The sequence below is a fragment of the Bombus bifarius genome, unplaced genomic scaffold (genome assembly GCF_011952205.1).
Source record: "Bombus bifarius isolate JDL3187 unplaced genomic scaffold, Bbif_JDL3187 scf7180000008162, whole genome shotgun sequence".
NCBI lineage: Eukaryota > Metazoa > Arthropoda > Insecta > Hymenoptera > Apidae > Bombus > Bombus bifarius.
Genome location: NW_022884484.1, coordinates 1 through 71,005, shown reverse-complemented (window position 1 = coordinate 71,005; position 71,005 = coordinate 1). Strand labels below are relative to the sequence as shown.

The window sequence follows — 71,005 nt, the reverse complement described above, 5'->3', positions numbered from 1 at the left end:
AACGATTAAGACTTTCTGCTGCATCTGTAACACAGATTCCTGATCGAAATTCTTAAGTGAAATTAGTACAGCGGTAGTATTAGTTTAAGCAGCATGGTGCGATGACATGTCGTACGAGAGGGAAATTTCTAATTAACGCCACGATCGATGCTGACGGCACTTTACTGCAAATAATATTATCGACGTGTAATATACGTAAGTGGAGAAATTTTCTCACCAACGATTAAGACTTCTCGCTACTACGAGTAAATGGTACTACTCCGTGATATATGCGACATACGCGAACAATTATTACGACCCAAATTTCCAATCGTAGTGGAAATTTGCCGAAAGAAAATTCTATAATTAAAAGTTAAAGCCACCACTATTCGAACGTCGAACCCAATTTTTCCCTATCGAATCTCTGTTCCTGCTTTAAAAATCCCCCTAGTTGGAATTCCTCTGCTCGGCATATCGACCGGCAATTAATTGAATACGTTGGCGGTTGATTAATCTCAACTCGATCGATAGTCTCGATCGACTAATAAATGAAATTCGAACGCAGAGCGGCCGGTCCGACTGACCTAATTTATACTCGTCGCTTCGATGGATTCGTCGTGCGAAACAACTGTCGGTTAAGTGGCCCGTGAACCGAGCGCCTTTGTCTTCTCTCCACGACTTCTCTCTTTAATTTCGACGTGGTCCTCATTGTATCGGAATATTCACACGGAAGGTGTCGTTTCGCGTGTGTCTTTGTTTTCTTAAATAATCAAGAGACAAGTACGAGAAAATTAACGCATAGCTTGCCTCTTCTTCTAACAGTCACTTTGGATTCTTTCTCTCAGTAAGAAATACACGAATATACGTTGTTGCGTGATGCTGTACCCGTTTCCTTTATACCACTAACGCTTCGTCTTCATTTATTCCCCCGTCGACGTAAAATTCCACGCATCTACGCATACGCATACGCACCGCGTTTATCCTTGGTGAAGTGGCCACCACTTCTAAGAAAAGTCTACATCTGGTCTTTTTAGTTTTCTCAAGCACTGAAACCATCGACAGCGTATAGACGATAGACTTTTCTTTTTTTTTTTTTTTTTTGTACGTGGAGAAATCCTCATGGACACTTCACTGTTCTAATAATCGCGTAACAGCAGAGTAGCGTCAGACTCCTACCGACTAAAACTCCACGATGACGATGCTCTTGTTCGAGCAAGTCCTAATGATTCCTTACATATTGACGATAGACTGGGACGAAGGTAGACCATAGACAGTTGACAGGCGACGATGGCTCCGGGGCTTTCAGTTATAGGATAACACTACTAGCGTGCGGATCTGGACCAACTCAAATTATATTCCTACTTGTACTTACACTTCTGTGTTAAAATATATTTTCTGCCTTACAATTTATCCGCGCGTTCCTCTGTTCGTGCATCTAATAACCTCAACAATCCTCATACGGAGAATAAAAGCGATACTTGTCTCTTAGTGTCCCTCTGGCAAAGACGAAGATACACGTGTACGTTATTTCGATAAATAGTTAAAGCTACGAGAAGGAGATAAGCTGGTAATTGGGAAAAAATGAAAACGAAAGGAAAATCGAGCAACGAAAGAATGTGGAGTGAGCGAAATGGTTGACGATGCGGAATACGATCAAAGCAAGTATCCGCTCGTTGAATAATACTCCATAAACAAACTCTAAAGCTGCGATAAAGTCGGAAAACAGTCATAATCCAAATACGAATGGAGCGCGCGAACGATCCCATTCGGCCAAGAAAACGACCGAAATCACACGTTTCCGACACCCGCGTGCCAACCATTCGCACATATCAAGAGCGGCAATACCTCTACCCGAACAACACCACTAAAGCCACCGAGTTTGATTGGCCAGTTTGGCCGAACGCTGGTGGAATATTCAAGAGAAAAGAAGAGCACGGCGTTGGTTTAAGCTCACCGGCGGTCGTAACAGTGGCGTTTCGGGGATTGGAAACGAGCTTGTTTGCAAGGTAAAAGAGGAAGAACCATCCTCGTTTCATCCCGCCTCCCCTCTCCTCCTTAGAACCGTGGCTCGTTTACGTCTGTGGCCCTTTATTGCGACAACGTTTCGCATTTTCTCTGTGGGATTATTCCGCGGGCCGAATCGCAAAACTCGTTGACGCTAGCGCACGAAGACACGCCGGAAAATAGAATAACACCCTGGCCCCCGGAAATGAGATTTCTTGGCCCCCGCAGAACGTAATTTCGCCGTGAAGAAACCTGCCGGAACGGCAGGCAGTGGAGGAGACGGAAGAAGCATGGAAAAAATGGCGAGGAGAACCGACATAGTGGAAGGTGTAATTCTCCGGGAGGCAGAATCGGCTGGGTCTGTAGTCGCGTTAATAGAATACCGGAAACCGACGCTGTTACGCTGGAATTCTTTTCTTACGAGACAGACAGAAAGAATATACTGTAGGAATATAGCGGACAGGAATTCCGAGAGTAATATAATCGAACGGGCATTTATTTTGATCATTTATTCGTTTATCTCATACGCGCGAGAGAAATTCCCGTTAGAACACAAGTAATCGCTTGTTATAATATTTGTCGTATAATCATCTGCGACGTTCTCTGCGATTATGCGCAGCGACGATAAAGATACAAAGAAGGGAAGAAGTAGTAGGAGCGTAGAAGTGAGTGAAACGCGAGAGACGATAGGAGAAATGCGAAACGAAAGAGAAGTGGAAAACGTGTTCTGCAAGCGCGCACAAGATTTTGTAAATTTCCGATTTCAATGCATCGACTCGCGTATCGATACCAGCGATTTTTAACGATATTCTTCTCCGGTATTCTTCGTGAAGATACCAGACGAATGGAAAACGAACGATCGTCGAGATACGACGAGATCCTACTAATAAAACCCCGAACATGCGGAGTAATTTTTCACGCGAAGAATAAGAAGGCAGCGAGGACGATGGAAAACGAATCGACTGTCCAAAACCGGCAACAGTTTCCTCGCGGAAGGAGCCCGAGCGTATTACGAAGAAGATATGAAAGTGATAAAAGCGGAAATGGAGGAACGCGGTCTACGGTTCCGGGGAAATTATTCCGAGCTTAAACGGAAATGGTTCCCAGAAGATGAGGCGCGAACATCGATGTAATGTCCGCTAGGATATCTATAATGAACGTCGAGTCGAATCAACGGGACATCGTCTGGCCGCGATAAATTAATTAAACCAGCAGAGGCAGCAGGTCGGCTCGGATTTCCCAACGGCTGCGCATCCCTGCGCGCGTGGCCCGCGTTCTGATCAATTTCTGATAGGCCCGACGACACGCGATATCGACGCGAACAACCACCGGAAACCATCAGCGACGACGCATTCTTTAATTGCCTCGCGTCTCCGTAGATTCATCCGATCCTACGCCGACAGCTACGGCAACGAGCAAAACTGAACGCGCATCGTTTAAAGAGTTCGTAACGCGACAATATCCCTCAAGACTGAAACATCCGGAGACTCGATTCACGTACGTTCTTTCTCTGGGAAGAAATTTTTTTATTGTATTTTCTGCACGCGCACACCAACGAACAATTCGCAAATCTACAGAACGGAGACTTGACGTTGTGACGCGTTCGAGACCGATGGCGTAGCGCATATACCGCGTAGAATCTCGCCGCAATGATCGACGACGACACGCGTGTGTTATCGATATTTTTAATGAGAAAGGAAAGGTGTAGGTGATGGTTTTGCGAAAGAAATACGAAAGAATATTAGTTACTTTTACAGTGGCTGTAGAGATAGTAGAAGCTGATTTTCGGAGGAGTGTTGCAAGAATTATCATAGGGCTTATTAGCGATTTATATTTCTTGAAAAAATATTTTTCGTTTAACTGTATGTCTAAATATATCTTGATATTTTAGGGAAATTTTTATATTGTGCGTCTATGTTTGTTCTGGCTTATAAGTACAAATAATGTTTATATCTACGATACACAAGGTGGTTGGTAACTGGTGGTACAAGCGGAAAGGGGGTGATTCTACGCGAAAAAAGAAGTCGAAAATATAGAATAACAATTTTTCGTTCGAGGCTTTGTTTTCGAGAAAATCGACTTTGAATTTTGGCTCGGTACGCGTGCACTTTATCGCGTCTCGTTATAACGGATCTCACTGTAGATCGTTGTCTCCATGGAAAAATTAAAAAACAAAATGTTTATTCTATATTTTCGACTTCTTTTTTCGCGTAGAATCAGCCCTCTTTCCGCTTGTACCACCAATTACCAACCACCCTGTATATGTCGCATAATTTTCTCATTCTTCAAATGAATAACATTATCTTTCGCGTGCTAATCTTTTTGAAATTCGAACTATAACGGTATTTTACTCAAATGGTCGTCCAACATCAAAATTGTTACGAATGTCCGACGACATATCGTGTATGTCATGAGGAATTTTTACATGCAAATTTTCTACAACGTGTTTTTCTTTTTGTTATACGTTTTATTCTTATTTTTTTTATAAATGCGAAAGAGTTTACGGCCATTCGGGCGAGTATTGCTCAAAGTCGCCGGTAAATAACCGATATGACGGATTTTACATTACTTCTATTCGAAAACGATGAGGTCGGAGCAGAGTTTTTCTTTAGAAAAAAATCTTCTAGCCATTTTACGCGACGTAGTTTCCTTAACAACTTTTTTAAGAAGGGCTTTTCCATAATTAATCAAAAACCAGTTTTTGCAGCGGCTTTCTACGAAGATTACATGCTAAAACTTTCAACTCCGAAGATGAATATGTCCATTTAGATAGAGCTTTCCATTTAAGCTCTGTAAAGATTAAATTACGTATAGATAGTATACTAAACAGCGTATCGACGAAGTTTCAAAGGAATTTTAGGAAACACAATCTACGCGACGAATACCTTAAGACGGGAATATTGTTTGTTTGTTTAAATTAAACCAAACAATTTCGCTGTTTTCTTTTTTTTTTTTTCTTTTTCTTTGAGAAGTTGGAAGATCAGTGTCGTACATGACGTGTAAAAAATTGTTGAATAAAGCGCAATTAGTCGGGATCATGAAGAAAAAAGCAGAGGTCATTTTCTACAAATTTACTATGCGAGCCTGTAAAAAAAATAAACTGAATCTCTTAATTTAAAAAAAAAAGGATCAAGTCATCTGGTCGAATCTTAAAAGAGTTAGTCTGTTGCAGACAGTGTGCGTCCACTTTTGCTCATTACAGTAATTTCCCAGGCACTCGCCAATCTATTTCTCTTTGCGCCATTTTTAAGATCCCTTCAACTTGTCGGGAAGTCGCTGCATTTTATTCGAAAGTTTCACAAGACGCGAACAAAAAACGGATTTTCTCGAAGATGAACTTAAACTGTCGAGGGTCGGTTCGTTATTTCACTTGCAATTTTTCCCAATCGATTCGTCGCTCTAGTTCTTCGCTGTTCTATGTATCATTAGTTCGTAAATTGAGGAAACTGAATTTCAAGTTTACGAAGTTTAATACTATTGTGCGGAGTTTGGACTTACCAGAGCTTTATCGCTAATTTCCATTCTTTACGCCAATCACCCATTTACACACGTGGATTGCTCAATTATATTTCTCTTTTAAACGAATTTAGGTATCGAAGCAACGTATTGATAACATATCATGAAATTCTGGTTTTTAATATTGTACGTATAAAGAGGAATTCCAGAAATTCGTTTGATATTTTTTCGCCACAACTTCGTCCACGTAAGATTCTACGATCTTATGAAATTTCAAAGAACAGCGATACGTAGAATCTCGATAAATTTAATCGGAAGACGAACAGTCCGAATTGTAGAAAATTTGTTAGTCCATGAAACTTATCTTGCTTCGTACAAACTTATCGTTCTAAAAGAGCTAATAGAACGTGGGTCGCCGGATGATGATCACTGTCATCGGTCAACGCGTTGAAGCAAAGATCAAAACGCTTGAAAGAAGCCGCAGAGCGAGAACTATTGTACGATAATTTTATTCGTTCTCTTTCCTTTCTTTTCTCCCTCTTTTTTTAGGTTTCGAAGTAACTTTGGCAGGGTAGGTTAACACATTGAATGAAAAAAGGGAAATACCTCTGACGATGAAAGGAAAGTCCAAACGCGCGTGTGCATTCGCATACACGCGCGAAATCTTCCGATTACCACGGGTCTGTGAACGACCTGCCAGCTATTCAAATTCGGGCAAACGCTCGCTAGGATCTTGAATATTCAGCGCGTCGCGTCTCTCACGCGGACATCCTGCGACAGGATAACACCGGCTACGGGATCCCAGACCGGCTTACCAGACATGGAACACCGTCCTCGTCGCAGTTTCCCAAGGATCAAAAAATAATCTCAAGCTTGCGTCGTTGCGGAATGAATTTTTTCGATTATTATACGCGAAAGCGCCATCGGATTGTCTGATTTTCATTCATTTTTTTTTGAGAATTGTGCATCTTAATTGCCGAAATAAAAGTAAAGCAACACTAAGGTTACACTTAGAATTCATATTAAAATAGTTTTAGATTTATTTAATGAACGATTTCCAGGATCTTCGTCCAGGATCACCATCTTCTATACCACACTACCAATGGAACAGTTACATTCGTCTGTTTTTCCAGACGCTGTGCACACACATACTTCCATACACTCATATTCACATACGCGTGTCACTACTACGCTGCTAATCTCTAGTTTAGCACACAAAATTATACATATCTCAATAACTTTTTATAACGTTCGTGATATTTGATAGAAAGGACGATTGAGACTTTTAATCCTTTCAACGTGCACATTTATATGGTTAAGATTTGTAATTGTTAGTCGTTGATATACGCGGATCATTAGGTAATTTCGTATTGTAATATCTATCGTATCAGGAGTGCATATTGAGCAATAAATAAAAATACATAATATAATGCAGTAATACCGGGTGTATGAGAGGACCAGGACGAAACATAGAGTACGTGTTGATAAGATCAAGTAGGTGAAAAATGTTACGTAAGTAAAGATGTTATGTCCGAAAAAATGCTTTATTAAAGAGTTTATTAAAGATAAGATGTATATAAGATAAATTTATTAAAGACTGAAGAGTCCAAGGATTTCCAGGAAAGTTGTTCTTGGTTTATGAAAATGCGATGGAAAAGGAAAACCAGCTTCGGGACTGTATCCAAGATGCATTTACTACCACAAATGTCTACGACAGCAGGAATATTCGATAGATTTCGAAGCTGCATTCTTGCAGAAGGGAGAAATTTCCAACATTTATTAAAAATACCAAACAAACAATTAAGACAAATTTTCGAACGCTTACAACTCTTCGATAAAGCATCTTCGGATATAAATTTTCGCGAACTTTCTTTATCCACCTAACCTCATTAACAATTAGCGTAAGTTTTGTCCCGAGTTTCTCCGACACTCTGTATATCTAAAATTCACAGCAAACAACTTTTTCTTTAATTATGCGTAGCATCTGCTTATTGTTAATGTAACTGGCACAGTTATCGTAGCACGCCGTCATTTTAATCCACAGCGATAGATTTAACGCGAGGAAACGTTTCTCAGTAGAATTGGTCGCTGCTATCTCAGACCGCGCGCTTCCTCCGCGACGCGATTGAAATTATCACAGTCTAATCTGAATTTATACTACGTTGGACTATCAGGGTATTAAATGAACCTCGTTTCATCGAACTTTCAACTTCTCTACGGTTTATTTATCGATGCTGCTGTTGCTCCGTCTTTTGCAAATTTCTATCCCTTTAAATATATCTTCTTTCGCAATGTCAAAATATCTTATTCGCGAAAAACGTGAAATACCCAAAAATCGTAGGATTTAAATACGTTATAAATTATATTAGAATATTTAAAATATTTCAAAACTATCTGTGTTAGTAATAATAATATCTATCGAAATGTAGCATCCGTTTCAAGCGAGAGTTTCAGGTCGTGAGAGAAGGACAGCGTGGCTAAAAAATATTATTTCGTAATTTTAATATCGCGTTTTCACATTTTATTGCCTTGCTACTAATTATGGGATGAAAAAGAATGTTCGGAACGACGTTCCTTTCGATCCACGAGAGGCTGTTTGACGCGTGTTTGTTATTGGATTCTTTTCGGCGAGGGTGACGAGTGGCCGGGTTCGCGTTGGACGGATTGAATGGTTGTTTGGAGTGATTCTGCGCGAAACACGCGTCTGAGTGGATTCTACAAATGCAAATGCGGAGCGCCGGCTGCGACGAGTTGCTGATACCAACTCGTGATACGCGTGTGCTTCCAGGGTAATGAGTTTAGTGTCTGAGAATCGAACCGAGAATATACGGCGATAAATTACTTTTCCCTTTGCTCCGCTTCGTCATTCGCACCCCGTGCCTCGACCGAAGCTTTTCAAAATAATTTCCCAACTACATCGATCGTTTTAACGTTATAGGAACTCGTCGAATCTCTTCGCACTGCATTTGGAAAGTGGAAGCTTCCGTAGCTAGTGTTTGCACGATTAGAAAAAGAGCTAAGTATATGGAAGGAAACTGTGGACGAGATTATTCGACAAACTGTTTTAACCCGTCAACTGTGGAATTCAGTTTCAAAAATCCCTTACGGAGTGCGCAGTTAAAATCAAGCAATGACGAGTATACACGTCGAACGCAGTTAACAGGGTTAAACACGATTTTTCAATTGACGCGGTTTCTACATTTTTCCAGGGCAAGCGAGTAAAGCGATAAAAGTGCAGACTCGCTCCGAGAGAAGCTTCTGTAGCTAACGCGGCAAAGATATCGTGCGCGCTAATTATCGGCGAAATACCAACGATAGTCGTTCGCAAAATATTTATCAAATATGCTGAAAGGATCGCGAAAGAAGAGAAAATGTCTGAAAGAGGCGAGAATGGCATATTGCAGGATTTTAAAAAATCCAGAGTGAACGAAGGATGATTAAACGTGCTGGAATTATATGTCGACGACTGTTTCGAGTAATTAGTCCGCGATATACGATTCGAGTAATTATTTCGGATAATTGCCGGCGACAGATGCGCGGCCGCGTTCTAAGGGACGAAACACTCGGGTTTCGGTTGGTTTCGAGTGTCCCGCCGAGTAATATTCAGAGGAAGGAGAAACGAAGAGGACGCGGGGAGGAAAAGAAATTCAGCTGGGTGCTCGAATTAGCTCGCGACAACGAGCGCGAATAGGCGTCGTGCTCCAACCGTGTCGGCCAATCGTTTCGCGATATCCAATTTGAATAATTACTGGGGATAATTACTCCGCTGTGAAGAGCCGAGGGATATGCCGCGAGAATTCTTCGATGATTATTTCATGAACCGGGAGGATCACGCGATCGCGCCGAGTCCTCCAGCCGATGTGGGTCGCTGATTTTCAACGAACAATTTTGTGGGGGAAAAATTTGCCGAGGAACGGCAAGTTTTAGGGCGACTTAACTCTCAGCGTTCTATTTCCCATTCCTCGTACAGTGAAATTCGGTTCGAGTGTACGTGGACTTCTCTTAATCACTACTTTGTCGGATTTCATTCGATCGTGTGCGCTTTTCTATTCGCCAACTTTTTTCTCTCCTTGTTAATAAGGAAATCTGGTGTAGGCGCTTCGACCGTCTTCCTTCGATTTTCGAAGTTGGAAAAATTATCGAACTGCGGATTACAGGCCAGACGATCTTAACGACGGTCGAACAGACTGCCGCGGCAAAGATTCTCCGGTAATTCGAGCAAGTCGGTTCAAAATTAATCAAAATCGAATTTCCCAAAAAGAAACGAGAAATATCTGTTATAAATTATCACATTTTGGAACCTACATCTTTCTTGCTCTTCCGATAAATACAATTTAAACATTGGAACTCCCTATCACCGCAGAGCCTATAATTCTAATTAAACGACGCCCTGAAGACGATAGTTAAAATATCCATACCATTGTTTAGGAATATCGAGGGAAATGTTATTAGGAAAATCACTACCTGTCAGGAATACTAAACACGTATCATTTTCTATCTGGTCTGTAACGCGCATTACAACTGCAGCACTGCCTACGTGCATTAAATATAACCAATTAACCAACCACAATACAGTATTAATCCAACCTGTGACACATCGCAGCAACGTTTCCCTATTATCTAGAGCTACAATTACCCACTTCCACCGCTATTCGAGCAAAAACCCAAAAAAGAAACCACGGAATCGTTGAAACCAACAAACTGACAAACCGTATCTTCCATACCACCTACAATGGGCCCTTAAAAACCGAATCTCCGCCGTTTATCCGCCCTTTGCGTCGTTACGGTTCCGCTCCTCCCAAAACGCGATTTCCACCCTCGGTAATAATTCGCTGGATGAAGGAAAAAAGGCTCGGCGAGAACTCATCAGTGAAAGGGGGTGTGTCGCGAGAATAATACGGCGTTATAACATGGTCGTGAGAACGAAGGGAAGAGAAACAGAGAGAGAGAGAGAGAGAGAGGGTTGGAGAGGGTGGAAATGTATTTAGGGATTTGCAGACCGGCCGAGGTGACGCAGGACGTTGGTTTCGGGGATGGATTCTGGGTCTGCGGGGGTGGGACGTAGCAGGAATGCGACGAAACCGGGTCGTGGCACTGACAGTACGACCTACATACGATTCCACCACCCCGCACACCCTCTTCTTATCTGTGCTTCTCAGTTTGTCAGTGACGGAGCCGCGATCGAGCTCCGCCTCGCCCAGTCATGTCGGTTCGGGACAGTTTCGAGAGGAACTTTCGAATTGGCCGAAGATTGCCGGCGAGAACAATGAACGTCACAAAGGGAGAAGTTGGAGGGGGAACGATGCGTGTTCGATCGAAGTTGAATTTCGGACTTTGGAGGTTGCAGCGGTAAGATTAGAGGAAGCGTAAAGGAAGCGTTTAAGATTTAGACGAATCGAACGAGTATCGTTGCTCTTTCTGCCATTTCAATGAAATTCGATAAACCGAAAATACGAACGAACGCTCGTCCCCTGCTCGGCTGTGTCTTCGCGATAAACGTAAAGCAGCGTTCACGACGACCGACGTTATATCGTCGATGTTGTTGTCGGTATTTAAGACTCTCGATATTGTACTATCAATATATACAGGGTAGTTGGTAACTGATGGTACAAGCGGAAAGGGCGTGATTCTACGCGAAAAAGGAAGTCGAAAATATAGAATAAAAATTTAAAAATGTAAAACTTTTAAAAATTAAAAAAATAACGTCAATCGAGACAACGATCTACAGTGAGATCCGTTATAACGAGACGCGATAAAGTGCACGCGTACCGAGCCAAAATTCAAAGTCGATTTTCTCGAAAACAAAGCCTGGAACGAAAAATTTTTATTCTATATTTTCGACTTCTTTTTACGCGTAGAATCGCCCCCTTTCCGCTTGTACCACCAGTTACCAACCACCCTGTATATATATCCATCGTCTAGTATGGACAGTTTCCTACGTACGATAATGTTGAGTAGCTTAAATATTGACAGTAATATTGACGATAATCTTGATCGTCTGAGCACACTCCATAAAAGCTATAGACGGCGGATACATTGTTGCGAAAATGTGTTTCGTTGGAAAACAGATAGAAATAAATAGCGAAGCTCTGTTTCCTTTTTCATGGGCGAAGCAAATGTCCGTTAGAAGGAGAAAGTGATATCGCGTTTTCATCTCCTTTTCGACAAGCGATCTACATTTCTACCCTCTTCACGACGAACGAAACTGTCGTTCGAACCTAACCAAATATTTACGAGAATGCGCCGTGAAATCATTTGCTCGTTCATTCACCGAACGAATGCAAACATTCGCAATTTTATCTTTTATTTTCAGTAGAGAGCGGCAAGAGAGCGATCGTTCGCTCGATTGGTCTAGACGCGTCGCAAACGACACGGAACACTTTTGCTTAAAAGACGACACACTGTAGCCAGCGATAATTAAGTTCGTAAAAGAAACGGCACGCAGGGGCCGCAGGGGAAGACACTCGCACTATCGTTGCTAAGTATGCAAACACTTCGTTCCACTGAAAAACGCGTACAGATTGGCCATTGGCCTGCGAATGATTACGTCGTTAATCATCGACATGGGAAAATCAGAAAAATACAGTGATCGCGTTTTCCTCTTGTGATCTTCGATTGCGAAATGAAAGGAAGCAGAGACAAGAACCTGCTAATAATAAAGTTGTTCAGATCGATGTCTGACGGTTACGAACGCCAGTTTTATCGACTGCGTGTTGACTTTTCCTAATCGATAGGATCGCGTGAAATTCGGTTACAAGTAGTTAGGACGATTAGACAGAATTAAGTCGAGACGTAATTTGTGGTTGAGACACGTGTCGTTAAAGATCAGCCAAGTATCCGGATACTTTTAAACACGGTCATTTACCGATACTTTGACGTGGTTTAACATGGATATCCCGAAAATTACGCGGATGTGATCGAGAGCGTGTGTCAAACGCGTATACATAGCGAGTGACGCGAGTGAATTTGCAGAAGAGAGGTCGTTCGATGAGAAAATACGTGCGCGAGTCGATGGATATTAATTTTTCATTCTTCGTGTAATTTACCTCCGTTTGCTCTGGAAATAATTGCGATACGTAACACGAAAACGTTACTCGATGTATAGTACATATTAATTGTACGACGTATCGCGAATAATTATAAAGGAAATAATTATGGAACGTAGATAATGATGCATCAAGCTCGCTTTATGATCGTCATATTAATTTTCTTGTACGGCGACTGGCGAGCGGAGGCGAGAACCGCATGTAGCATTTTACTTACGGTGTTACGTAAATATTATCGGTTTTCTGCTGGAACATAAAGGGAAGGCAAGTAGACTTTTCCCCCATAATTTCGAACCAAATACAACGAGATAATAAGTTGGAGAAATTTTTAATCGGGTGTTGCGTTCAAGTTCGAACATAATTTCTTCTTTCTTCGCGTAGGATTCTAATGGAATTAATTGATATACTTGCAATGGTTTCTCGACGAGAAAAACGAATGGAAAGGTACACCATCTTCGTCGAATTTGACTCGCTTACTCGTTGAAGAAAATGTAAATGTGATATAACGCGTATCGAACACGAACGTAACACGATATTTCGAAGAACAAAGAATTCCTGAAAAAGGGGAATCGTCTAAAATATCTAGAACAGACGAGTGAACGTCCAGTCCAGATAACGAATTGATAACGAACAAAGAAGGATCGTTAGAGGGGTGCGCGAATGTCTTATTCCAGCCCTGTTCTTACATCATCCCCTTTATCTGCCGGTCGCTGGCTGCAGCCTCTTACGTCACTGGCTGCCACCGAGGGTGCACTTTTTTCTACCCTTCCACCCTCCAGCAGATACCCAGTCCAAGCCTATAGTGCAACCTACATATTAAATATAATATACTGGATATTGTATCATGGTAAACGCGATGCGATACGCTACGTATATTGTTTATATGTTATTATTTATCCATGTCGATCGATGTAATAACGAAACGTAACTTTAATAACGCAATATCGTTATAGGTAAACGAAGAATTCTCTCGACAAAAATGTACGAAATTAAAGATAATTTCTGCGTGGAAAAAGAACGCAAAGAGAAGGATGTAAAGTTTAATCAGACAACTGCGTTCGACGCGTATACTCGTCGTGTGAAATAGAAAGATTACCATTTACTATAGAAATTCAGACTTTTAGCAAATCGTGATATAAATAACATTTAGTGGTACGTTTCCTTTGTACTTTCAGTAAAACTGTTGTGTATTTTATAAAAAAAAAATTTGATTATTTGATTATTTTCTTTGGTTGATTATTTTCCTCGATGCATCTCATTTGTGTATTTCGTTGCGTACATCGGCTATTCCTCGAATTCTTTCCTCTACTTTCCTTTATTGTTTCGTGGTAATTTTTAAGTTTTTAATAACAATACCTGTGGCAGCACTCGACAGCAAATACCACCGGATAACACCAACGATGATTGGAATATAGTCATTGCTCGTTTCGCTTTACTTCTTTCGTAAAATGTGTAACATTTGGCCCGCGTTCGACGTGTATACTCGTCGTTGCTCGATTTTATTCGCGCAACCCGTAAAGGATTTTTGAAACTAAATTCCGCAGTTAACGGGTTAAGGAGAGAAAAGTAGATGGAGTCCCATGGCGATCCCATCGAAACCACGGCGATTTCGCGTGAGAAGGAAAGTTATCCGATATTACGTGACATTTATAGGATGCTACTCTAACAAAATTCTCCAAACTGAGAATAATTCCCTCGTGTAAAGAGGAACGTACGGACTTTGGAAAGAGAATACAAAGACAGTGGAAGAATCCTGGAAATATTCGAAATAAAAGGGAAACTTGGCCGATACTACGTGACGTTTATGGAACAACAGGCGAACAAAATTCCCAAAACTGAGAATAATTCTCTCGCGCAAGCTGCACAGACTTCTGAACAGGACTACGTAGAACACGGACGATCGAAGAAACCAATGGCAATTCTTCTATATCAAACAGGAAACTTAGAATCCGATACCACGTGGTATTCATAGAATAATGGTCCAAGAAAATTCCCAAAACTACGGACTGCAAAACAGGAAAACGTAGAATACAAAGACGCTGATAAGGACATCGACAAAGATACAGAAGAGCCGTATCCTGAAAACTATGACTATGTCAACATCAAAAGGTAACGTTCCCGATACTACGCGATATTTATAAAATAACACGCTAACGAAATTCCCAAAACTGAGAATAATTTCTCCGTACCAAAAAAAAAAAAGAAAAAAGAAAAAGAAAGAGTCCTTTATAGACAGAGAAGAATAAAACGCAAAGACGATGCGAGAGAAATTTAATAAAAAACTAGTAACTGTTCTCCTACACGATACTCGCACGATAATTTTATTATAACAGCTCTACGATAAACAAAAAGAATTACATAAATAACCTTCGATAGCCTAAGTGGAAGGCAACTTACAAACTTTGACCCTCGCAAGGCGGTAAAACGTGGACGGATATGTTTGCGGCGCAGAATTTCCGATACGGCGAAATGTTGTCGATTTTAAAGTATGCACGACGACAGGAAGTGGAGTCACCTGACAACATGAAACATCCGTGCGGTTGGCGCGGAAGAAACGCTTTGGGAAATGGAGAGTAATAACCGAGCCGGAGCGTTTCCTCTTCCGGCGGTCTCGTTTTTCCAAACTTTAACGGCCCTGCGCTTTGCCTCGCGTCCTATGCAGCGGTTTCAGAAAGAAAAGGATAGATAGAGCGTGCCGGGCTATATAGGCTGTTTCAGACCAGGCTCTTTGTCATGTAAGAGGATCATCGCGAGCAGAGTTCCCTTTTTGCTTGCAGATTATTAGGTTGCTCGAATAGACCGTTTTGTCAGATAAAATTCTTAACGCGTTCACTGTTCCGTGAATTCTGTACTGTGGTTACGAAACGTATCTGCTCGCTGATTGTATTTATCGTAGCATTTGCATATTTACGTGAACGCGTGGAAACTGATAAAAAAAACGCTTCATTGAGAAATAAAAATACGTAGAAATATAGCGTCTAATTTTTCTAATCACTGTACATTTTCTCCTGGAAACGATAGATTCAGATATATATATTAGGTTGTCCGAAAAGTGTCTTTCTCTTACAGACACGTCTTTTACAACGACGCATCTTTATACAAACACGGAACCTAATCTGTCGAACGTTGTGATCTTTATCTTGATACAACAAAATGGATCATACGTAATTCGATAAAATATTGCGCATCCGTTATTTCCTTATAAAACGAAAGAAACTGTTTGGACGACTTAATATACAGGGTGATTGGTAACTGGTGGTACAAGCGGAAAGGGGGTGATTCTACGCGAAAGTATAGAATAAAAATTAAAAAATTTTTAAATTTTAAAAATGTAAAAAATAACGTCAATCGAGACAACGATCTACAGTGAGATCCGTTATAACGAGACGCGATAAAGTGCACGCGTACCGAGCCAAAATTCAAAGTCGATTTTCTCGAAAACAAAGCCTCGAACGAAAAATTTTTATTCTATATTTTCGACTTCTTTTTATGCGTAGAACCACCCCCTTTCCGCTTGTACCACCAGTTACCAACCATCTTGTATAATATATTATGCCACAACATTTAATTCTTACTAAATATTACATCGTCTTTGCCAGTGAATTACGAGGTCATACTTCGTAACGAGCGTTTCTTGTCCAACAGTGTAATCTGAATGGTTCGTGTTGTTGGACGAAGATGGTATCCCGCTGGGGGTAGCCATCCACATGTTATTTAGCAATTAGGCTAGACAAATTTACCGAACGTCCAGCTGGACGAGTTGTAAAGTACAAATTAAATAATAATAATAAAAAAATGTTGGAAATTTGTTAGTCCATAAAATTTATTTGATTTTAATCGTTCGAAGATATTTACTATTGGGGGTTATAGACTACGCGTTAACCACGGTGGTTCCTTGTTTCGTGAATTAGGCGAATCGATTCTCGTCGTTTTCTTATTTTTTTTAGCGTTGTATCGTCGAGTCTGATACCTCGAGAACCGGCGATATATTCTTCGACTGTATCCCATGATTTTCTATGCATATCGATCTTCGTAGCCAACGAACACTAACTCAATGGCTACAAAGAGTATTCGCATTTGCACACTAATTAATTAGAATCACGTAGATGCATTAAATTTTTCGTGCGAGTACAAAAATTTCATACTACGAAAATGAAACGTATGGAAGCTGATGAAAAGACGTTTCGTTGGAAAATAAGGATACGCGCAAACGCTTTTTCCACCGCTGTACGTCGGATTTCTCGAAGTCATCGAACTTGTAATTGAGAAACTCTTCGAACGTGGTTCTCGCTGAAGTTTCCTTCCTTCGAAACGTGAAAATTCACTCGTGGCGATAAATTGGAACGTTGGCGACCAGGCTAAGTTGACCATAAATTGGCACAAAAAGCACAGTGTACCCCGGGATCGTTAGAAATTGAGCTCGTGGTCGGCAAGCGAGCAAAAGCGACGAAGAAGAGCGAAAAGGGAAGGAAATAGACGCGTTCCTTCGTATCCACGTGGCGCAGCGTTCGCCTTTTGAAAATTCATAAATATTCGAGAGGAAAGAGGGACGCGTATCGGTGTCTCGCGGACGTCACGCAATTTCTTTACAATATTTCGACGCGCAACGCGAGAAGGAGACAACCGTTCGACGCAAACGTTATTTATTGGAAAACTTTCGTTCGCATCCGACCTCTATCCGGTTGCAATTTCGACGTCGTCTCCTTGCGGGCCAATCGACGGAGTGTCCAACTAAATTTCCATCATCCAAATATCTGCATTATTTATCGTTGTATGTTAGAAAGCTTGTGGGAGCAAGGTTACGCTAATTGGAACATTTTCAGACGCAACTATCTTAACACTGCAACTACCACATCAGTCGAATTGACTGGTTTTACAATTTTATTTTAAAATTCCTACTTTATGTTATATTTTTTTCCACAATGATGTAACGACTTTCACAACGATAACTAAAAGAATAATATAACGAATTTTATTTTGTTTTTATGTATTGAAACTGAAAATAATTTTGTATCAAGGCTACTTATACCAATACCAGTGAAAATGACTGGTATTTGTCAAAGTGTAAAAGGGTCCTGCAATCTGTTTATCGAACCCGATTAACCAGTGTCCTCGTTTTGTACAACTTGCCACACGTTTTTAAAAATTTTACCGCGTATCATTCGATATGACGATATCAGTTATCAGGAAAATTGCGGATCGATCGCTAGATGCTAACACTAGAAATACCACACCAATGAAAATGACTGGTTCTACAATTTTATAAATGTGTCGACCCTCGTTTAGGGATCATTTTAGGGATCATCGTTAATAAAAATGTACTACATAACGTGGAATTGTTTCCGTAAGAAAGTAATAAATCAATAAATATACAAATATTCTACTATCGCGTATTTTTCAAAAACCAGTCATTTTTACTAGTTTTGGTAGAAATAGTTAACTGTCGGTAGTTCCAATGCTAATACTTTTGTACAGAGAATAATATTAATACTTCTATGCAAAGAATAAAATCGGTTAACATTATTGATATTTTAACGATAATATTAACGGTAAAATTATTATTTACTAATATTATCAATTAATATGTTTCCGATATGAGAATAAAGAAGACAAATACGTCGATTGGCGAGCAGAGAAATACGCGGTTCCGTTTAAAAATATTCCGTTTAAAAATAAAATTGAGGAAAGATCCTCCCCACCGTCACGCGTATCCTTTCCTTTTATTTTATTTTTATAAATTTCCTCGTATAACGATAAATAACGCGGATATTCGGACGATATTCGCATTTAGCTGGGCCACCGTGCACATCGGGTGTCTCGAAAAACAAGCGTCGACCCTTTATTCGCTCGTCTTTCGTTTTTACCTCCCTCGAAACTTACATCCTTCGTACAGCACGGTTTCGCTGACGAAGAAGATGGAAACTGCAGGTTCGACGTAAGGATTTTTGCGCTCAACGTATGAATCGTTAACTCGCGTCGCGTAACTGTTACTCGCGCGAACTTCACGTTCTACGTCCACGTAAATACAGAAGACATCAGGAATATCTAAGCGAACACGCTTCGCAAACAAATTACTTAACGCCAGCGTACTAAAGCGTTGAAGCCTAGTTCTGTAAGATGTTCCGTTTTAATCTATTAACGAGAATAGTTGGAGAAGTACGCTGGGTAGAGGGAAATGCTTTCAGGGGATTATAGGGGACAACTTAGACATATTTAGGAGATTAGAGGACCACGTAGGAGGAATTGTCAAGGGTCAGACAAAGATCGCTTTCTTTTTTCTCCTGCGTATTTTTCGACTAAACGCTACAATATATCGAGAAATGTAGGAAACTGAACAGCAAAGCCGGCGACAAATACCCTACGCGGCGAACAGAGAAATTCTCAAATATCGGCTTGTGCGAAAAGTTTCCTTCGTTTCATAAGCTGACAATAGATGAACGACAATTTCTGTTTTATATTATTTTATTGAATTATGTACCAAGCATACCTAATTCAATAAAATAATTCCAAAAACAAAAAACATGTGTGCGTCCATTATTTCCTTATAAAACGAAAGAAAGAAAGTTTCCGGACAACCTAATACTTTGCCTTCGTCCTCTGCACCTCCTTACATTCTCTCGCAGCTATTCTAAACAGCCAGAGTTCTCTCTCGACACTTTACCGACCGATGACCTATTAATCGGTTTTTTGTCGCCGACACTTGCCGATCGATAGCCTATTAATCGGCCTTTTGTCGCCAACGCTTGCCGACCGATAGCCTATTAATCGGCTTTTTGTCGCCGACAATCTTTCTCATTATTCGAGCAGTAATTTGTTATTTAGTACTAAGGTGCCTTGCTCAGTTGCGTCAGCTGCGTTGCTCTGTAAGCTCCCACGGTTTTATAACAATTTGAAAAACGTGTCGTTCGCGATAAACGAAAAGAATCGAAAGATTGGAGAGTCTAAACGGAAACAGAGCCGGCGCCAGGGAGAATCTGCGCCTGAGATGCCGGTCGGACGTGCGTATGCCGTTGAATCGCTAGCGGTCGGTAAAGTGTTAACACTTTGTGCTAAATTAAAAAATATTTGCTTCGACACGTATGTATATGGGGATTTTCACCAAAAGCTAGAACCTAGTACAGTGTAATTTAACTGAGCTTAGCTTCGTGACCGATGATCGTTTTACGAGTCGCAGTGGATGCTCGCTTTCGTCAGTTTTTCTTTCTTAGCGTTAGATCAGGAACGAAGTGTTATATCGCGATCGAGTTATTACAACGTACGGAATTCTATGTTCGTATTATCGTAAATTTGTTATCAGAAACACGGACATTCGTAGGACTTAGGATACAGAACGAAGGAAACTGTAACTTGCTGCAGCTTAGCCTTTCCATGTACGCGTTAGCACCAGCTGGCTGCTGAAGCGAGCAAAACTTTCATAGAGAGAAAACTAAAAAGAAAACACTGCACAGACCTCACTAAAGAAATAAAATAGTCAAACTCGAAGATGATATCCCGCTGGGGATAGCCATCCACGTGTTATTTAGCAATTAAGTTAGAAAAATTTACCAAACGTCCAGTTGGACGAATTGTAAAATACAAATTAAATAATAATAATAAAAAGAAAATATACGCGTTAGCGATCGTACGGACGCGGCCACCTTTGCGCGATTTGTGGAACGAAAGTACGACGAGTTGGCAATTCGAACGTTTACTACCTTTTCATGGAATCATCGGACCACGAACGTCAAAGAAATATTTAGAAACATAGCTATAATATATTTTACCGTTTATACCGTATACAGAGAATGCAGTTTGCGCAAATTTCATATTTCCGCAAATCGTGGAACATCCAGAAAGAATGAAATTTCTCGTGCGAAAGTAAGTCGATACTATAGCGATTTGACTTATCCATAATCGTGTAATTATGAAATCATCTTTAAAAAAAAAAAAAAAAAAAAAAAAATAAGTAAATGTTGGGAGATTTTCGAGTGGCGGTGTATATATCGAAGGAAATATTTTGAAACTTAGCTCGGAGCAGCGTAGCTTAGTTTTACAGCGGGCCCGTAACTTTATGCTACCGGGTGCTCGCGTGGTGGAAATTCGGAAGAAGGGAGAAGCACGCGAATAAACGCGCTAGCGATCCTCTCCGCAGGGAGTAGCTCGCATCCCCGCGAGACGGCCGAATAAATTTTTGTGAAAGAGCCTCCGAGTAAATATGTGGCCGGGCCATGTAGCTCGTAAATATACCTCCATCGCATTCGCGGGAACCACCACCACCGTCAGCCGTGTCTTTTTCCCAGCGCACGGCCGAGTCATGAAAAAGCAATCGCGAGAAGCGGCTCGTGTGCCGCGATACGTAACGGGACCATCGTGGAACGATAACTTTCTTCTTTGATGTAGAAACCAACTTGCCTCCGAGGAGGCAACACGCGTGTCAAGGATATACATTTGCAGAGAACGGAGGTAAATTGCGAATCGCGAGTTTGCCGGAGATAGGGAACAGGAATTGAAAGTAGGAAGCTGGCTCTTCTTAATTGCAAAGCGAAGAAGGGAAGTAATTGGAGAGGATTATTCGAGTCGAGAGACGTGGCATCGTGTTCCTTCTTTGAATGTAACGGTACTTTATTTGGAATTCTGGAAAGAGTTTTTGGATCTAACGAATAATTATTGGCACTTCGGATGTAATTTACGCGATGGTTTTTTCGATGGGATATGAAATAACTAGGAAACGCGTGGAGAGAATATCTATCGATAAGTGATTTTACAGCTTTATCGACTACGGACTTACCTTGAATTCCCTTCGTGATCGACGATCGTTTACGGAGTCACGACGTCTCGCTGGATATGTACATACTTACTTTCGTCGATCTTTGTTATTAGTTTGAAACTACAGACGATATACGCAGTTTCGACGAAGTTTCCTCGCAATTGTATCTTTGTTTTATCGTGAATTCATTGCAGAGAACGTGTCTGTAGGATTTACGATACAGCATCGTCCGAAACGATCCCATAAGCGCAGAGAATCGAAAACAAAGAACGAAGGAAGCAACTTTACCGACTTGGTCGTCGGTCTCTTCCAAATCGGAACAGATGGAGATACTTGGACAAGAAGTCGCTTACATCCCTCGATCCCTCGATCTCTTCGAACGAATAATCCCCCTTGGTGTTTTTCTTTACTTTTTATTTTATTTTTTACTGACGCGTCTTTAAACTGGAATCTAGAGGACTTGCCGTTTCTGAAAACTAGCTGAAATTACAAAATCGATCGAATCACGGCCGAATAACTTCTAAAACGAAACATTCCGCTAATTAAAAGTTTACGAAGCGAAATAATATTCACCCGAGGGGAAACGATGGCGAAATCAAATTATTCTCAGCGAGAAGGAAGCCGGAAGAGGAATCGTAATGAGAACTGGCTAAAATCGGATCTACCGTATAATAGATACAGTGTATTATATAAAACTTCATTGTTACAACGTACGTAATCGTACATCCGTCATGTTTTCCAATTCCATTCCTCAAATAGCCCAATTTTTTTTTTCCCAATGCTCGAATGCAACAGGTGCACTACGTAATACAACGCCGGAAAGGACAATTAATCCGACTGTTGCTCATTGGTTCGCGAATACTATTTTCTTCCTCTCTCTCTTTCTCTCTCTCTCTCTGTCTCTCACTCTCTCTCTCTCTCTTTCTCTCTCTCTCTTTCTCTCTATATACCTCGCGATATTGCACACTGATTGGATCAATATCACGCAAAACAAGAACGAGAAAATCGAGGACAATGAAATTGTTGTTTTTTACCACTTGTATTTAAACGATCTATCTTTGGATCATATTTTTTGCTATCATTGTTATTTTTGTAGCCGACAAACAATTGATCGAACGAATGATTATTTTATCGATAATTTCAAACTCTTGCCTCATGATTCTCTTAATACTTATCTATGTGAATTTGCTCTTCGTTGCTCTGACATCGCGCGTATTACATTCAATAATTGTGCGATATCGTATGAAAATGTTACAAATGATTTATATTGCGACGAATCATAGAACGAAAGTTGGCGTTAAAGTCGAAACGTAATTTCCTCGCGATAGAAACTGTAATGTCTGCTACGAAGTTTGAGAAATTCGAATGTGCAGAACTACTCGTAAAATAGGTAGAAATATGCCTGTAAAATATTCAATGAAAACTCGCTATAATATTTAACACTTTACCGACCGATAACCGATTAATCAGTTGTTTGTCACCGACCGATAACCGATTAATCGGCCTTTTGTCGCCAACACTTGCCGACCGATATTCTATTAATCGGCTTTTTGTCGCCGACAATCTTTCTCATTATTCGAGCAGTAATTTGTTATTTAGTACTAAGGTGCCTTGCTCAGTTGCGTCAGTTACGTTGCTCTGTAAGCTCCCACGGTTTTATACCAATTTGAAAAACGCGTCGTTCGCGATAAACGAAAAGAATCGAAAGATTGGAGAGTCTAAACGAAAACAGAGCCGGCGCCAGGGAGAATCTGCGCCTGAGATGCCGGTCGGACGTGCGTATGCCGTTGAATTGCTAGCGGTCGGTAAAGTATTAACAGACGAAACAAATTTTCGTTCGTAAAAATAGGAATCGGCGTAAATAATCGTAGTCACGAGGCAAGCGGTTCAATGGATAAAAATTGAAACTGAATTCTACTCGTTGTCCACGTTTCTTTGTCTCCTCGTCTTTCGAACAAAGAAGGAGCGCTGGCTATTCGAAACAACGAAGATCGCATCCGATTTTTCCCGAACTTATATAACGCACAACCCGGCACAGAAACACGAATCCACTCACACCCATTAAATATCACATGGTACGACCATCTGCTTCTTTACACGGGAGACTAGCTTAAGGTAATTCCGTCACGCGACGACGAGAATGTCGCCAAATACTCTCTTATCATATGGTACAACCAATTCACCCAGCGTTATCGATCGAATGGATCTTCCGCGATGGAAGTTTCGCCGCTTTCGACGACGCGGATCCCAAACACGAGGAATTCCTCGTTGCTCCAGCCGCGTCGTCGAAAACGTTCCAACTTGCAACGATAACTCCGGGTGTTCCATTTTATAATTTCCATATATACAAACGTCAAATATAATATACTCCTTATGTACAGTAGTGGCAATACAATAAACTCCACGAACGATAAGAGAAATGTTTCCCGCGAAATATCTAAATATTAAAACCAACTTCTTTTTTTCTCTCTCTTGATATTCGTTGGTAGAACATGCGAAAGCATACGCAAGTACGAGACTACAGGAACGAGACTCGCGCGACAGACTGTTAAATTAAAGAAAAGATATTCTTTCGAGAAATTGCGCCGTTGTTACTGGAACGAGCAACAAAATAAAAAAGAGCAATAAAATATCGTTACTCTTGCTAATTGTAAGAAGCGCGATAACGCGTAGACTGCGGATGTTCATGCGTTTCGTAGGAAATTACATAGGTGAAAAAATGCGTGGAATACGTATCGTGCAAAGACGTGTGAAACGTGGAAAATAGCGTTCTTCGCAACGTTTAATATGTTCGCTTAGAAGCTACTCTTGCAAATATTTTCACGGAAATGTGAATTCGCATAAGTATCCGCGATCTAGTGATTATTCGCGCGTATTTTGACTTTCGAGGGAAGCTCAGCGTTCTTTTATCATCCTTCGTCGTTTCTAAAGCATAACAACCGTATACCTAACCATGCTGCGTTATTTCGTTAATCGTCGATGCCTGATGACACTCGTCCAACAATAGAAATTTTATATTTCGGCAAAGTACGAGAGTACACTTATTAAGTATTAGGTTGTCCGAAAAGTGTCTTTATTTTATTTGCAACAACGTATCTTCAAGTTCTGTCGAACGTTGTAATCCTTAGTTTGACAGAACGGAATGAATCATACGTAATTCGATAAAATAATATAAAACGAAAAATGTGTCCATTATTTCCTTATAATGGCGAAAGAAACTTTTCGGACGACCTAACAGCACGCGCGATTTCTCGTCTCGAAGGTACACGATGGCGAACAAAAGAAAATCTAAAATTGATATTCTTCGAGTACTGGCAACTTTCATACCGCCTACTTTTCACCGCGTTACCGATAATTACTTACCTGTATTATACTATAATGTTCGTTCAATGGTCCAGTGAACCTTATTTCACAAAATTATCGTATTTTTTCTGTCCTATCATTTACCTTTCAAATTTTCATTTGCCCGTCCCGCCCTGTGCTCAACGCTTTGTCGAAACGTCGAAAGTCCCTCGATGGATAACAACAACTGCAGATTGAAATGTACAAATCACAGCACGGTCAAAAAAAAAAAAAAAAAGAAAAGGAAGCTCTCTGGTATTCCCATCTGCGAAGGAAATACATCTTCTAAAATATGAAAAGTTGTCGATAAAACGTTCCTGCCTGACTCATAAACGTCGATGGAGCCACGTAGACGCGTATCTACACTTATGTACAAGACACCGCAACAAAAGGAAATACTACGAGATAACAAATTACGACGATATTAGGTCGAGACGAGGGCCGATCTCAATGGTCAACCGACAACCGACCGTTGATGCAACGGCCGATCGAGCGCATCTCTCTTCTTGTTACGATTTGGATTGTCCGGCTGGTCATCATCTGTGCGGACAATTGGGTACGTGTGGGAACAGATGGCAGTGGATCGACCTGAATCTGTAATTAGAACATATCGACACGTGGACCAGCGTATCTTCATAACGATCACGACGTTTGGTAACGTTGACACGGCTATGGGCGTGGAACGGTGGAAGTTTGAGTGGAACAGCGGCAGATTGGAACGTTGCTGATTTAAGGCTGGAAACTATTGAGATTAGGAAATTGCAAGATCGATCGGTTAGATCTCTCAAGCGTAGGAATATTAATCGTTGTAATCTGCAATATTACGATCGAGATTCGGAGAATTGGTATTACAGAGAATCGGAGATTTAGTCAGATTTAGCGACTGTAGGGATTTGCTGTAGTGAAGAGACAGCTACGTTGAAATTATATTTACCGTGGGATTGTATCGTAATTATATCTGTTAAGGGATTAACGAGAAGTTAAAGAGGAAGAAAGGCGTATAGGTTTCGTATGAAAAGATACGAACGTTCGTTTTCAGATACGAATGTTAGTTTTGGCTATAGGTTTATAGTACTAATTTCATTGGAATTAATTTCAAGTTAGTTTTCGTCGGTTTAACCGTGGCAATCTGGAGTATTATTATATCCTGTGAGTTTCGGAGAACTGGGATTTCAGACAATCGGAGATTTGGCCGGATTTAACGATCGAGGGATTTGCTGCAATCGGTAACAGGCAGATAGAGCTACTTAAATTATATCGAGGAATTGCATCATAATTATATTCGTTGAAATAGCGTACTTTATAAAAAGTTTAAATATAAGAAGTTACAGAGAAAGAAACGCGTATAGGTTTCGTAATGAAAGGTGCAGAAGTTCGTATCTAGTTACGAACATCGATTGGCTATGGGTTTATAATACGGTCCAAAGAGTAATTAGATTCGAATTAATTTTAAATTAGTTTTCGTTGGTTTGATTATGGTAATATGCAATGTTATTACCCGTATGATATTCGGAGAATTGGGATTACAGAGAATCGAAGATGCAGTCGGATTTAAAGATCGAAAGATTTGCTGCAGTAAGTAATAAGGCAGCTCTGCTGTCTAAATTGTATTAAAAAATTATATCGTAATTATATTTGTTAAGAGAGTATTGAGAAATCAAAGTGGAAGAAAGGCGTACAAATTTTGCAATGAAAAATTCAGCCCTGGATGCGAATATTAAATGGCTATAAATTTATAGCCCATCCAAAGAGTAATTAGATTCGAATTAATTTTAAATTAGTTTTCGTTGGTTTGATTATGGTAATGTGCAATATTATTACCCGAATGATATTCGAAGAATCGAGATTACAGAAAATCGAAGATTCAGCTGCCGTCTAAATTATATTAAACAATTATATCGTAATATTATATTTGTTAAGAGATTATTGAGAAATCAAAGAGGAAGAAAGGCGTACAAGTTTTGCAATGAAAAATTCAGCTCTAGATACGAACATTAATTGACTATAAATTTATAGCTCATCCAAAGAGTAATTAGATTCGAATTAATTTTAAATTAGTTTTCGTTGGTTTGATTATGGTAATGTGCAATATTATTACCCGTATGATATTCGGAGAATTAGGATTACAGAGAATCGAAGATGCAGTCGGATTTAAAGATCGAAAGATTTGCTGCAGTAAGTAATAAGGCAGCTGCTGTCTAAATTGTATTAAAAAATTATGTCGTAATTAAATTTGCTAAGAGATTATTGAGAAATCAAAGAGGAAGAAAGGCGTACAAATTTTGCAATGAAAAATTCAGCCCTAGATACGAACATTAATTGACTATATATTTATAGCCCATCCAAAGAGTAATTAGATTCGAATTAATTTTAAATTAGTTTTCGTTGGTTTGATTATGGTAATATGCAATGTTATTACCCGTATGATATTCGGAGAATTGGGATTACAGAGAATCGAAGATGCAGCCGGATTTAAAGATCGAAAGATTTGCTGCAGTAAGTAATAAGGCAGCTCTGCTGTCTAAATTGTATTAAAAAATTATATCGTAATTATATTTGTTAAGAGAGTATTGAGAAATCAAAGTGGAAGAAAGGCGTACAAATTTTGCAATGAAAAATTCAGCCCTGGATGCGAATATTAAATGGCTATAAATTTATAGCCCATCCAAAGAGTAATTAGATTTGAATTAATTTTAAATTAGTTTTCGTTGGTTTGATTATGGTAATGTGCAATATTATTACCCGAATGATATTCGAAGAATCGAGATTACAGAGAATCGAAGATTCAGCTGCCGTCTAAATTATATTAAACAATTATATCGTAATTATATTTGTTAAGAGAGTATTGAGAAATCAAAGAGGGAGAAAGGCGTACAAGTTTTGCAATGAAAAATTCAGCTCTAGATACGAACATTAATTGACTATAAATTTATAGCTCATCCAAAGAGTAATTAGATTCGAATTAATTTTAAATTAGTTTTCGTTGGTTTGATTATGGTAATGTGCAATATTATTACCCGAATGATATTCAAAGAATCGAGATTACAGAGAATCGAAGATTCAGCTGCCGTCTAAATTGTGTTAAAAAATTATATCGTAATTATATTTATTAATATAAAAAGAGAAAGAAAGACGTACAAGTTTTGCAATGAAAAGTTCAGCCCTAGATACGAACATTAATTGGCTATAGATTTGTAAGCCAAATATAGATTTACAAGGTCCAAAGAGTAATTAGATTCAAATTAATTTTAAATTAGTTTTCCTCGATTTGATTATGGTAATATGTAATATTATTACTCGTATGATATTCGGAGAATTGGGATTACAGAGAATCGAAGATGCAGTCGGATTTAAAGATCGAAAGATTTGCTGCAGTAAGTAATAAGGCAGCTGCTGTCTAAATTGTATTAAAAAATTATGTCGTAATTAAATTTGTTAAGAGAGTATTGAGAAATCAAAGTGGAAGAAAGGCGTACAAGTTTTGCAATGAAAAGTTCAGCCCTAGATACGAACATTAATTGGCTATAGATTTGTAAGCCAAATATAGATTTACAAGGTCCAAAGAGTAATTAAATTCGAATTAATTTTAAATTAGTTTTCCTCGATTTGATTATGCTAATATGTAATATTATTATCCGTATGATATTCGGAGAATTGAGATCACAGAGAATCGAAGATTCAGCCGGATTTAAAGATCGAAAGATTTGCTGCAGCAAGTATTAAGTCTAAATTGTATTAAGAAATTGTATCGTAATTATATTTATTAATATGAAAAGAGAAAGAAAGACGTACAAGTTTTGCAATGAAAAGTTCAGCCCTAGATACGAACGTTAATTGGCTATAGATTTATAATACGGTCCAAAGAGTAATTACATTCGTATTAATTTTAAATTGGTTTTCGTTGATTTAATTATGCTTTAATATGGAATATGATTGCCCTCGGGGACTCGTACAATCGGGATTACGGAGAATCGGTTTAGTCGAGTTTAGGGATTCCAGGTTCTGAGGCAATAAGGGTGCAACTGCGTTCAAATTACATCTTCCTACGAGATCACTGAAAGATCAAAGAGAAAGGAAGGTACAGATTTCACATGGAAAAGCGAGAAAGCATATTAACAGGAATATCGGTCGATTGACTTTATAATACGTTTCAAAGAGCAATTTGTTTCGGCTGAACTTCAACTTGCTTCCGGTTGATTTATTCGAATTACTAGGAAACTCGCCGATCAGCCTTCTCGTTGCAGCAGTTTATTCGACGTGTACGATGGATTAATTTCGAACTCGATGGCGGAGCGAAGAAATATCGGGGCATTAGTTACGTTAGGAGGCACCTGATCGATAATTCCACGCGAAACGAGATCTGTTTTCCTTGGGCTGCCGCTGCGAAGCAGCGAAAGGCTCGTTAATATTCATAGAAACGGTAGTTCGCCTATCTTTGCCGAACTCGGTCGCGTGGCAAGAATAAAACCGCCGGTGCCTAGGAAAATCGTCGGCTGGAAAAAATGGTAGAACGAGCGGCGAAACGTCTCGAGCGAGCAGAATGAAACGGTGAAAGGGGGAAATGGTCGGTCGTAAAAGGTCGGTCCGACTGGTAATTATAATAAAGTCAATTAAGAGCGCGGCGTGCACGGTGGCATCTTTGTCATTAGCTCGGTGCCCTTCCGCTTTCGTTCGCGCGGGCCGGGCAATTACCGGAGCAATTCGAGCCTTTACGCCGCGCTGTGCAACCGGGTCGAAGAAACGAGAGGAAAAAGATGCGCGCGTGGAACGACGCGTTCCCTCGAAACGAGGGAAAAGGACGAAAGCAGGAAGATCCTGTGGTACACGTAGCTGTCCGCTGCTAATTACTCTTCCCCTCCCCTTCGCTCGACTGCTATCTGTTGTGCTCCCTTTGCCTCGATGAGGAAAAGGATAGATTAGCTCCGTCGAGGCTCGACACCTTCCCGGATGCTTTTGTCGAGCAGGTTGAAAAAGAGACATTAGAGAGCGCCGAGGAAATTGAGGATGAACGCGACGCGGATGGAAACAGAAGACGAATTATTTTCGTCGAGGTACGGAGATGTCGAAACTGTTCTAACGATAGATTATGGTTTAACGTTGGCGTTGACAGTTAGTTAAACGACGGTGGTAGAGATATTTCGACACTAACGTTACCTCCGTCCAAGCGAGCGGTTTCGAAATTTCATTAAAATTGTACATTCGTCGTTGTTTCTTGTGTTCGTCTATATGCAAATTCGTATATTATCCGATCGATATATTTCGATTTTTGTTAATATAGGAATTTGCATGAAGTTAGGCGAACAAAAGGAATAACAGCGAGTGTATTCTTAATTTCGTAATTTTAAATTAAATTTTGAAACCGGTCATTTGATCGGGGTTAGGCCTGGTGAAGTTAGTGTTAAAAATGCAAAAAAAACGGAGTAAAAGGAGGATTCTTAGGATATAGGTACCGTGTCGTTACCCTTATACAGATAAATTAAACTTCGTTCGTATGAATTTCTCTGACAACGAGTGATTTATACAGGGTGGTTGGTAACTGGTGGTACAAGCAGAAAGGGGGTGATTCTGCGCGAAAAAAGAAGTCGAAAATATAGAATAAAAATTTTTCGTTCGAGGCTTTGTTGTCGAAAAAATCGACTTTGAATTTTGGCTCGGTACGCGTGCACTTTATCGCGTCTCGTTATAACGGATCTCGCTGTAGATCGTTGTCTCGGTGGAAAAATTTAACAAAAAAAGAAATTAAAAAAAAGATTTTTATTTTATATTTCCGACTTCTTTTTTCGCGTAGAATCACCCCCTTTCCGCCTGTACCACTACTTACCAACCACCCTGTATAGTCGCGGTTCGTGCGTTGGAGACCATCCAACTTCCAGATTCTTCGTTCTGACAATAAGCGTTCACGCACAAATAGATAGATGCAATCGGTAAAAGTTCCTTCCACTGGACTTTTCAATTTCGCTCGAATAAGCAGAGTTCATACAAACGAAGTTTTCTACTATATCGATATCGATTAGATGGTACCTTTTCGGATCGTCCTTCATATCGAAACCGTCGATCTTTAGAATATTCCACTCGTCCCTCGGACCTTTCGAGTAGCTGAACGACACCTGCAACAGAAAATCCGTAACGTAAATGAGACGAAGAACATGTCGAGCATGAAAATTGTCAAGAATATAAACGCTAGCCATCGAATATGCGATTCTAATTTGATTTAAAAATCGACACGATTTCGCGTTTCTTATTTTTCATATTTTCCATTCTGCAATTCTCTTTTTTCATTTTAATTACGATCGAAGGTGCCATCAAGTACGAGGTCACTGGCAACGGCGTAGAAAAAAGTTGCGCGGTGATTTATAATTTTGTTCGGATAGACTTTTGACTGATTATCGTGACAGTTGGGATTGGTAGCGCGTGAATGATCATCTGCATTGAAATATCAAGGGTTAGGTGCTGTTTCGTCGACTGGTATCGTTAATCGATGCTTCGTTACAACATCTCGCTATATCAGCAGCAAATTATGTCACGCTTGACGCGCATGATCATCAGAAAGGAACGCGATATTGCTTATTTTCGCATTCCAGGCCGAGAATCAAGCAACACGTATTACGCTGGTCGTATGAAACGCGAGACCAAAAGCCCGATCATGTTCTGCCTATGAGCGCTATAAAAATATTTGTTCGCGAGGCTCGACGATACGCTTGCGTAGCTTACGAGCCATGGAAAATTTCGGTATACTCGTTTTCTACTTCGTCAGCTTTTCAAGAATCTTCGGATTCGTCGAAATCGGAGCACGCGCGTTTCGAACGTTCTCGTACATTTTGGCCCCTCGTTCGCTTTAATCGAAACCGATCGGTCTACGTTTCGCCGGAATTAATCCATGAATCTATAATTAACCCACGAATCGATCAATACCTTGTTGTTAACGATCTATCAGAGCGTTTAGATACCGCCGACTGGTGATCTAATTTCGTCGTGTTACGGAATATTATTAACCCTCTGCGGTCCTTTTGGAGTTTTATCGTTGAGAATTATGGAAATTATTAGATTATCGTCCTAATGTGTCGATCTCGATAGTGATTGTTCGAATTTTTCCTCCAATTGTTGTAAATTTACATAATTCCGCAGTAATTTCAGTACGTGCGATTTTTGCGAACCGATCTGCTGTTGGCTGATGAACATCATCTTCTTATTTTATTCAAACGGTTTCTTTCCTAAACGATAGAAACAGCTATATATCTCGAGATACGTTTCGTCCGTTCACGGTAGAATATCATTTTCGTATTTGGTTCAATTCTGACGGTCTTCTTTACGGTTTGCCATTTTAACGAACCAATACGATGTTGACAGCTGAATATCGTTTCCTTATTTGACTTGTACGGTATCTTTGTTAAACGGTAGAAACAGCTATATATCTCGAGATATACTTGTTTCTACCATTTATCGAAAAAAAACTCGTCCAAATTGAGTGAAATAAGAAAATGATATTCGACTGTCAACACCAGACCGGTTAACAAAAACGGCACGTTGCGCTCGAAGGCAGGGGAACTTGGAAAATGTGCAGGTAATAGCAAATAACACCTGGTGTACGCGACGACCACGCGTAAACATAAGGCGATCACCTGCTCGGGTTGCGTGAGTTAGTTCGAGGGGTCGGCGTTCTCCGGAAGAACGGAGAACGCGACGATCGAATCAATTGGTCATTGTTCGCGTACGAGCGAGGAAAGAGGCAGCAGCAGCAGCCATGGTGATTCATCGCGGGGATTATTCCATTACCCGCGATTAGACTTCACACTGCGACCCGTACGATCTTAATTCCCCTCTTGTGCCCCTCTGCCGTGACTTTTTTTTAATCCCCCGCCTCGTACCGGATCAATTAATCACCGCCGGTGGAACGCAGCCGAGATTGAGCGCGAACGGTACTCGCTTCGACGAGCGCGCCGCGGATTACCATTTTCAACGCGGAACCAAGTATTTAAGGACTTCAGCGCGGTTAGACAGAAGCAAATCCGTGGAATTTTGCAGAAATATAATTTCGTCGCCTTCTGCTGTCTGTGCGCGAGAAACGTAATATCAACTATAACAGTTTCGACCAGCAGCGTATTTATTTGTCACATTGCGTAGAAACCGTATCGCGTAAAATTGAAGATAGAACTCTGCAACTGTGAAAGTTCGAAAAAGAAATTTGCAGAAATATAATTTCGTCGCCTTCTGCTGTCTGTGCGCGAGAAACGTAATATCAACTATAACAGTTTCGACCAGCAGCGTATTTATTTGTCACATTGCGTAGAAACCGTATCGTGTAAAATTGAAGATAGAACTCTGCAACTGCGAGAGTTTGAAAAAGAAAGTACAGAGAAGGAATAGAATTGGAAAAATGTGAAATCACACGAATTCCCGACAAAGTCGTAGGATTTCGGTGGTAAAGGTCGAAACGATCGAAGAACGAAGAAATTATGAAATCATGGAGCCGTCGGGAAATCGAAATACACTGCAAGCCGCAAGTATTAGGATCCCCGGAACTATCTGATTGCAATTACTGCAAAACTCTGATCAACTTTATTTTGTTTAACACTTTACGTCATGAAGCAAAGTACGTGCGACACGAATGAATCAACAGGTTTAAAACGAATTGTTTAATTGAAAAATAAAAGCAGTGGGAAGCACGCAATTTATATTAACATCGCAATAACATCTATTGTACTTATTAGACGATAGTATGATTCTAAAAAGAGAGTTCTATAATTTTAAGGAATAAAATTCAGTCATTCGAACGTTTCACTTACCTGCTCGCCAAAGGTGTCCTTGTTGAGGAACTTCATCGGTTCCAGATGAGAATGGAACTGCTCGACGACTGTGAGCTGCTTTTTCAGCAGATACTCGATAATGTATCCCATCGTCACGTCGTCGGGCAACCTAATTCTGTCGCCCACCGTGATGAACTTCCCGCCTCTGCAAGTAAACGCAAACACCCGTTAACCGCATCCACCGTGTCTCTCATCGATTGCCTGATCAAACGTAGGAAATCGTCTCGCGTGACCGCGTCCTCGCGAATTCCTCCTCTCAATATCGTTCCATCGTCCATCAAACATATCACGTACTACCATTTACGCTCTTTTCTATTTTTTTCTTTCTTTTTTTTCAATTTTTCGACAAGTGGAAGTTAGTGTTTTATCGTGACTCATATAAACGATTCGTATAAACGTAATTCATATGGCGAACACGTAAAAATTATTTTCGTCGAATCTACGATATTTCGAACAAACGATACGTGCAAATTGCAACGTCAGTTAGAAAAACGTCGTTTTGTAGTTACAATTATTCCGATACAAGGATCGTCGATCTTTCTACGAACGCTTGGAACCTCCAAGAACTCGCCATTCCACCTACGCCCTTTCGAGATCTACAAGCTCCTTTAATATTGCCGGACACGTTCCAAGGAATAATAAACTCGGTTTGTGATTTATTTCAGAAATCTCGAGCCATCGAGCGAAATAAATTCCGGGACGATCGCGAAATAAATTAACCGTCCGTGAATACCATTTCACCTGGACCTGGACGCCGGGCCTGTGACGTGAATTACGGAACGTTCTATGGCCTCGGCGCGTGCTTTTCATCCTTTTCCACACGGATCGTGTCGCGGCTTTCCCTGTGGACCGCGCCCACCTCGTTCTAGGATTATCCGCTGTTTATGGCCGGTTCGCGTCGGGTGGCCAATGCGAAACAGGGTAGAAAAGAAGAGCGGAAGAGGGACGAGCCTGTCGAGGGCAGCTAGGCAAACCGAGCGCGACGCCGATAAATTCTTCGCCTCCGCGTGTCGTATTCGCACACGCGTGTGCCTGGAAGACCAGGAAACGCGACCAATGCGAGCGGCTGTGTTATTATTTATGGCTATTAGAGACGCGGATAACGTGGATTATGGCTACGTTCTGGCGATAACGTCATCCTGCGGGTCGGGTAGAAGTTCATTGGAATTGAAGATCGATAGCGCATAGCGGATAAAAAGAATCGTTGACAGACGAGACTGGCTTTTGCAGGTAAACGAAACTCGAAGTGAACAGAGTTTGGAGTAAATAAAAAGTGGTCGTGGAATTCTTTTTTTTAATTCCGGTATCGCTTTTACGTCGGAAGTCTTAGGGCAGTTATTAGGAAAAGTATAGAATGTTTGAGATACCAGTTTGTTCAAGGTGGATAAAAAATTGCAGCAAAGGATATGGACGAATAAAATCGCATAATGTCACGGAGAAACTGATAAACTTTTATGCTTATGCTTCAAACTGCCGGTAACAGCGAAAGACAGAAAGTATTTGAAACTTTGATCCAGTTGGTAAAATCGTATAGTGTAATTTTGTAGCAGATTTTGTTAGGGTGCGGGTAATTTGAAAATTAAATTAAATTAAATTAAAATTAGAAAAGATGGTAAAATTATTTTCTCTTGTGATCAAGTCGGACACAGAAGTCACAACATAGGAACAATCGTCTGGCGTACATGGCGTTTTCTGAGCTGGAGCGCACGAGCCTTGAATACGCAAATTAGCTAATCGCGGAGAGTAGTTTTAGGAAGTAAACGCAATGGTCGAAGAATTTTCCAATCGCGATATTGCGATTGCCTTTACGTCGGGTCTTAGCGTACTTACGCTTTTATGTATCGTTACTAACAAGCTTTAGCAGTTTAGTTTTAACTTTCTTTCAAAGCTGTAAGTGTATACCCTTGTTTGAGCTGCAGTGAATAAATCGTCAATGCGCAAATTAGCAAATCGAAGATGTGAGAGAGGAAAAGGGTAAAGTAGAAGATAAAAGAATTAAAACGTTCGGGAAATTCGCGAGACGTTGAAATTTGCGAGAAATTCAAACATCTAGAAACACACGAAGGAACGCGTTAGAGAAGCGAATGTAATAACAAAATACGTATAAAAAATGCAAGGATATCTGCATCGAAAGTGTCCATTTATTTGAAAGCAACGCCTTGAAAAGACCACATGCATAATTTCCAAATTAAATCCATTTCGATGTAATGATAAAATGGTCCTGAGGAGCGCAACGATATTTGCATTGAAATTACCCATATCGTTCGTTGAAAACCAACATGCTGAAGACCGCATACTAACAGTATCAAAATCAGATATCCATTCCAATCCTGTATATCGTCATTCATCGACTTAAATCCATTCTACCGAAACGAAACCAAAATCAACGACGAAAACCGTGATTCGAGATCGTCGACCTTCGAACACGTAATCTGAATATCCTGCCGAAGATCCAGATAAAAAGAAAAAAAAAAGGACGAGGAGGAAAGGTTTTGATCCGCGACTTTTCAACCGGGCGAGAAATATTAGAATCAGATAATGGGAAAGTAACGAGGGACCGTTTAATTGTCGATTGCAGGGGCGCTGGAAGAGGACGACGGCTCCTTAATTTACCGGCATTCCAGGCATGTAGATTAGCCGGCGCGAGCATGTGCACCTGCTGGTCGGCCTGTCGTCGTCCTCGTCCCGCTCTGCGACGCGCCGGAAACTGGTTAGCCGCATTAAACCGAGTCGCCGCGCATTTATTAACTGACCACGCTCGTCTCCGATATCTCCTAGTCCCTAACGAATTTCCATCGATTACGCGATAATTCAGCCTATTAATTGGACGAATACTCTCTCTCTCTCTCTCTCTCTTTCTCTTTCGTTTTCCTCTCTTCGATCTTGGTGGAGAACGCGTGGCGAATCTGTTCTGGTGCCACGCGAGCCTAACACGCCGCGACACGCCTCGACAAGCTTGAAATTATTTTCCATGGCGTGTTCGAAGCGCCTCTACTTCTATCTCAAAGTTGTTGATTCAAACTGCTTTTTTTTCTACGTGTATTATACACGAGTTGGTTGATTTACGAGTCGAGAATTTCGATTGACGAATTCGGGGTGCAGGAAGGGTGTCGCTAGCATCTTGAAAGTGACGCGCAAGAATTTTGGAAGAAATACTTGCGTCGAATCGATGTGACGAGCCTCGGTTCAAAGATAATTAGATTCCTTTCAACCATAGACACCTAACGCAGACCCAAATGATCAGGCCTTATTCGTAGGTTCGTTTCGCGACTCGATGGTTAAACGAGGATTCGTTCTCTCGAAGATTCCAACACCGGCGGCTCTTTAGAATTTCTAGACACTTACAAAAACAGTGGCGGATAAAAGGAAATTTAAAATTGATAGGAGTCTTAGTAACTTCTGCTCGAAAAAATTCTTTATCGCGTTAGCAAGAACCGTTTGTTCCGTGGTATTGCACATTACATTTATTCGTTGCATTTATTAAATATAAATTCATTTCGTTCAACTATGGTCTTTGTACACCTGCTCCTTATTTTATAAACTTTCTTTTATCCGCCGCTATATGTATATGAACGTCTCAAAAGTCGAACTTGATCAGTACCAGTTTTTACACAGTTATCAATTTCACATTATCCGGATACATGATTAATATTCAACATCTCGAAAGGGAAACCAGATCGTGCATAAAATTTATCTTAAGGAGACGGCATAAATAACCGCAAATTCTATATACAGGGTGTACACACTTTTAATTTCCAGCGTCTTCCTCGATAACGATAAGTGCGAGGGAAAAATGAGGGAGAAAGAGGATGAACGAGTACAAGTGCAAAGATGCACGCGCACTTTGCAGTTGCGTTATCTTTTTAAACAAAGACCATCTCCTTTTTTTTGTATAAAATACAAATCAAAGTTTAAAGACAAATCGTTACAACAAATTGTTACTTTCTTACAGAGAACGATTACCTGGATCGACCGATGTGTTAAAAAACATATGATGTCGTTAAAAGAAACATCATAACATAATGGTCGTATCTCCTCTACGCGTTCACCTACGCTGAAAGCTAATCGTGTCAAATTACGTTGCCCCCGAGATCATTCAACTTGTTCCTGAAACACTTTTCAGTACCATCGAAGTCCAACGAGATATTTCGGATAATAAAGTTAGACGGCACACCCTGTATAGTAAATAGCGAATTAAAAAAAGAAATGGCATTCGCACTTGTCGTGTTTCTACGCGTTCCAATTTTACGGAGTTAATTAATCAGCATGTTCTCTGATATACAGGGTGGTTGGTAACTGGTGGTACAAGCGGAAAGGGGGTGATTGTACGCGAAAAAAGAAGTCGAAAATCTAGAATAAAAATTTTTTTTTTCAATTTTACCATCGAGACAACGATCTACAGTGAGATCCGTTATAACGAGACGCGATAAAGTGCACGCGTACCGAGCGAAAATTCAAAGTCGTTTTTCTCGAAAACAAAGCCTCGAACGAAAAATTGTTATTCTATATTCTCGACTTCTTTTTTCGCGTAGAACCAGTTACCAACCACCCTGTATACATTTATTTTTACACATACACCGACAATTTTTACTTGTCAATAACTAAAAAACAAAGCCAAAAACGCAATTTTGATATTCTTGATTTTTATGTTATTTCGGCTCTAAGAATCAACCCCTCGGATTTCCTCGCACCTGTAGCCGAACACCCTGTATATACCGTACGTTTCTCCGGAGTCTCACCGTCTCTCGCGTCCGTCTCAACGCACGTCCAGAATTGAACCCTTTGGATCGGCTTGAAGTTCCGATTCCTTGAATATCTCTATGGCTGGCGGCAGCAGGCATTCCACTCGTCAAAGTAAAAGGAAAGCACGAAAATTTGGGTGGACGTTGATCGAGCAGCTAGGGCGAGAAGACGCGCGACCCGCGGCGGACATAAATCGTGCCAATTAGAGCGGCGACCGGTAGTCGCGGACACGACGGGGCCGCTTGTATATCGCGCGGCACCTCCTCTTCTCGGGGGCTGCGCAAACGTGAGAGAACACCGACGGACAAATGTCTCAAAGGCTCGCCGCCTCCTCTTGGCCACCTATCGTAGATTTGTCCCATCGGTTCTCCGGGGAAACGAGGATAAATCGGTACGGCGGCGGTGGCGGCCGAAGATAAGGCACGGCCGGTAGAATAAATTTTTATCTAGGTAATTGTTCGAATAAATACGTTATTGTAAAACTTTGCTGTTGCTGAATAAATTTTCTCGCGAATATCCCGTTAACTTGTCATTCGGAATTCAAACTTTGCCATCTGTTGTTTATAATATAATTGCAAATTTATTATTACAAATTGCAGCAAATATAACAAAATCACGCCACGGCCATTCGTTCTCTATCTACTTGCATGAATAATAACGTAGTATCGTGGACGAGGGGCCTAGGGGGGTGTCATGCGAATTGTAAACGAGCGGTTGCTGAGCGTGTGCATGAAGGGGCTTAAACAAAAGATATCAGACAAAAGACAAAGGGTTGCTAAGAGACATAAACGAATTAACGGCGGTATGAGTCGAGAAACCAGAGAGTGCGGATTGCGTCGTCGAGATAGTGTTGTTAGCGTTGTTGAAAGAGAGTTGAATCTGTGTTGACGAGAGTTGTTAATTAATTATAATACGTTGTTACGATTAGTTCATGTTAAATAACCGTTGTTTTCTGTTTAATCCATTTATCATTAATAAACTAATTATTATTATATTTTCGATACTGCAATAACTACAGTGGCTGCGAAAGGTATTCGTACACCATTGTATTTATTCAAGCATTTACATGCTAATTAATTGCGTTACATACGAACGAACTTTGAGTGCGTTAAATCTCATGCAATTTGCCAATATTTTCGTAGGACAAGAAAAATTCGACACTATGAAAATGAGATGCAAAACCTGATAAAGAAACGCTTTATCTTCTATACGTGTTACAAAATGAAGTTACCGGCAAGCGTCCGTTCCGGCTAATCTCAACAGCCACTGGGTGAATTTTCGCCAGGCTTTTATCATTTTAAAGAGCGTTTCTCGAGTAAGCTTTAGGTATGCGAAACATCGATCCATGAGAAAAAGAAACAGAGGTCGGAAATATGAATCAGACGCAGTTTACGGATATTTGCAACGCAACAGCGACCTTCTCCGCTGTTTTATTTAGAATCGCCGCCACCGATATAGCGTTTCGCGAATTCGCTGTGCAACGATCGATGTCGGTTCACGGTCTACAGGACGTTTGCCGAGCCAGTAGAAACTCACGAAATCGTCGATTATATTATCGAAAAAGATTACATAAAGTCACGATCAAAGGCAGGCTGTATCAGCTAATTGGAAAATAAAACCACGTGCGGATACTTTTCGTAGCTTCTTACATTTGACACGCGTTTGTTCTTGCTGTGTGGTACTTTGTCAAATAATTATTGCGATTCGTTTAATTATATTCGCCGGAGTATCTTTATTCGCTCCACGAATACAAAAATAGATAGCAATATCGGCGAAGACGAATAAATTTGACGATCAAATGAAATTATTCGTCATTCACGAATACGATTCACCGAGACTCGTTAGGCTAGGTCGTGAACAATCCGCATTTGCAATGCAACGAGGACTGCCCGGCCCTCGGCAAGAAAAGCAGGAAGACGCGCAGGTGCGCTTGAATAGATAAAACAACGCGGCTACGAAGTTCCCTCTTTCGAGATCCTCGATTACTTCTTTCGATAGCCTAACTCGTTTCATTATACGGTTATCCTATCCTTTCCAATTTTATCCCGTTGTCCAAACTATTAGATTAAATCTTCTCCACGAATCGCCATGCGATAGACTCGAGTTTTCGTTTTCTCGAACGTTAACCCTTCAAATTATGAGCGCATTTTCGTAAATCGTTCCCTCTAAACGATGAAACTAAGAACAATATCGTCGTCGATACGTGTCCTCAGTCGTCGCTCGTTCACGACAGCCTTTGTTTCACGAAATTCTCGTTGCGTCGACCAGCATATTCGAAACGTTCAAGCAACCGCGCGTTAATAATTTCACCAAACAAACAAAAATATTAACAAACTTAGACGGCGACTACTAAAACGAGAAACGTAACGTAGCATGCGTTCCATTGCGACGCGATTCCCACCCAATTAAGATTGCAATTCCCATAAACAGTTAGAAAGACCGTGTTCCGGCTGTTCGAGCCCTTCCAAGATCCCCAAAGCGAAAATCGATCCGCGACGCCGCTCTCCCCGTTTGTTATCGTTCCCCCTACGTCTGACAAAAAGCTTCCCCTATTCCGCCATATTCTGTCACAAGCGTCTCTCTTGAAACGCCGAAAAATCGAACCGCGTAAACAATTTCTTCCCTGTTTGCTCGTAGTGGCGACAAATTTCTCACGCTCGCCTGCCATCCTGAAGAAACGGGCAACGGACGCGCGTCCCATGGAAAATTTCCGCTATGCCCGGTCCAATTAGTCGCGATCTCTTCGACCGCGTACGCAAAAGTAGCGCGTCTAATTAACGTTTTCCAGGAGTCGATGGTCAGGAGAAAGTCTAAATCGAGGGGACGGCAGAGAGGAGAGGCTCTAACAAGGAAAAAGACGGACGAACGAACGTTAGCGCGAAGAGAGAAAGAGAGAAGCGCTCATTAGCGAATACCATCGCCGGATTCGAGAATCCACCGTGCCTCTGCCCATCTCTCGGCTCTTTTTAATTGGCCAGATTAGTCCCGAAATCGCGTACCCTTTCCTCGGACCTTCCCTCTCCCTTTATTTTTCTCCGAGTATCTTCGTCCTCGTTTCTCTCGTAGTTGACCAATGGTTTCACGTCTTTTTCAGGCGCGTTGCGCGACCGGTCGTCTCGTCGGTCCGTCGTTCGGTGTCCTTTCGGCAGCGCGCCGACACGGAATATCGGCCTCGTTAAAATACCTGGGGCCCGCGACGAAATCGAAATTTTGGGGTTACACGGCAAGCAACCGAAGAGGGGAGCGGAATCGAAGCTTTCCGTCTTCGTCCGGTGCTAAATAACCAAGGACAGATTTCGCTGATACCACCACCGTTTCAGACGATTCCTTTTTCTCTGCCTTCTATTTTTTCTTTTTTTCTTCCTTTCTTCCTTAGTTTCCGTTTATCTCACGGCCCGTTTTTCGCCCTGTTCTCCGAGGCATTCCGGGCGAGCTTCTCGCGAGGGAAAAGGAACGCTTCCGATGACGAGTTCTCGAAACAGGCTTCCTCGAATTTGCTCATCGGTCTTGGACGAGCAGGAAACTAGCTCCGAGCTATAGTTTCGTGGAAAGGTGTGTAATTTACACAGTTGATAGATACGGGTGAATGGTAATTTTAATTCGCCAGTTTGGCAAGATCTGTATCCAAGTCTTATTTTTAAGGTTTTATTTAGGTTTGCCTTTTAAATTGCCAATCTGACTTGGATGGGCAAACTGACCTCGAATTTTGCTTTCACGGAAAGATGGATAATTAGCGGACTTACGACGAGATGGTAATCTCAATTTCCTAGTTTGTGAAGATCTTTTTCCGTGTAAATCAAAGCGTTATTTCGGTTAATTAACGAGCGTGGTCTACAGAGGACGTTCCTCGAATTTGTCGATTGGTTTTGAATGGAGAAACTGACTTGGAATTTTGGTTCCGAGGGAAGGTGGGTAATTAACAGATTAACAAAATGAATGGTAATTTTGATTCTCCGATTTGAAAAGACACGTATCCGCGTAAAACAAGGTTTTATTTAGGTTAATTAGGAAACGCGGTCTAAAGAGGCGTTCTTTCAATTTGACGATCGATTTTGAACAGGGAAACTGACTTCGAATTTTAGTTTCGAGGAAAGGTGGATAATTAACCAATTAACAAAGTGACTGGTTTTATTTTTATTTTCATTCTCCAGTTTGGGAAGATCTGTATCCGTGTAAAACAACGTTTTATTTAGCCTAATTAGGTAACACGTTCTAAAGAGACGTTGTTCGAATTTTACTTGAGAAATAATAAGAAACGAAAAAAAAACGTGAAATTGTTAGATTTGCAGGATTAGCTGATTTTCGCGAAGGGTAATTTCAGTTTTTCAGTTTCGAAAGTTTCGATTCTGATGTACTTGGATTTTTATTTAGATCAATTAGGCAACTAGCGAACTTGAGAAAGAAGGGAAAGTTTCTAAAATAAGAGCATTTTAATGGACCTCGGTGAGAGTGAAATTAACCTGCTACGGTCTTCGAACCTTTTACGTCCCAATCTGGACAGCGAGATCGGAGTAAACCAAAAGAGTTTTAACGACTTTGACGTCAAGTCGGAGCCGGAAATCGTACTACCAACGATTATTTCTTGTTTCAAAAAATGAGAAAAATTTACGAACGTCTCTAGTACCTAGATCGTCGATTTTTATGCAAATTTATTGCGAACGAGACGTAAGCAGAGACTTGCTTCATCCACCAAATATTACAACGAACACTTTGCTCTATAAATTTGATACATTTTGATGTACGTTTTCGTCGCATCTTTCGATTTTTACGCGAATTCAGGGAAACCTTTGCCTGATTAGCTATAAAATAAGAAAAACTTTTGGCAAAAATAATTCACGATAAGTCTCTGTATTACCATTTGACCGCCGCCTATTGACATTCTCGCATAAGCAGATCGGCGATTAACATTCTCGAATAAGTAAATCGGGGACTAAATTCATCAAATGTTCGAAAAGAAACATGGCTGGAAAGCGAAAAGAGAAAGGAGAAACGCGAAATGGAAAAGAGGCGCCACGGAGGGGACGGTTGAGCCTCGAGATCGATTATCGATCCCGCGATCGAGCCACCGTACCGGATGAAACTATCGGCCACGTCGCGCACGTATCGCCACTTCATTCGTTCGGGCCGCTTCGAATCGTTTCCGATCGCCGATCGAACAACCGCCTTAGGCCTGATCGCTTCTCGATCCCGGAGAAAGAGACGCGATGGATCGTTATCGATCGTTCCATGGACGCCCCAACGTCGCTTACGATCGATTCGATTGAGACGTATATTCCGCGATGCGTCCAGTATAAACGTCTCTACCGTCTCTCTCGACCATTTCAACGTCCATTTGATTCGAAGAAATTTTTTCATTTTGGTTTCACTTCTTTGCGCCGATAACAAGAACAGTTTGATTATGCGAGTGATATTATCATTACACGGGTAACGTTCTACAGAGTGTCTACACAGTGTTCGTGGTACAAACAGCAGCAGGTGATAATAAGTCGAAAACATGGAACAAATTTTGTTCATTCGGGGCTTTGTTTTCGAAAAAATCGACTTTGAATCTTCTCCGAGTACGCATGCATTTGACTATGTAGCGGTTAAACGAATCACGATCACTATGATAGAAATTTTCTTCGCTTTTGAAACAACACGATCGAAATTCAAAATCTTGAGTTTTTTAATTGGAAGATTTATGTAATACAAGGCTACTATATATATATATATATATATATATATATGTAGTATCGGAATACTTAAAGGCTGTGTATGTCGCTGCTGAGTACGGTCCACTTTTCTTCTCATTTTTTGTATCGTGGAAGAAAAATCGGACTCTGGACGGTCGTCGGGATTCGAACCCGGGTTCCGAACGTTCGCAACCTAAGGTGCTAACCACTGCGCTGCCATCGTTCGACACTAGTTAGTGTCGAGTGATGATATTTTGCTGTCGAGTGCCGCCACAGGCCTTTTTTCCACGATACTACATATATTTTTTTTATTAATAACATAAGGGTGTTTCTGAAATCGTGATACAACCGTAAGATGTGAGATACTTTTACCGTGAGAAATTACCTTTTCTCCGATTGTATCATAATTTCGAAACACCCTATATTACACGCGAGCTCCTATCATATTCTTTTATTACTTGAAAATACGTCGAGCATGTTACGGCGAAAACAGGTGAATTTTCCACGATGGAATATCTCCTAAAAACAGAAGTCTCCGAGGATGAGATTAAATCTGGATTCCCTTCGACGACTTTGTTATTCCCATGCGTGTCACGATGGAAAGCTCCCAAGCTTTTCCACAAGCCGAATCGCTCCTCCCCTGGTACGTATCTTTCTCGTCGCGACAATAAACGGAAAAGTAAAAAATACGACGGCAAAAACTATGTGTCGTCTATGTGGTATGGTGAAGCGTAAGGGAGCGACGACTCGATCGATGGACCATTTCCACGCTTCCCTTTCTGGTAGCTGCGAAGATCAACGACCCGGAAGATTAGAAAATCAGGTTAAGACATCATCGTCGTTCCAACTTGCGATAAAAAACGGCGAGGAAAAAACGTATAGTATAAGCGAGAGAAAGCAGAGAAGAAATTATTCAAACATAGTTGGACACCATGCAAATCGATTCCAACCATATAACACGTTAATAAAACAGCTGACGGCTTTATCGTCGCCGTAAAAAGCGGCATCGTTGGTATTTCCTGGCCATCAACGAGCCCGTTACTGTCGTCGAGCGTTTTAATCATCCATTCGCTTCGTTCCTTCTAACCGACCGACATTTTCATAGAAAAACAAATACGAGGCGAACGAGATAAACGGATCCTCTCGAGTCCCACGTATCGAAGATGCGGGCGGAGAGGCGAAGATGGTGGACAGGGAAGGAAGCGAAGGAAGCGTCCAAAGGATCTCTTTGATTCCATTATTGCTCGCCTAATTGGATTCCACCGCGTGATCGCGGCCTGCAACGTCTATAAACCCGCGGCCGACCAAACCAATTTGGGCATTCCTACGGATACGTGGCCGGTGGATCCGTCGCCGATCTATAGATCACTCGACCCGGCTACCTGATGGCTCGCCAGCCTGAATTTTCGGCCGATCTCTGATCGTGCAAAAGCCGTCTCGGTATTCCGGCTCCTTCGCTGCTAGACAGAAACTCAATTTTCGAGGGTGGCATCGGTTCAGGGCTTTCATTTCATTCGGAGAAACATTATGGATCTATCGATATTTGTCGCGACCCGGTATATCGTTGTTTTAGGCGTCTGTGTTTTTTAAGAATCGATTTAGACCGAAAGTCGAGTTATTAGGTTGTTCGAGAAGTTTCTTTCGTTTCATGAGAAAATAATAGACGCACAACGTGTTTCGTTTTATATTACTTCGTCGAATTACGTACGATCCATTTTGTTCTGTTGACATAAACAGCGTGACATTTCACACACTTGGTTTCGCGTTTGTACGAAGGTGCACTGTTGTAAAAAACACGTTTGCCAAAGAAAGACACTTTCCGGACAACCCATATTTAGCAACTTATCGCGCGTGGGCAGTAAAATTTTGTCCAACGGTTCGGTAAAACGATTCAGTCGAGTAAATTCGTTCCGTTCAATTTTTCTAGTCGAGTAGGCTTTCCCAAACCATTCGCTGTCAACTGGCTGAACCTGTAGTTCAACTCCACTAATTCCTACGCAGTGATAGTTTGCAAGACACTTTCCATACAGTAAATCGTTTAACAGTAAGTGGCTACCGTTACTTGTCTCAATTAATTGGACGTGCTCCAAAAAGCCTAGAGAGTCGGTAGTTTGTCTTCGATTTAAAAATTATTATGGTCGATCGGCAACTCCGGAATTAGAATCGTTCGCAAAATTATATTTCCCAGTTTCTTTTAGTATTCCGTACGTTTTAATGGTTCTTTTACTTCGTTACATATTCCATATTTTGTACGTTTGTAAAGAGACAACAACGTTTCGAAATCGAGGATTTTGTTTCGGAAAAGAAAACACTGGAAATGTTTGCAAATTTGTTTTCTGCAGTAGCCTTCTTCCCTTCCTTGCATCGATATAAAAAATATAAAAAGTAACATCGTCGCTGGAACAAGATCGGTAGAGCGCAAAAGGGTCGATTCCATCTACGAAGATTTTATCGTTTTCCCTCTTTGAATAAAAACAAATCGAATTAGAATTTATCAGACCTGTTAATCAACTACGACAGGGAGGAAACTCTATCGAAGAACTTGTTTAATTAACCCTAGACAAAATGTAACTGGATGTTTCCAAAAGCACAGGTTCCTGTTTTATTAATCTCTCTTCCCCTCAAACTCACTTTCACCGAAAAAGACCAGTTCGAGCACCAGAAACGCGAGTGCCGAGCATGATTAATCGCGTCCCTCGACAAATAAACCTGTTCAACCTGCAGAGATGCAAAAGAAACCCGAAAGACGTGTTTTAATCGGTATCACGAGGAAACTGTCGAAATCACTACAAGTACGCCAGCGTTGATTACACGCCATGATTCGGAGGAATGCCACGTAAATGTTGCAAGAAAGTGAAAATTAAAAAGCACACAAAGTCTTTGTTCTTTTATGGTATCGTAAGCGTTGTAAATTGAAATCGATTATCAACCAATCCAGTTCCTACTATCGACTTTAACGCGTTGACCGCCACGACACCCGTATTCGGGTGTCAGCAAAGTTTCTGGTCAGGCCGCCTAACCCATATTCGGGTGTCGCTTATTTGACTACTTGCGAAGGATCGTCGTAGGTATTTGAAAAGATATTCCATAATAATAAATTGTTAATTAATAATTAATTGTAATAATAGTTGAATTGTTATAAAATAAAAATACGAAAATGGTTTATCAAAAAAATCATTTAGAATGTAAAACTTTAAAGCATTCTATACATAGCTGAGGTTGGTCGGGACAATTTGCACAATAAGTTGTCGTTTTCTTCAAATTCTTTCGTGCCTTTGTTCGGTCCATTCGACGTCTTTTATTCGCGTAACATAGTTTGCACGCGCGTCTAATGCTTCTTCCGGAATCGTTTTTCCGAACGACGATATTATGCCGACTCCGTCGAAGACAAGGATTTTTTGTATTTTCAGACAACCCTGATAATTTTGCAACTAATAATCGTCTAAATATTCTAATATTTCTATTTTTCCTTGTTGCAATTTTGTAAACCGTCAAAGCGTTTACAACAGAAATTCGCAGAAAGAATCGAATGCCAAGTTTTCCGTACCATTTGATTCCTTTTCTAATTGCGGTGGCATAAGAAACCATTTGGTCGAAATAATCTATACCACGCTTTCCTTCGTTATATTCGACAACAGCTAGTGGTTTTAACGTTGCGAACAAACGAAACGAAAGATCATTCTTGAGACCACCGCTTGAGCGATTCGCATTACCAAAATATCGATGGGAGCACCTAGCAGAGAACGCTTGATACTGCTGTACGCGTGGCTTGACGGAGATTTCTCTGAATATACGCGTGGCAGTCAACGTGTTAATCGTCGTTCGCGACTATTCCTTTACTCGTTAACGTGAAATTTTGATGTCAATCGTAACAACGATATTTATTATATCTCGTTAGAATCTTGTTATAACCCGATGGTAAATCTAAGTCGTTTGCCAACCAATTTAATTCGTATTCGTTCAAATTAACAGTCGCTCGCGAGTATTTCTCTGCTCCACCGACGTGAAATGTTTAATACCAATCGCAACAGTGATACGCAAAGTGCGAACGCTCGTACATTTATGGAAAGTTGAAAAATGCATCGAATACACATAATATGGGAATTTACGGTGGTTACAAAAGATGTTCGCAAGATCGTTGCCTGTATCGTATCGTTTACGTGCTAATTAATTAGATTCAAGTATTAGGTTTAATAATATCAGATGATATTATTAAAGTTAAAGTAGATAGATCTATATCATTATGTCTTTATCTAAATAAAAATCAACGTTAATTCTGGCGAAAATACCTTCTTCTTGCTGGCTTCTTTCGTTTTATGAGGAAATAATAGACGCACGATGTTTCTTGTTTTATATTGTTTTGTCAAATTACATACGATCCATTTTGTTCTGTTGGAATAAACACCGCGACATTTCACAGACTTGGTTTCACGTTTGTACGAAGGTGCACCGTTGTAAAAAACACGTTTGCGAAAGAAAGACACTTTCCGGACAACCAAACATATGAAACATTTTGATACTACGAGAATGAAAAGTTGCAATGTCACCAAGATTTCTTAATTAAGTTGCATCTTGACGAAAATAAGCCGACATTCGCAAGAAGCGGTAGCAGAACGAATACGAAACACAGAATCGAGTTGCCGCGGGTGCGTGCGTGCACGTGGGTGGCAATCAGCTTGTGCAGGCCCATTGTGAACGCACGTTCGTCGTTAATTAAGACCCATCTCCGCGAGATCCAGCTGAACCAGTGGACGACTCGGACGGACGGCCAATAAAAGCGAAAAATCACCGAGATTCCTTCTTTATCGCGACATCTTCGCAGAATCGATCGATCTTCTTTCGATCGACAGAATTCAAACCGAACCACTCGTAAATTTCGTTCTTCCGTTCTTCTTCCTGTATCTTCTTTTCTTTCTTTTCATATTAATAATAATTTCGCGACTTTGCGAGGGTTCAGAAAAATCAAATCGAATCGAATGAAATTTTGACACTCGTGACCAAACTCGACTTTGATTTGCGTAGGAAATTTGTCCAAGATTGCACAGAATGCGCATAATGCGTAAAATGTCCAAATTATAGCGCTTTATACGACGTTTGGCAGATAAAACAATTTTCTACCGACGTTCTACATTTTTAATTACATTCTGAAATAATATGAGTTTGCTTAAAAATCCACAATCTACTTACGGCAACGCTGGTAGCTCCGATCCTCTGCGATGCTCGTGATGGAGATTTCAGAGAGCAAGTTTGAAACGTAATTTTAATAATTAGCTCTCGGGACCAATTATCGTCACGACTGATTATCGAGATTATATTCTTTCGTTATTCGTGCAGTTATTTTAACGCTCTCGATCGTTTTGTCGGCGCATTAACGATAATGTCGGCGCAGCGAGTTTTTTCGCGGTTAATGTTAAGAGCCGGAACGCGCAAGGACTTGGCCGTTACTTTGCATGAAATGATAATACCTCGATAATGATAATATACTGTTAAAATGGATAACCATCGTGAAACAATTATATCGAGATCTTTCTGATTTCCGAGAAACACAGAAGACGGGGACGCGTCTTATGAAACGAACAGTAACGTTAACAGAAAATGAAACTGCGAGACTAATTGCCTGCCATCTGGAGAACGACATCCGATGCAATTAACGATGCAATTCGATGCACGATACTTGAAAGAAAATTAATTAGAATGGTTGGTTTTTAAGTAACGTGGCGGTAGAATAGAAGAGAATACTTTTCGCGGTGACATTGTTGAAGGGAAGAAACGCGCGAAGGAAGTAGCCGCGATGGTGGTTGTTCGAAGAACCCGTAAAGGTGATTTGTTCGGCTATTAACGAAACGAGGATGGCACGGACGTTAATGGAAAATTATCGACAGTTAGGAGGCTCGATGCACCGTTACGACTGCCGAACGTCGTAAATAACAGTCGGTTATACGCTTGAAAATACCTTAGAGCCGTGTTAGTTTCTTGCTGCGTACCGAGTCAGCTTTAACCGGGTACAATGCGTCGAGCGATTTCCAACATTTTTCAACCAATTGAACCTCTTTAAAACGCATATGCCCTCCCTTTATCGTTTCCTAGCGAACCAGCGGGAGAAGATTTCCGAAACTTGTAACTCTGTTCAGAGAGGAGCGTGTTCGTGCCTTCTTCGACAAAGAGGAAATAAAATTAGCGCGGCGAAAGCTCTACGAAATATCATATCCCTTTCTCGAAAGAAAAGAAAAGACGAATAGAGCAACGAATAGAGCTCTAAAAGGTATTTCGCCCCTTCCTTCGCAGAAGCGAACAATCTCATTCCCTGGTTGATAGGAAGGAAAAAAGGAAATTAGGACGACGAGAGTTCCGCTGGTGCCGAGAGATGAAATTCTCTATCCATCCATACCGACGAGTAAGAGAAAAGAAGAGGAACATCGAGTGCGCTGGTAATCCCGATCCTGGTAAACGCGAAACACGAAATCTCCCATTTCCATGAAAAACGGAGATGCGATGTAGTGACAGAAGGAGATTCGACTATCGACGATTCGGACCTTCTCGTTGGACGCGTGGAACGAAACATATCAACGTTGTGAAAAAGAGGTGGAAAAGAACGGAGAATTGGTACATCGAAGGGTCTTGGATCGGTGACTGAGACAACCGGCGAAGAAATAAGAAAGAAAGGAGAAAACGAGAGAGAAAGGGGGAGAAGAAAAGAGAGGCAGAGAACAGTGGCAACGTCCCTGAATGAGAAAGCGGTTCGATGCACTTGCACCGTTCTCTCTCCTCCTCCTCCTCCTCCGCTTCTCTACTCCGCCTTCTGTGCGGACGTGTTGCAACACGAAGGGAACCAGTGTACAGGAGGCAGGATAATGCCAGGACCGTGTATGCTACGTGGACAAGAAGAGGGAAACGCGGCCAGGGAAGATCGCAGCGATTCGAAAGCCCTCCCAGGTGCCGGGCTTTTTGCCAGTTTCATTCGTCTGCCGCTTCGATTTTCTTCCTCCTACCTGCACGTCCGTCTATCCGAATGTCTCTTCTTCCTCCGTTCTTCTGTGGGAGGAGGATATTGGAACCGGGGGAATATCATCTATAGAAACGCTGGAAAAAACGCCACACGAGGTCTGCAGAGATTGCGTTTCTTTGGCGTTCCGGTTTGTCGATTGACGTGTGCTTGATTGTTTGGCCGTTAATGGACACTGGGTAGGTTTTTTAACCCCTTAATGTATAATTTTTCTCACACTGATCGTTCAAAGATGTACGACTTTTGTTTTAGCAAAATCGCTTCTTCATATCGATACAAATATATTCCTCGATGTTTGCCACAAATATGTTTCTTTGTAGTTCTGACGCTATATCTTTTTGTATTCTTAACGCAATACGGGTAAAACGCAATTAACGGGTTGAAAGCTACACGAGCGAGTGAAGAATTCAACGAATCGATCGAGAATCTAAAGAAACTGGCAAGTAAGCAAATTCGAAGTATAAACGAACGATCGAAAGTGTAAGCACGAGATAAAGAAGTAGGCTGGGGTTACACGCGAACGAATGGAACATACGCGAAGAACGAACGTTTTGAGAATGTAATCGAGTAAACAGAGAAGCGACGAATGTCACATCGCTGCAAACAAAGCCGCCATAGTCCGCGGTTGTCCCAGACTACCTTAATCGTGCCATCGCGACACGTGTCCGATCAATAAATCGCCAACTCCTCCTGCACCACGCGCCAAGTTCCCTCAACTGCAAATCGACGAAAGAAATTTTTCCACCATCGAAACTTCCTCTTTTCCATCTAAACCATCTCGAAGGAACGTATCTTTCGTCATCGTACGATGAAACGTGCTCGTCGATCGAAACGAGCGTAAAGTACTCCGACGTGCAGGTGAAAGAAATCTGACACAGAGGAAAATGAGGGGCGAAGCGCATCGATTATCCGTGATTTCTGAAACGATTCGATCCGTCAAACTACAGAGTCTCGAAACCGCTACGAGTCATTCCACTTAAGCGGGCAACGACGAGCAATCCGAATGGTTGATCGCGACGTCGCGCGGCTATCCGCGTTATTATCAATAAGTTCGTCTCGAGAAGCAATTCGAGCTCAACTCTGACGACGTTTATGTCACGGACCCTCGTCAATCATTATTTACCGGCGGCTAACACTGCCCCGTTGTTTGCCTTCGATTCCTCTCTACTTCGCGAATCAGACTCGAGACAACGAGCTGCTGTCTCGTCTGCGATTGGCGAAAGAAATAAATATCTCGTTGGAAAGAATCGATGGAATAAAATACTCTGATACGCAGATACATCGCCATAAATATTTAGACACGTCGCGACGTTAACCTAAACCGAACAATAATAGAAATTCTAATGGAAATTGCTGTATTTCCACTGCTTCTGTTTTTTCGTTATTTCGTCGTTAATCTGTAAATTCATTGGTATCTCGCGCGTGTCTTGTAACATGGAATACCAAGTAAAGTAAAATTCGTTGGATCAAAAGGAGTAGGTGCGCTAATATTTATGACCGACAGCGTACATAGTGTGTCATCGCGATGGCGATAGATAGCGGATTTTGAATTTTTCCTGCCGTCTCGTCGATAATTCTCACAGCGTGTACTCCTCTGCGCACTTCTTTCAACGCTTTCGCAATTGCCGTCACGTAACTTTGACCAGCGGTAATTACGATGTAGCAATTACAAAGAGTACAAGTCGCGAGATCATTGCGAAATTAAACAGCAGTTTGCGGAACGGCGAGAAAAAGTGGAGGTGCGTTATGAATGCTTCGGCAACGTAAACTCAAAGGGAAACGCGACAGAATCGAAGGTCGTGCAAGTTTTAAGAATTCGAAAAATCGAGAGAACTGTGTAACACTCTCTCGTATAAAAATAGGAATCCTGAGTCTCTCGAATTTCTTTTTTCTCTGTTCGATAACGCGACGTGAATCGACAAGTAAAACACGTTCGAGGAATTGGCAAGTGACATCGATCGTAACAAACGGAAGATTGGAGAATATTTTTGATGAAGTATATTTCTAGGTAAAACTATAGAAACTTACCCAGCAACGGGAGTCATTTTCATCGCGAGCGCCCTGCTGATGCAAAATCCGGCGCCGCCCGTAGCGAACCAGAATTTCACCTTTTGCTGGAACAGAAAACCCACACCATCCACGTTAGTTGATTACGGAAAAGATACTAATGTTTAAAAATTCAAGATCGTGATCGATCGTCCGCGAGACAGCCGATCGATCGTTGCCACCGATCGATAATCGTGGATGACTTATCGGATTGGGGCCACGATCGATTACACCTCGACGTATCGATACGCGTTCCTGCTTTGGGACAAATTATGGTCAAGCTATACGCTAACGGTTACGAGCCGAGATCTTTGATTGGAATTGATCGACGTACGATCAAGAAATAAATTTCGTTTCTTTTTCTCGCGTGGATAGAAGGTTGAGGCGAGGTGACAGGTACGATCGAAGCATCCGATTATCTTTTACGTTTCTTCTATAGGAATTATCGATAAGATAAATTTTTAAACGATGAATTTCGACGTTCCTCGGTGAGTCAGGATTTTGAAACATTTCTACTGTTCATATTTCAGAATTCTTGATCGTACATATAATTTTTATTTATTTAGGGGAAATTCGAAGAAGCAAAAACGCACGAAATGTATAAGATAAAAATAAATAAATTACTAATTAATAAGTTACTCGTTCTGGTGCTTAGCAGGCAAGGCAAATTTCAATGTCGCTTCTTTTTGATCCACAGCCTAAAAAAAAATAGCAAGTCGTCTCCTTCGGTGAATATTCGTTTTCGTAATGGGAAAAATCTTCCGCTCGAGACGATAGAAGGGCGCAGCTTCGCAAAGGTGAAAGAAAAAAAAAAAAGAAGAATCGGTTCGATCGAAGTTTGCGAAATTGTCAAGGGAAGAGCGGGACGAAAAGGAAGAGGCAAGGGAAGCGGAGAAAGGTGTTTTCGATCGGGCACCTCCCAACGACCTGGAAAATCGTCGCAAGAAAACCTCGCGTATACTCTGGCCACGTGACGAATAGACTCGAACTATTCTGCGCACCAAAGGCGCTTCAATTTCTATCTCTATCGCGATAAATCGCACATTTCGAAACGAAGAAACTGTGCGTGTAAAATTAAAAGAACGCGCATTTCGTATATATTTAATGGATATTTAATTTTTGAGAAACTAAGCAGAGTCGATCAACTTGCCTTCCATGTACGAGCTATATTCTTAGAGTCGATAAATTAGAACGTAAAGGAACGCGATGCAAAGTTCTCAAATATTTGCTTCGAAACTCACGATTATTCGTGTCAGCCGCTTGCGACAAATAAATTGATGAATACAAATCGCTTGTTTGTTTCAAAAGTTAGACGTTATCCGCGTAATTAGATGGTAAAATTGAAAACTTCACGAACAGCGGAGTGGATCGATCTGGCTGCTGCACTCGATGCTATAAGCTCGATAGTAGGAAACGACGTCTAAAACAAATTTGAATCAAGTTCGAAACATCTAATACTAAGCAGGTACATTTACCAATGTAAATCGCTCCTTTCTTTTTAGTCTTTTTTCCTTTCTTTTTTCGCGCGACTAGATAACAAAGTCGGAATAACGATAGAACCGAAATTGATGAATTTAGTTTCTAAAACACGTACGTTTCCATCGTTGGAAATAACACCCGCAATGAATTTTAATTAAATCTCGAAAAAAATCTACGATATACACATGTATCTAAAGTTTTACTCGAAAAGCAGAAAGAAATTTATTTCTTCGAATTCCTATCGACATATAGCAAAGTGAAAAATAGACAGGACGTTTTTTTTCGGATTGCTTAAGAACGTACTCGCGAGAAATCGCGAGGAAATCGAGCGTGTCGAGGCGATCTCCTGGCGATCATAGCCGCGGGCCATTAAAGCCAGACTCCTAGGAGTCCTGGACTCTCTATCCATGCCAGCGATACTATCTCGCCGCCGGTCTAGAACTCGTGCTCCTTTCCTCATAGGCTAGGCGTGGTACATGACGAACAACCGTGAACCGAGGCATGCTGCACGTGCGTACCTACCAATGAAACCGGTCTCCCGGTGCTGAAAAAACCCGACAATACTCCCGTACACCGTTTAGTGCGCGGGTCGCCCGGCTAGAGCCATGAATATTCGCCGGCAGAAACAATCCGATGAAAATTGTTCGCTAAAAGCTACAACGGTCGTTCCTCGAGCGACGAACTAGAACAGAGGACTCGTAATAACTCGAATAGACTTTGAATAGAATTTGAATCTAATAATTCCGAGTACTTCGATTCTTCTCAAGGCGCTTCTTCTCGAAGCAAATCGCGAACAAAATTGCGAAAATTGCGTAGGTTTTCCAAAAGATTCCAAAGATTTTTCTGCCGATTATTTGGAATTAAGACGGCGTGACGTTGTAGGTTATCGCTAAAAGTCGAATCGTAGATTTTTAAGGAGGAAGAAGCGCGCGGGAAATGGCTGTATTTCTGTCTGCGATCTCGCACGAAGAATCGACGAAATTCCACGTCAACGTGGAACAGCGACGTCGTATCGACTCGTACAAGGTTTTTGTAAAAGTTGAAGCTTCTCGAAAATCCCGCAAGTCAGATATAAAGATGGCCTAAATAAAAAAGTAAAGAGAAAATCGGCAATTTCCAGCGATATCCAATTAAATCCGAAAAGACCGTGTTCCAGCGGGTTAGCAAACCTCGAGAGACTGCAAAAGCTCGGTTTAATATGGCGGACGGTTATAATCTGCGGCATAATTTTCGCAAATGCCCCAAGGAACGTCGATCGAACGTAAGCCCGTGGTGGATGTTAATTGCTCGTTGGTCGGATATCGGCGGCGCGAATAAAGCATCGGATCGGTTCGGTGGTCAGGTGAATCGGCCGTGCCAACAGCCATCGTATGACAAGGTGGAGGAAACGGATGGGACTTCACGGACCCATTAGATATACACCGGCGATTGGACAGACCCGATAACGTGCTTCCCTCCGCGATCTGCCCTTTCTTTCTTTCCTTCGGGATCCCATTTGAATAACAGGAGGAGAAAGAAGTCACGAGAACCCGTGAAGACTCGCGTGGAATCCCGGGGTCAAGTCGCCACCGAACGCGCAGCACCGAAGCTAACACGGACCATTCTTCTCCTTGTTTTCTCTTATTTAACGTGCTTGTACCGGAGGTTAGCTTTGGGTTAAGTCTCAGTTAGGTTGCAGCGTACAAGTTGTCGAATTTTCTTCAACCATCGAACGTTCGCCGTATCTTCCAGCTTTCGGCTGCGGTCGGTCCGCGCTGGTTTCGCCATCGAACCAATACTCGCGTGCTTTTCCGCTATTTCGACGTTTCCATACTTTAGCAACGAGGAACTGATACAACGATACAATATTTATACACACGGTGGTTCATAAGTCGTCTTCCCATTTAAAAGTCGCGTCGCTTTTTCCTTATTACACGTCGCAATGTAAATTTGCGCTTCGAATTTATGGATTACCCTCGGCTCGCCGTGACAATTACAGATCTCGTCGATTTACATTTTACGGCGTACGGTCTCGAGAGTGAAAGGGCTGAAACGGAGGATAGTTGGCGGGAATAAATATTAATGCAAAGGTTAATAAATATGAAAATGCAAGGAACGTTTCTTCGATTGGAAAGTGGAACACGATCGTTAATTTCCGAAGAACCGATTCATTCGGTCGATTCCCATTATCTCGTTCGAGGTTAATCACTGACCGCGTTCGTGTCTGTCATTCGGGCCAGTTTTTGCTCGCGAGCTGATCGAACTACGCGACACGACGCAAGGTGATTGGAAGTTGGCTAATTAAAGCCAGCTTTTACGCCGACCGCGTATAAACTGTTATGCGTTACTCGAAGATGGATGATGTTATTAGCATACAGGATGGAGCTATCGCCTTGACGGTTTCAGTAATGGTTTTCTTCATACAGTGTCGTGTTGCTTCACTCGTCGCATAAATTTCGAGATCCGTCGATTCCGCCCGGAGTTAATGAAGGAAACGACCGCCACTCAGCGATACTCGCTGATACAATTCAACGATAATTTTATCCTTTACGATAATTAGCTCTCGCTAAAATTCCGTTTGTTCGAGGCAGAAAGTTCCGGTAAATACCGGATTCAACGAACTTTCGCTCGTTGGATCCACCACATACGCATTTAAACGTGAATTCCAAAAAAGTATATGAATTATATTACTCGTTCAACAAGTTCATAGAATAAATGAAATTTTACTTCGCGGGAATTAACGTACTCTGAGTTGTCCAGAAGCCTGAATCAACCTCATACGCTGATCAACCTTATAAACCAAAATCTATAGAAGATTGACAATTAGAAACACGACCTTTTTTAATTTCCCTTGCGATAAATAAATTTGCGACTTGGTCGATGTAGCTTCTCAGACTCGTATGAACGCCAATTACAGAAAGTACTTGCCTCCTGACAAGTTCGTACAAATGGAATTCCACCATGTTCATTCTTTTACGCTATACAGTGTCGCAAACGTCGACTAAAGAAATCCAAATATTTCAAAAACATCCCACCTCGAGTAACGCGTAACGGCCAAATAAAATAAAAATTTCCATCGGACGAGAGCGGCAAAGCCAAACTGCAAAGATCGCGTAACGTGTTCCAAACGATGCACACCCCTGTCGTTTTGAACGGTCGTCAACGAGACACGAAACCTCTTTATCAAAAACTGTTTCGGCGAGAGAAGGAAGAAAATGGGAAAGAAGAAGAAAGAGGGAAGACAGCACCTGGCTGTCGATCGGTTTTAATTATTCGCGAGCCACCCGGCTGTGCAATCCCTGGGATCTCGAGAAATCGCAGAACGGGCGGTCCGGCTCCACCTGACGTTAGCTGCAGATCGCCGGCCAAGATTGCGCCTGGCCCGCTCCCCTGACTAATTACATTCCGAAGGTTTGCTTCGAAGGGGGTTGATGCGTTCTCTCCGCTCCCCCAGGGAAACCGATTATACCATCCATACGATCCTATATCCAATTACGTAGCGACGATTGCCAGCGATCCAGAGATAAAATCACCGACTTGATTGGCCAGTTCCACGACCCGGCCATCTACCTTCTTCCCCTTATCGTCATCCCTTTGAGCCAGACAGGGGAATTTTCGAACCCATTGCTTCGATTAGTAGCGATCGGTGGTGGGAACACGGGAAAGTCGTAAAATCGGTGTCAGGTAATACGCGTGTCGGACCTTTGGTACGGGAATGGAGAGAAATTTGAGGGAACCTGGACTTGGAAACTCGATTTGGGTTGCGTTAAGCGTGCCTTGAATCTTCTTTAAGGGTCTTTTGCTTTTTCCTCGATCGAGTCAAGACTGCTCGCTCTTAAAATTCTCCTCGCTGTTCTGCTCGCTTTTTCTGCTTCTTCGCCGTTGTACCTCTTCAAGTATCTGGTTTTTCGGAATGCTTTATTTATAAGACGCGTGCGATATACGAAAGGTAACGGGACCGTATGGAATACTAAAAGACAAACTATTTATATATCGTAACCCTGCAGGGTTACTCGAATTTTTATATTCCAGTCTCGTTGTTGCTTCAACGAACGAGAAGATATTTTTAGGAAACCTTTGGTGTAACATTGGAACAGAGATATTCCTATGTAATAATAACGATTCTTTCGTGTTTCTTTCCTTTTTGCACTTAGGAAACTTTTCGGTAATAGCAAAACGTGACTGGGTCAGAAATGAGCAGAAGAACATCCACTTTGGGTCATATAGGTCCGAGGAGAATATGCTCATTCTATTAGCCATAGCCACCTTGTTATACAGGGTGGTTGGTAACTGGTGGTACAAGCGGAAAGGGGGTGATTCTACGCGTAAAAAGAAGTCGAAAATATAGAATAAAAAGTTTTCGTTCGAGGCTTTGTTTTCGAGAAAATCGACTTTGAATTTTCGCTCGGCACGCGTGCACTTTATCGCGTCTCGTTATAACGGATCTCACTGTAGATCGTTGTCTCGATGAAAAAATTTAAAAAAGAAAAAAAAATTTTTTATTCTATATTTTCGACTTGTTTTTTCGCGTAGAATCACCCCCTTTCCGCTTGTACCACCAGTTACCAACCACCCTGTATATATCCTATGGTATATAGAACAACCAATCATGAGAAACTGAATAGGAAAAGCTAAATTGTCCTAATTAGCACTCCCTTACAAATCGTTCTTCATAAGCTTCGAAAATGACTAATTCCTACGGAATTCTTCTAACAAACAAAATTTACACACAGCTAGAAGAACAACAACCCCAAGAGGCCGATAAAAATCGACAAACCCTCGGAACGTCGCAAGAATCGAAATCTGAACAAGCAAAGCGCATTAAACGACCAACGAACATAAATCCTTTCAACATTTCCATCCACCTGAAAACTGTTCCAACAAAGATCTCGAAGATCCTAATGGATTCGTCGAACGGCGTGAAACATCGTTTAACGCTCCATCGGTTTACTGCGTGATTAAGAGATCGACGAAAATCGGATGGCGAACAAAAGAGCAAAGGGGCGAGGCGCAGAAAAACGAGGAAAAAGAGGCTGGCCGAGCACATCGGTATTAACGAGATGAAATATAGATCGTCGTGTAAACGGCAGCCGGTCGTAAAGGCGTTAATTAGCGGTGAACGAGTCCCAATCCGGAAACCGGTAATCGAACGACCGTGAACGGGCCGGATCGAGACGTCTTCCGAGCCCTCGAGTGCCAGAGCTCGTAAAACGAGGCCCCAAATGACACTGTTGCTAATATCTGATGGAGTGTGGGTGGCTGCCGGTCGGTATATTAGGACTAATGAACAGATTAGAGGCACCGATATCGCTCGACGAACCTAACCGCGCGGATAAGCGCGACTTCGTACTGCAGGAACGAAGCCAGCGCGCGTCGAGAAACGAAGAAACTTGGATAAAAAGCTCCTGTCGCTAGAATATTATTAATTTCGTGTCGTTTGTTGCGTTAACATGTTCACCGAGGAATTTGTGACAATGACCATACCCAAATCCACGCCATTCCGTACTACCTGACAGCGAACCGTTAGGTTTTGATATGATCTTTGCACAAGAGTCAACAACCACCACAACCCATTCGTCACCCAACTACTTGACACGACGGACCAGATCCGCAGACTAAAAAGAAAATACCCTTTAGATTGTAACATTAGATTCAACTAGAATCAACACAATATAAATTATTATAAACCAAGCTATTGTACCACGCCAAATGAAGTTACTTAAAATTCTCAACGAGAATTGATTGTAAATAAAAAAAAAACGGCCTTTGCACATGGTCCAACATTATACTTTCCCCATTACGTAGGGTAATCAGGATCATCCTCTCCTTGTCCCTCCAATACCTACAAACGCAACATGTAAAAAGTGCAAGCATTCGACCACGAGACTAGTCTTGAGTCTTGCGTATAGTTTGGCCGTGGTTTGAGCAACTATTTTAACTTTGCTACTTCGTTGTATTGAATAACGTCGGGCCCAACGGGCACCCTTGTCTGACCCTCCTCACAGTCCAAAATTCTCTTGTATTGTGGTTCTTGACACTCACTACGTTCCTTGTTTCTTCGTATATTTCTCTGATCCTTCGGATTAGTTTTTCGCTAATCCCCATTTTCCTTATTTTCTCCACCAGTTTCTCTCTGTTTAGCCTGTCGAACGCCGCTCTCAAGTCCGCAAAGCAGGCATATAATTTCCTTCATTGTAATATTATACTTAATTATTTTCGTGAATAAAGGCCTAAAAAATTCTAAAAGCACGGTCAAGTTAAGTTACTGCTCGGCTACTCCTCTTTTATCATTAATTTTACGTGACAAATTCGTCGCTCGAATTCCTAATGCCTGACGTATAGCGTGCTGTGGATAATTATAAAGTCAAGTATATTTCCTGCGCGTTATTTCTTCGACAAGGAATTCCGAGAAACCATCGATCGTGTCTGGATATGTTAAGTGAAATTGTTCTCGCAATGGGTAAATTGAACGATATAGAATATCAACGGATGTTACGTTACGGTGAATTATCGTCTCCCGTAACCGAGGTAGAAGAGTAAAAGACACGTGGATTACGATTTTATGAAATACGTGTAAAGAAATTGATGTAATTGTTACGATAAGCGATTGGTTCGTTCTTAATGAGTTAATATGATATTCACATACGTAGAAATTAAAACTGATTTAAATGGAATGGATTTGCCGTGCAGTTTCCGATTAAGGAATGATCCGACCGATTAAAGAACAGGGGAAAAACACGGTTTCGAGGCTCAACGTTAGAAAATACGATGGAAAATTGCGTTTCGAGAAATACGACAAATACTGAGAGATTTTCAACGTTCGACAACCGTTTGCAACGTACGATGCGATCGCTTTTATGGAGAAAAATCTCAAATATTCCGTCACGTTGCGCTCCATTACGCGCCACGTAAGAGAAATCTTTAGGCGAGACAGCCAATAAAATCGCAAGGACTGAACGAGGAAGGAGCAACCTGGCAGGAAGGAATTCCTCTGATCTTCGCTACAGCATCGATAGCAAACGTGCGCCGCTATCCGCTGGAATATTAATGAACGATAATTGCGGACAAGCGGCGTCAATTTGCATGCGTGTCCACGTGCTGGTCGAACGACGGTCGTCGATATCCGTGAGCCAAATAAAAACGGTTAAAATGAACAGAGAAAATAAGACGAGGGGGAAGAAATTAAGCAGAAAACGAGCGGCTAGAATCGCAAGACTCCTGCACCGGATGCGCTCTTGCAAAAGGAACATCTCGCCGCGAGATATAAGGCCTCGGGTATAATAATATCGAAGTAATGGAGGCAACGTACGTGGCGGAGGAACCGGCCGCCTCCCCACCCGGCAAAGGATACGCGTGTTTTCCATGGCGCGGCTATGGGGGCCGTCATGGGGTCACGAGCACGTCTTCGAACTGGCTGTGGTCACGCCGCGAAGTACTCGAAACTTCGCTTCACCTGTTCTCCTCTGGCCGACGCCTCACTCCTTTCGTTTCGTTTTAATACGATTACAACGATACAGTCACATCTATAACACGTATAATGCGATTAAGCGATAAATAATTAAATACAAGTTGTTAATACGAGCGATAGATCATTGATAAGATAATCGTAGAATAGGTGATATACGTTTGATTCGCACGAAACGCTCTTTTATAGCGCAGTTGGCGAGAGATAAATAGGCGGAAGAAGCGGTCGACAGATTTTCGCGAAGAACGCGAACGAACGCAGCTCGAATAGACACCGCATTTTCTTTTTATCCTGTGTTTCATAGATACACGCCTCTACCTTTCTGCCTAATAAATCACATTTGTACCAGTGCTTCTACTCGCGGAAGATCCTACGGTATTGTCGATCGAGCATAAATTAATTAAAGTATACAGCTACGAGCGCGCATACCGCAGCTGTTAGATTTATTACGCTTTCGGTCAACTGTCGGCGTTTGATATTCTGTGTTATTACGTGATATTGTTATGTTATGTCATACGTTGCCAAAATTTGGGGCGACAAATGCATCGAAGAATAATAGAAAAAGCTATGGAATATTGAATTTTGGGAAATAAACGCTTCTGAAAAAAAAGAAAAAGAGAAAGAGAAGGAAGTTGTGGTATAGCGAAGGGTATGGAGGGCACGCGGAGAGCCGACCCTAATCGAGACACGCTTCCGGGTTTGCTTGTCAGCGGCTGCTTAGTCGGAGCAATTGTCGAGATGCACGGATCGGCCGATTGGCCGGTAACGGCCAGTTACGCGGGGCGTTTTAACGCGCCGCCGAGTAACGGCACCAAAGATTAAATTCCTAGCCGCATGGGGAGGAAAGGTGTGGTGTCGATTGATATACGGACCCGTGAACGCGATACGCTCAGACTTGGAGCGCCCTACGATTTAACGTTCGATGGATAATAGTCGAGAGAATGTCTGAGGTTTGGCAGCTGGATGTTCGATTGAAGCTAGCAATCTGAGAAAGTTTGAACTATGGCGGGACTAAGAATTTGACGATTTCAGAGTATTCTCAGAGAGGTTCTTGATTACAGATTCTCAGCACTCGAGTTTGAGATACCGAGAATTTTTTAACACGATAGCCTGAAAATCGTAGAACCGAAAATCCAAACGTTTCATATCTCACGGTTTCAAATTCTAAGCTACGATATACGAAGCTTCCATCACCTTTTTGGTCCGATCCGATGAATACTTCTGTTGAATGTAGCCTAATCCGTTTTTGAGTGGAGGTTACCACAACAGGTTCAAAAAAGCTTTTGTTTTTGTTATTACGTTAAATATTTTGCAAATGTCGTTTTATCCTTCGTAATTTCATCGAATCATTCGACCAAGTTTTACTACAAATGGCACACTGTGATCTTCCTTGTTCATTAATTACAACAAAAACTCTCTTTCTCTGCACTCACGACGAGTTCCGTTATATAAAGTGCACAAATGCTATAAAAGAAACGAGAAGCACGGTGATCCACCGATGTATAATTACGAGGCAACAACCGATCGCGACCATAGTAATCACCGCTATCGTCTTTCGTCTTTTAACTTCTATCTTACGCCAGTATGTATATATACATGCATGAATAACGCAATATGTGTCTATGTGTAGAGACGCATGGTGCATACAACGCGTGTACATAAATGTTGGAATTTTGCATCGATCGGGTATCAAATACCAAAGAATAAATGTGAAACGTACGACGATTAGTGGATAAGTAGGAGCATAAATATTATATTTCGTCAAATAGTATTCTTATTTACGTCAAAGATGTTTCTGGTCAGTCATTCGGGATCCTATCCTACGTATGTGAACAAGCAAGTCGTGATTGACTAGTAATATAAGTATACTACACGATAAAACCGCGAATCCCCCTTAAAGTCGAGAAATTTCTGCTTTGTGAGGAATTTCCTCCTGGTTCGGATCCCCTGTTCTAAGTATCTGATAATACGAGAATCTGAATGTAGTAGGATCTCCTTGTATATAAATGTACATGTAAAAAAGGTATAAGTTATATTCATAATGTTACTATATACAGAAAGGTACGATTTACATACGTATATATACATTATAGTTGCATTGTATAATATATATATGTCGGGCTAAGGTTGGAATTTTGGGCGTTTGACGAACCTTCGCTCGAATTTACCATCGCGGTTATAGCTGATATTTATTGGTACAAATGTGGTTACTACAAGAGGCTACTAGCAATAGCGGCGATCGGATGGTCGGGACGTCGATGACAACGAATTCAGGTTCGACAACGAATCCACGGTCATCGGGATGACGAATGCGATGTGATACACGCATGACTCCACGTACAAGTAAAACTTACCTGAATGAACTAACTTGCAGTCCAAGTGGAACTGCCCTTATATATTCTTCTCCCCACCTCTCGGGTCGATCTTTGTTTTTAAGGAGAGCTATATAATTATTCCATACCTCTGTCAGGTACACGTCCCTCCCGTGACCGTGGCTACGTTCAGTGACCCGTTATGGCACTTACAGCCCAAGCCCATCGTCGTAAAATCAAATTAGAACATTAAAACTATTTCTTAGTTTTATTACTCAAGTGTAGCTATAGTAAAAATCTGGACTAGGGTATTAGGGTTTTTCCAACATTCCAAAAGGGAAGCCCCCATGTCCTTTCATCTCCGACATATAAATATACCATAAAGTACTATATGTGATGTAGAATGTATGTAATGTAACATACCATAATATAGTATCATAACGAATGTAACAATATTCTATATTATTATTCTATATTAAAATATTATACATACGTCGGGTTATCATTAGAGTTTTGGGCGTATAATGAGTCTTCGCGTGAATTGGCCATCGTTGCGATGTACTATAGATGATATTTACTGATACAAATGTGATTATTACAGAGTGTGACAAGTAATAACGGCGATTGGATGATCCAGATGTCGATGACAAATGAAGTTAGGTTCGATAACGAATTCACGGTCAACGGGATGATGAATGCGATGCGATACACGATTCTGGTGTGACTCAACGTGCTTGTCCACAGTACAAGCAGAGCTTATCTGACTGAATCTCAGTCCAAGTGGAACTGCCCTTATATACTCCTCTTCGTACCTCTCTGTACCCGTCGGGTCAATCTTTGTTTTTAAGGAGAGCTATTTAATTATTCCATATTCTGTCACGTGATCGTGGCTACGTTCGGCGACCCGTTATGTCACTTCGAGCCCAAGCCCACTGTCACAAATCTCGGGCACCCATACTCGGATTAAATCATAAACAACTATTTCTCAGTTTTATTATTTAAGTACAGCTATAATAAAAAGTCTGGACTAAAGTATCGGGGACCTTCCCGAACATTCCAAAAGAAAGGCCCCGATGTCCTTTCGTCATCAAAAAACTGCATTAATCCTCCGACTAAAAGTAACGATCGCGAAATCGACGAATGTCGACGATTTTCCTGCTGAGCTGGTCGATCGAAGTTTCGTCTCGACAAGAATGTGATCGGTTAAAACGAGACCGGATAGCCGACCAGAGTGTACTGTGCGTGGAAATGCGGCGGATCGACAGCTCGTAAGTCAGAGGCAGTTACAGAGTCTGAACTGGAATGAACGATGTAACTGTAAAAGAGAATGTCGGAGTGCCACACAGAGTCGGAGAATTTAAGAAGTCGAAAAGTTTCAGAATCTAAGGCTGTATAAACTTAAGAGAGTCAGTTGGAAGTCTGAGAACACATAGAATTGCAAAAACCAGGCATCGCGTGGTAAGGATATCATGCAAAGAACCGACGCTTCCTTGTTCGCGAAAGCCAATCTGCCTCTTATCTGCAATTCTATGCCGGGAAAAGAGCAATCTTCCGATCTAATTAGCTGTTCCGTTGGCCATTGTCGGCCAGCATTTTCCAGCGGGAACGCGCGTCGGCCTCAGTTTTCACGCAGACCAGGCAAAAGGCTCTGCGATGCACGCGGTCGTCACGGGTCACGCGAACGCAATCCCGTCGCATTCAAACAGAACAATACGTCTTCTAATTACGCCGGTGGTTCGTTAAAATCACCGAGAACACTGGCCGTACACACTGCACGAAACGTTGTTTGTCTACGCTACCGCTGAAAAATATATGGACGCTTGTTTATTTTTAACGGATCGCAGATAGAAAGATTCAGGACGACTTTATTCTTTGTCAGAGCTGTCACGACAAAATTGAATTAAGTCAATATGGAATAAGAAGAAGACTGACATCTAGAAGCGTCAAGCGATTGCATAATGGAGGAGCTGTTTTATTTTTAAAGACTTTATTACGATCCGACTGTCGAGCTAGAGATAGGATAAGATTGACGACTTTAATCGTAAGTGATTTGAGGTTGTTTCTAATATTAAGTTCAAGTTGCGTGTACATTTGTAGCGGCACTCAACGTCGAACTTGTAACCGCGGACCGCTAATTGTAATCGCAAGCTCTACGCGAAGTGTACATCGAGAGTATTTGTTAATAAATATATCGTTAACTATAGTCTAGTTTTTCTTCCGCACATATCACGACCCATCCACCTCACGTTCTATGGTTAATCGTAAAAAAGAATTTCATAAAATAAAAATCCTTCAGTCGGCTTATATCTTTGAACTAAATAAGTTCCGTCTGCGACAAATATAACTATCGAGGGACATCAAAGTGAAAAAAGCCCAGATAAATGGACTTTTTATATTCTTCCTCTTCGTAATTATCCGTCTACCGACGAGTTCGTATAAACGCAGTGCCACTGCCATACCGCGTAAAGGAACTTCGAAATTTATCTTCGATTAAAATTTTATCTTCGTCGCTGAAATTTCCGTTATTCGGAGTGAGAAGCTTGAAACGAAAAAGGAAATATTAAACGAGTCGGAGCTGGAAGCTTTGCGAGGGCATTAGCAGCGGTAAGACGCGACATGTTAATACCGTGTGTGTGATTATCGTTCCCCGGTGGACTGGCACCGGCACCGAGAGCACTCTGGAACAGTTGTTCTTTGACCAGCGTCCGGCGATTACACGGATCGCCCTACTTCGCGGCCGAGTTCTCACGTGCGATCAAATGCCTTGAGAACTGCTTAAATGTCTGCGTGTATTTCCCAGCATCGGACCAGAACTACCCCGCGAACCGTTCTTTTCGAGTAGTGGAATTCGAGACGCGATCGCTTTCCACCCTGTGGCTTCGGTTTTTCTGCTTCAACGAAACCGGTCGTGGTTACGTCTCCCAATGGAAATCACGCTTCTGCCTTAGACTATGGTTCCGGTGGATGCGTATTCGGAAGAATCGACGAGCTCGATACGTCGATGCGATCAAACGAAAGAAACAAAATCGCGAATGCAGATATCGCAAGGATAACGGAACTTCTGAAAAAATAGCGAAGCAGAGGCACTGTTTCGAGGAAAATGTTTCATTTTATTCGAAACACATTCCTCTCGTGGCGATACAACGATCTGCGCGGCCAACCGATGCACCGAGCGATCGTTGCGCGTCTTTTTGTGTAGTTTTTTCGAGAAAGTTCGTCGCAGCTTTCCGGATGTCCTGAACTCCGCCGTCACAACGTCTCCCCTTCGTCGTTATTCGAAGCCGCAGAGATGAGAAATAATTACACGCAGCTAAATCCGGCGAACTCAGGGTGGGTGAGGCAACATTTTAAGTTGTTTGTTTTCAAGAAAAGCAGTTACGGCCGCTGCATGACGGGCCGGGGCATTATCACGCAACAGAAACAGATTTTTCGACGCGTCAACCAACTCTACTCTGACGTCGATCGTTATGACTCTGCTCCCAATGACACAACCACCATACAACGACACAACGACAGTGAAGGATACACTTTTTTGTATCGATGTCGCCACTGTTATTTTTGCGACGGACTGTGCATCTTTATGAGCGTACGCATCGCAGTCTGCGGATGTTTCATTCGTCGGAACGCCACGATTTAAGGTAACGTTCATAAGAGAAGCTTGATAATTACGAAAACTTGAGAGGCTTTATCATCCTCGAGATGCATAAAACATTTCAAATACCGAGGAATCTATTTCGTAGACGTACGATCAGAGATCTGGAACATTTTGAAAGCTGGTAACCTTCGAAACTAGTGAGACCGTGAAAAAGGCCTTGACACAGGACGAAGGTAACTTTCTCGTTCTTCCACTAATCGCTGTTTCAACCCACGATTACTCTTCTTACGTCATCCGATGACTGACAAGCATTGAACTTTCATCATAGCGGATCTGTCGAGCGTGAAGCGCGATTTAGCGGCGATTGAGTTTCCATAGCCGCGTGAAGGAAGTGGAAAATCGGCGGATAAAGAGGAAGCGCGTGCACAGCGTGGCGGTCAAGGTCGCGTGGAAAAACCGGTCACGCCCGAGCGCAGCGGAATCGAAACGCAGGATGTATGCGATTGGCGGGGTAAGAGGAGGAGGACGCGAGAGAAGAAATTAATTGCCGCGCCTTGAGTGGCCAAGCGAGCGGCCAAGAAAAAGGGAGCGGTCGGCGCTTAATGGAGGCAATTTGACGCGGAATATCGCAGATCTCGGGAACGAGTTTAAATTAGCGGTCGGAATCGTTGCCTGTGATTGACAAGCGTACGCCCCGAGATCCGATCTGCAGCGATCGCGCGCCATGTGTTTCGTCGCACGTGAATTGCTCACGTTGAGGCTCGATTGCGAACGCGTAAAAATTATTTGCAATTTCGAATTGACATCCAAACATACTGTGTGTTATCACAGTTTATCGGATACTCGATTGGTAGTCGAAAAAGAAGAGGACTGCAACTTTCGGATCTGCTCTGATCAAACGAAACGTAACGAAACATCAACGGAAAGTGTTACGTTCGCGTGATTGATCGGCTCGAAACCCGAAAAACCAAAAACACCATATCCATCAGCCGTTGCAAAAGACGAAGTTTCCAATGGCAAATGTTTATTATACGTGTTTCAATTTCGATATTTGATCACTTAGAATCTCGTATGAATTTTAAGTTTAAAAATGTGAATTTAATATTTGGAGAAGAGTACGTCGATAATTCTTCGTTGCAGAAGAAACGAAAACACGGGCTATCGATAGTGAACTCGATATCGATATATAGGGTGGTTGGTAACTAGTGGTACAAGCGGAAAGGGGGTGTTTCTACGCGAAAAAAGAAGTCAAAAATATGGAATAAAAATTTTTTTTTTATTTTTCAGTCGAGACAACGATCTACAGTGAGATCCGTTATAACGAGACGCGATAAAGTGCACGCGTACCGAGCCAAAATTCAAAGTCGATTTTCTCGAAAACAAAGCCTCGAACGAAAAATTTTTATTCTATATTTTCGACTTCTTTTTTCGCGTAGAATCACCCCCTTTCCGCTTGTACCACCAGTTACCAACCACCCTGTATATTGTCAATATTCCAAGATTCTCAAGTAAAAGGGTCAATATGTGTCGATACCATATTATCAACATTTATCGACAAATTGCGTTTTCGTCGAGTACCTTGAAATATCGACAACGTTATCTATTGATCGTCCACGAGCGTCCTTAAAGACGACGAACAGAGCGAGATCAATCGTGGATGGACCACGTGTACCATGCAAATTCGCATCTTTATCCACGTGATTGAAAACAATGAAAGCAAAATAAACATTCTACCGTACATTTCTGCACCTTGCACGAGTTTCTACAAATGCGTGAAAATCCGCGATCCAGTCAGAAAATCGCTGGCAACATTGTATAGAACGAAAGAATTATCCTGTTCGAATATACGACGTTTTGGTAGAAATTCCTCGCGGTTCAACTTCCATCCGATGGAACCAAGTTTTACAAGCGAGAACTCGATGATATCGCGCGTTTGAATGGCCGTGGTAGAAAGAACAGAAATAGAGGGAAGTTCTGTTTCTGAAACTTCTTCATGGTCGGTTGAGTTTCGATCCGTTAAAAGTTGCGTTATTGCGAGCAGAATAAATAGAGGATCGTTAGTTTTTCCGTTTCCTCGTTCTGGCCATTTTTATTTCAAAGACGAGCAACGAGGATTCGAGCGCTTAGAAGGAAATGGAGCTCGAGCGGCCGGGATTGCAGAAGCGGAATGGCAACGAGGAGAAACGATTTGTAACAAAATTCGTCCGGTCGATGTCCAGTGCGCGCCTCACCGGACGCACTCGTAAATAATGTTGATTTTCCGGCAGAGTAAACAGCAAGATGTAATCAACGCGATAGTTTCACGGCGGCGTGCACTCTGAAAACGATTCCCACGTTCGTAACGCGTTCCGCCTCCGGCCGTGATTTCCGCGAGATTTCGACCTAACCGAGCCGACCACGCGTGTCTTTTTCCCGCGTGCTAATTAATCGAAGGAAGCCACCGTGATCGACCGGAGCTGTTCCTCTTCTCGACGATTCACGGCAACGATAATTAATTACGTTCAAAGTTGCGAAAGATCTAAAAATTCTAATGTCCCGAGCTTTCGAAATTTGAACATCTGAAAATTTCGATGCTCGCGAATTTGAACGTTTGAAAATGTAGAAAACTGTAAGATAGTAAGTTTAGATTACAAATGGAATATTTGAATATTTGAACGATTCGAAAGTTGGATAGTTCGAAAATTCGATAATTCGATAACTAGGGAATTCAAGCATCTATTATAAATTCGCCGTGATAATCGATAGTTCCGCTCGAATCGCTAATTTTCGCGCTCGCGTCCATAGCTCCGTTATTCTGAAAATGGGACATAATTACGCTCAAAGTTTCGCGCGTAATTGCGCCAAATACGATTTGCCCACGGAACGTTTCCCTTTGCAAATACTAAACGATCGAGCTTTACCTAAATTTCTCCTACTATCCCATTTTACATGTAAATCCTTTTATACGCATCTCAAACATCGATGGAACTGCCACTCTAATATAACGAGATTTAATTTCGTTCGTAAAGACTAAGGAACTCCGGCTACCCGATCCAATTACCGTTCGAAAACTTAATCGTTTCCTCGATGGAGCAAGAATCGAGATCGAGTAAACTGCGGATTTCTATGTATTTATGTGACATTTGAAAATACAAAAATATGCCGGATACGTGTACCTGATATATAAAAATATATAGAGTATATCCAGAGTATCTTTATAACATCTTTTCATAAATAATACACTAATACTCTTTACGATACCTAGTGAGGAGGACAAATCTCTGCTTAGCTTCCATCTGTTAAGTTCTGTCCATAAAAATATTTTATCTATTATTAATATATAAAATAAAATTCA

The 71,005-nt window shown here is 41.5% G+C and overlaps 1 protein-coding gene across 1 annotated transcript; it reads right to left on the bottom strand.

Moving 5' to 3' along the window:
- Positions 1-23,071: 23,071 nt before the first annotated feature.
- Positions 23,072-52,909, bottom strand: LOC117208830 (fringe glycosyltransferase-like; the record flags this gene model as incomplete). The annotated part of the gene is made up of 4 exons (XM_033450232.1): positions 23,072-25,167; positions 30,595-30,680; positions 33,357-33,522; positions 52,824-52,909. Coding segments are annotated over 4 exons (396 nt in total), but the record flags the coding sequence as incomplete, so codon positions are not given.
- Between the last annotated feature and the right edge of the window lie 18,096 nt (positions 52,910-71,005).